The sequence below is a fragment of the Myiozetetes cayanensis genome, unplaced genomic scaffold (genome assembly GCF_022539395.1).
Source record: "Myiozetetes cayanensis isolate MyiCay16 unplaced genomic scaffold, myiCay2020 scf3, whole genome shotgun sequence".
NCBI classification, from domain to species: domain Eukaryota; kingdom Metazoa; phylum Chordata; class Aves; order Passeriformes; family Tyrannidae; genus Myiozetetes; species Myiozetetes cayanensis.
Genome location: NW_026087521.1, coordinates 54395291 through 54467379, shown reverse-complemented (window position 1 = coordinate 54467379; position 72089 = coordinate 54395291). Strand labels below are relative to the sequence as shown.

At 42.6% G+C, this 72089-nt stretch overlaps 1 protein-coding gene across 1 annotated transcript; it reads right to left on the bottom strand.

Moving 5' to 3' along the window:
• Positions 1–20224: 20224 nt before the first annotated feature.
• On the bottom strand, positions 20225–68567 carry NUAK1 (NUAK family kinase 1). Its single transcript, XM_050323824.1, has 7 exons — positions 68280–68567; positions 44789–44909; positions 34084–34235; positions 32720–32785; positions 25803–25922; positions 25363–25495; positions 20225–24304 (listed from the first exon to the last, which is right to left on the bottom strand). The coding sequence occupies exons 1-7, from the start codon at positions 68565–68567 to the stop codon at positions 23151–23153; spliced, it is 2034 nt and encodes a 677-aa protein (XP_050179781.1). The 3' UTR covers positions 20225–23150.
• Between the last annotated feature and the right edge of the window lie 3522 nt (positions 68568–72089).

The window sequence follows — 72089 nt, the reverse complement described above, 5'->3', positions numbered from 1 at the left end:
ATGGGAGAAGCTGAGCTGAATTGTGCTGGTGCAAACAGTGACACTGCTTGGGTGACACAGACTCCACATCATGCAGTCTAGGATTTCCCCAGAGAGAGGCTCCCCTGCAGTCACTGGATGGGTATTAGTTTAAATGGAGTGGAAAAGAGTGGGAAGATGGCTTGGCTGAGGGATGAGGGAGGGTATTAGTTGGTTTCTTGCATTTCAATGGCATTACACAACACAATTTTTGCAGTTTGGCTAGATTCCTACCTGTAGGAACTTGCTGAGCACAAGGGTGGGTTGAGGATTTTGCTTGCCTGTTTGTTTTCATCTGAAAAGCAGGAGGTTTCTCTTCAAGAGTTTATGGGAGTCTCAGTTATAATAAAGATGTTTCTGTTTTAGTGAAAATATTCACTAGGGGAAAAATGTTTCTCAGCCCTCTGTACTGTGTGCTTTCAGTTCCTGAAAAGAGAAAAGAAAGGTGCCTGACATCCTGTGGGAAGTCCCAAAAGAGGACTGTATCACATATGCAAAGTAAACCAAAAAAGTTTGGCAGCAGACCTAGGACAATCAGAAGTACATGAAAAGCTCTAAACAATGCCCAAATTACTGAGCTATCTATTGTCATTAAGCCCATATAAATGCTGATGGAGGTATTCTGCTGATCCAGTAGTATGCTATTCTCTGGCCAGACCCCCCACTTAGATTTCTGGGCCACCCCATAGCAAGCCAGAGAAGTTATCAGACTTTGTTGATTGTCCACCGAGGAGTGGAAATGAAAACAGCTAAACATCTGTTATTCTTCACAGCAACATTACAGCTCAGCTATGCAATCCACCTATCTAGCTTCTATGCAAACGAAACAGTGCACCGGCATTTCCAGTATTGTAAATCAAGGTTACAACCTGAGATGCTGTTAGAGATACTATAAATAAAGATAAGTATATGTGGGGTGTAGGGAAAGATAATAAAAAAGATCCCACATCTGTGGGGATTTGTGTTATTGCTCAAATAAAGGGATGGGATTCAACAGGCACAGCTGTTCCTCGCCTGTTGCTGCCTCCACCCATACGTTTTAAACAATATCCATATTTAATTGAGCTTTCTCAATGATATTTTTGCGAGTGCTTTCGAAAGGTCTGTTTGGTTCACTTTTCCTTGGCATTGTCTTCAAGCTATTAATTTCCTTATTACTGAGGACTCTATCGCTCACAGAAGGTCTCGATTTTGACTGCTCCTGCATTCAGTAGATTTTAAAGCTGATGTGGCAGGATACTATCCACTGTGATATAATGGTATTTTTTAGAAGTAATTATAGTCAGATGGTGACTTTAAAGATGTATATGGGAAAAGTCAATGCCCAGGTTTTGTTCCCTTTGGAGCAGCAGTCAGCAGCAGTCAAGCAGCATGCAAATGCTCTTCTGTGCCTGCCTCCACACTTTCTTTTGGGATCATCTGTGTAGTAATCTGATGACAGCAGAAAATGGCAGCTTATGGCTTTCCCTGCATTTGGCTATTGCACTGCGGAGCTGAAGCCTGAGAAAAAGGACATGTGTGGCATCTATACAACTGCACACAGAGTGAGGTGAGGACAGAGGAGCTGGGACAGAGCAGCTGCTTGTAATCCTGGGAGAGGGCCCTTGCATGGATTGACTGTGCTGGATGAAGGGGAAACCCTCATGCAAAGTCTGGGCTACTCTGTCATCCTGGTGGAGCCACAGTGGGGGAAGGGAGGCCCACAGGGAATCAAACCCTGGTATATCTTCATAACTTCTGACTCTAAACCCTATTGCTAACCCACTCTAAAGTCAGATATGTAAAAGGAGTATGAAAGGCTAAGGAAACCAACAACATCTTGTTGAAATGGATCTGCTTTTACAATTTAGGTTTGTTTCCATTATTGCTAAAGCACTGTCCAGCCAAGTCTGGTCCCAACTCCAACCATCAGTGCACAGCTGAGGTCCTGGGATGGACACTGCCCTGCAGCCAGCTCTTGGGAGGGAAGAAGATAATGGGAGACTGCTGAGATATCCCAGAAAAGGAAAAGCTGTTACTCGAGGCACACGGTGCAGACACCCCAACATGTCTGCAAGTAGTCAGCCTGGCTCACCCAACCTCAGCTCCTGGTGGGTCACTCACATTTGGGGCTATCTGAGCCCAGCTGACAGGGGCTGGCAGACATTCCTGCCCCAAGGGCCCGGGCCCTGGAGTGGGAAGGTCACGGAACACCAGCAAACAGGATGCATGAAGCATAAGGTTAGTGTAGATAAGAGCAAAAGATAGTCTAGTTCTCCTTAGTTGTGCAATGTCTTTGTTAAAAACAATTAAATTTTGCTTGACAGAGGGTACAATTTCAGGACTTGTTCTGAGATGACTGAATAAATTTTAACAGTTGAAAGGAAACACAGAACAGTTACAGACAAAGTCAGCATGAAGGTAAAAGACACTTTTTATGCCTTTACTTTTCTTTATGGCCTTTTCCACCAATTTCAAAGTGGTTATCACCTCCTTGAAATTCAGTAGTGCTGAAGGGCATGATCGAGCTGTGGCCAAGTAATAGGATGGAATTTTAAGGGGAACGAAGACATGAAACAATGGGACAAAACTGTTCATTCTGCTCTGCTTAATGCATTTCTGCAGGCAATACATGTAGCTAACACTGATCAGAGGTAGGGGAAACATATAAAATATGTAAATTAAATATGTATATTAAAATAAATACGCTTATGTGCCATAAAGTATATGACGAGGAAGAATTGTTTGCTGAAATGTATGGTTAGCACAGCTTAGACGTAATTGTTATGGTCAGTATTATATAAATTCTACTTGCAATACCATTACAATCCATTTAGTTGCCCAAGGGAAACTTGGGAAGGAATTTAATGCTATCTAGATGAACACAGAAGAAAAATTTGCTCTCATGAGCTGGACATTTTTTATTATTCAGGACTAAACTGCAGTGTCACTGACATTTGTTTAATTTTGTAATGCCACATACTAGGAAAGTGCAAGTGTAGGCAAAGCTACATGATAGATGCTGTGTATGTCTGCAAAGGAAGGCTCTTTCTCTTTTTAATGATCTAAAAAAACCCAAACCCATTCATAATCCCAAAATGGGATTGCACATTTAATCTAATTATGGACTCTGGAAAATCCTGAGAGTTTCCTGTTATGCTATTTGGCTTTATCCTTCATCTCAGCTGAAACCTCTGAGCTCACTTTGAGTTTCTGTGACACCATGGATCTGATTCAGCAAAACACTTAAGTATACACTCAGCCCAAGCACTTTGAGGACTTGAATCCTTTTCTGCCAGTACTTTTAAGCACTTACAGAATTTCAAGCATATACTTAAGTCCCTTCAACTTCACTGAAGCATAAGATCTACTTAAGTATTTTGTTTAATGAAAGTATAAGCGATTAGAATATCTCAAATGCAAACTAATTTTTTTCTGGTGTGCATTGCTCACTTCTTTTCAAAGTAGCCCAGCTTGTCAGATCTATTTGTTTATACTCACTTTAAATGCAGAGCTGTGTGTGGGAACTCTACAATGAAATTCTCCAATCTGTTTGTTTGATTTTCCCTGCAGATGTAGGGGTTCCCAGCTCTTTGGGGAAGTGCTGTGTTGCAAAGTATTTAGCACCATGCTGAAGCCAGAGCAGAGTTACAAGTCAGGTTCACTGCAAGTGACAGAAGCAGATGAGTAAGCTAAGCTCTGTGTCAGCCCTCTTAGGCAAGATCTGTGCATCTTTGGCTCTAATCTTGCAAGTCACATATGAAGAAATAATCTTCATCCACTTAACTATGTCCTTGAAGTTAGTAGAAGCAGTCAATGCATAGGAAGTTTGCAAGAACTGGTCCTCATTTCAGTAAAGAGAAAAGAAAACAGCACAAGATCAATCCGAAGGAGATCATGTGCATCTGACACTGAAGTCAGTGGCAATTTAGCACCAGCTTCAGCAGGCTCAGTGCTGAAAGTGGGGCTGGACCCTTTGCTATCTGTGCCATCCATATAAACAAGCAGAGAGATTGCTTTTCACGGGCTATTGTGGCATGATATAAACAAGCTCAGGCGAGACGCTCTATAAATCGTTTCCTTGAAATCTCTTTTGTATAAGGCTGAGTAATTACATAGGAATTACTTTTCAGCCTGATTTTACAACGACTCCTGAAAAATACAAGGAAGATGTTTGACTCCATCAGAAAAAAGGTTTTGTACTGCAGAACTGTTGTGTTACACCCATGAGAAGAGCCCAGGCTACACAGCCTGTATTTGATTGTATCTCCCACTAGTCCTTCCCTTTAGCAGAGGAATCCACCCTAATTTTTCCCTGACAAAAAGACACAGCTTGATTCCTAAAGCTACAGGATGACATGCAGACTGCTGGGAAATCTGGCATCTGTGATGAGGCAGGAGAGATTTTGGCACTGGATGATGCCCCACAGGAGAGCAATTCTGCTCCACAGCTTGGCCAGAGAGAGTTTTAAAGTGGGATTCTTTCTCAGGACATACTTAAGAGAAAAGCCATCCTAGAGGAGGTAAAGGCAAGTGGTAAAACTGTACCAGGTTCAATAAACTATGTTGACACAGACTTTGATTTTAGCACTAAAATGAAAAGAAGATTAATCTAGCTTTGGTGATGCTAATGCACTGGGGAATCAATTAGTACAAAGGGACTGCAGAAAGCCCTAAAAACTCTCACTATACAGAATTCTAATCAGAAGGTTCTTTTAGAAAAGACCAAAACACCCAGGAAACCAGCAGCTTTTAAATGGAGAGAGGTACAAAAAGAGAGGTCAACCAGAGAAAGAGAAATACTACTTTTTCTCTTAGCTTTGAAGGGTTTTACCTTTGAACAGAGCTGGTCAGCAATACCAAACACCATCTGTAAGAGGAAGGGTAGCTAAGCACAGGACAGGCATCAAGGACTCTGAGTTTTATAACCATCATCTTAAATAGAATATCTTAAATCTGATTTAATCTCAGCCATCTAGACTAATTTCTCTGAAACATGCTTATGAAGTGGGTTTTTTGGCCTATGCTTCTTTCACAGTCACAGGGGAGAGGATGATTCACCTCATCTGTTGCTTGTGTGAAGACTCGGGTGATGGCTGAGGGAGTTGTATCAGGGAAAGGACTCAGCTCTGGCCCAACTTGCAGGGATTCTTTCCTTGTTTTACATTCTTCACAAAGAATGATAATAACTCTTGGTCCCTCTCTTCCTTTGATTTTTCTATTTGACTTTGAAGTCTCTGAAACAAGCAGAGATCTCTAGATTTTTACACTAATATATAGTGTAAGTTAGCCAAATTACGATGTTCATCAGCAAATGTTCCTGCAATATTGTGGCCACAGTTCCATGAGTCTTAACTAAGTCATGTTTGCTCAGAGGCATCTTGACAATGCGGAACTTAAATATGTTTAGTTTCTTTTCCTTGTTAATATTCCTTATGAGATATGTGTACTGAGGTTTTGTATTTTTATTTATTTACCCTACAGTCTGACTTCATTTGTGGGAATATCCTTTGTAAATTTGCTACATAGTTCATAAAGAGGGTCTAAAACTTTAAATTGTGGCCATGGGCTCTCCAGAGTGAGCCAAGACACCCTGGGCTGTCCCCAACCCCTCCCGTGGGTACGGGTGCCCCTTGGCACACCTTCCATGGGGTTTTGCGTGGCACAGGGCGTGGCTCCAAGCGTCCCTGGGCCTGCAGCGCTGTGGCAGGGTACCTTATTTAACCCTGGTGGGGGAAACACCAGCTTTTTTCCCTCTCAGCATTTGTTTTCAGTTGCTAATCCAGGAAACACACGTCCTTTCTATTTACTTAGAAAAGAATGAATAACAACCTCAGTTCTCCTCAGCTCCTTCCCCCTCTCCAGTCCTCTTCTCCCTCCCCTCCCCACCTTGCTATTAAAACGGCAACCTCTGTGTTACAGACATCTCCGGGCTGTTAGAGCACTTAAGCAGCACCCTGTGAGCTGCAGCCATTTACTATGTGCGATTGTTTCTGCGAGACCTAATAATTCTACCATTGTTATTATAACACTGTGCACTAATACAAATGAGCTTGTAAATAGGGGTCCAACTAAAATAAAACCATTATAATCACAGCCCAGGCTGTAAATCACAGACTAGTGTATTCTGCTGTGGTTTGACCCAGAGCCAGGCAATAGTCAAATAATCAAACTGCAGATGTTGGGATAGCAAATCTGCTTAAATTTAAACAGTGGCAAAGGTCCAAACAACAGGGGGGGCAGAAAAGAGTCCTTTGCACAATGTAGGAATTTCCCCACACCACCCCCCCTGCCCCATTCTTGTTAACTGGGTCTATAAAGTAACCAGACATGTTACCCAATAATAGCACTGTTCCTCGGCAGCTTGTGCACACCACTGCCAGCTCGCAGGGCGTGATGCCATGCAAAGCATCTGCAGAGTGACTGATAATTAACACTAGCTGCCAGGCTTGTGGGGACGTTCCCCCAACAGCCCCATGGCCACTGCCAATGGTTTGATCAAGCCCTCCAAACCTTCCCAGGGGAGAAGCCAAGGGGTACCCAATAATGTTCCGTACCATGAACTTTGTCAGTTACCCCAAAAGTCAATGATGCAGAGTCACAGCTTGACTCTAATTTCTTGAGCTTCTTGCTATGACTAAATCCTCTCCCTCCTTCATCTTACTTTAAGTTGACCCTATTTCCCCGTAAGAAAGCCCAGGATGCAGCTGCAGTTTGGATTCTGGCTCAGCATCCTTGGTCAGGACACCAGAGAGACCTGCCCAGAAGTGGCACACTGAGGGTTGTTTCACTGAGCAAAGCAGCATGTGAGGGGCAGCAGGGGGACTGTGCTGCAAGCATGGGGCAGCTGAGAAGACAATCCACATGGGGCTGTCAGGCTCTGGCAGCCACCTCCACGGCTGTGGGACATGCAGTGTGGTTACTTTTCCTCCTAGCCAGAAACCAGGATCTGTGTCAGCAGTGCTTGCAGGCAATGTGTTTTTGTTTGGAGAATGCATGAGCCTTGGCTGTTGCCCCATGACATTTGAAATGATGCTATAAGATGCTTTACTTCTCTTTAAGAAAAGTATACAGTCATTTGTTTCTCTGACAGCCCAAAGCAAACAAGTTGGATGGGTCCTGATTCTCACTATGTTGTCTCATGTGGTCGCAGGAGGACTGTTAAATGTGAGAACCTCCTTGATGTAACTTTAACTTACTAGGAAGGAATTTTTTATGCTACTTTTTTAAATGTAATATTTAAGTGGCTGCCAGGCAACAAGTCATAAGAACAATCAATCACACAAACAGATGCCATGTAAATACATCTTTTAAGCAAGTAGCTCAAGAACTCATCGAGGGAATAAAGTAATGATCTCTCCAGGGGAAAATCAGCAAAATGACCTTGCCAGTCTTGGATGAAGACTGGACAGGATACAAACCAGTCATACTCCTGAAGCTGCTTCTTCCCTGTGGCACTGACACAGCAGCTGTGAATATTAATGTTATTTCCCAAAAATCTTGTGACTAAATTCCACTAGCAGGACAATTTGCCCTTCCTGGTCAGGAAATATTTGCTGTGAAAATTACTTGAAGGCAACATGAACCAAGCTGCAGGGACCCCAGAAGGGGATTTTAGTTATGAAAAGCTCATTCACTGATTTGAAAACTTTTCCTTAGAATTTGAGTAACCAACTTGGAAGACAGTCCTCTTTCCTCTTTTTTTTTCTCTGTTCTTGGTTCTTTTTAAAGGACAGTCTATCTCCTGGAGGTGGAGGACTTTTTTTGGCCTGAGTCTCCCTCCTGGAAGGAATAAAACGTTAGAAGCAGAAAAATGTGCCACTCCAAGTACATACTGCAAGATTAACACCTTGGCATGCACTTCTTGAAAATTCATTTTGCTGCATCCAAATTTTCACAGGTTTTCCTGCTCCATTTGTCAAGGGCACCAGTTTTAAAAAATATTATTTTTGGGGTGTCCGACTTACAGTAAGCCCATTGCTCAGAGGAAGCCTGCAGAAAGAGATCGGTTTCCTTTGATGCATTCCTAAGTGTCTTGGTGAGAGGAATTGTTCTGGTCTGTGAATCAACTCTGCTTCCTCTGCTTGTCAGAAAAACAGCACAACCTTGTACTGCTGATATATGCCACGCTGCACGGGATGTGGTTGATCTCTTCTGCTACTGCTGCTGCTCCACAGAGATCTGTTTCACAATGTGAGCAGTAACCAGATTAAAATCAATGCTGGAGGTTGTTGTGAACATTAAGCATTAAATAAACTCCAACACTGTACCATAATTCCTCATGAATGATTAGATCATCCTGCTGGGAGTGCTACCATTATACATAAGGCAAATGTCACTGGGTGCCTCATAAATTTAGCATACAAGTACTAAACATTAGGTCTGATTCACTGCTGCTTCACTTCAGATTATCCTAGTGTGAGGCAGAGGAGTTACATCGGCATAATGTGCAGTGAAACGCTGGTTCCCTTCTCATTTTGAGGGATCAGCTGTTTCCATTGACTTTTGTAAGACTGACACTAAGTAGATTCACAGTTGCTCTACTCAAGCTATGTTAAGTCTCAGTTATGGTAGATCATGCAAGGGAGCCAGTCCTGAGGAAAAATATAGGCTGGTATTTCTGGCACAGAAATTGCACCCCCTAACAGTGAAGGCAGGTCTAGACTGCAAAAAAATAATGTGCTCTGCAGTTGGGTTGACAAAATCAAATTAGCTGATTTAGGAAAAAAACCTCACAGTCACAAGGTAGGTTTGCTTTTGACACGGGATAGCTGCTCAAGTGTAAGTCCACCACGGAGCTCATGTTGAACAGGAGCTACATACATGATCCAAAACCCAGATTGTCTCCAATTCCCTGGCACTCCAACCAGAGCTCGCCTGCCAGCCACACTTCCCTGGGGAAAGGGAAGGTTGGCAAAACACCATGTTGGTGTGTTCCCCAGCTCCCATTCCAAATACAGTGACTTTCCCTTGATGTTTCAGTTTTTCCATAAAAAGAGTAATTTCCCTTGAAAAGAGCTTCCCTCACACCTCCTGTTTGTTAGGGTGGAACTAAAAGTCTCCTGCCTCAAAAACATTGTTATGAAAACCTTTAAAATCAAATGCTGACAAAATAGAGCAGAATGTGGCCTCTGAAGCTCACTGGTACTTGACTTTCTCACTGAAGGATTATTCCTTGCAATCCCCCTCAGTGCGTGTTGACCAAGGTATTTTTAATGAGGTGTTGACTAGTTCCCTCGGGAAATTTTTCTGCAGTCTGACAGGTCTCATTGTTAGCATTCTACCCAGCCCAAACTTTGCTTTACCAGACTTTGTCTCAAACTATTTCCCTCTTTCCTTGGTGTATTTTGCATCTTTCAAATATTTGTAGGCAGTTATCATATCCCCTTTTTAGCTGTCTGTCAGCCAAGTTAAACATAATTAGCTTTTTTAATCTTCCTCCATAAATCCAGCTTGCTTTCTTGAAATCCAGTCCCCTTCTCCTACTTACGTGTCTTTTTGGTATGATGAAGCTACATATTTTGTGGTTGCTTTTCACACGCCATCACTGATACCAATATAGGAGGAGGCACCAGAAAATCAGACAGTGGATCAAGAAGGGTTCTTAGCCTGGGCCAATTTTTTTCTCTTTGTAACACAGACTTCATTTCACTGACAAATAATTTTCTTTGAATTGTTATATCAATTAATATTTGCAGAATTCAAATCCTGTACAGTATTTTCAAAGCTAATTGCTGTAAGAGACTAATTAGGAATTTTCTGCACATTTTATGGGTAGACTGGTAACAGTAGAATACTACTGGAAGATTAATTTACCTGTCAGGAAAATGTGTTAACTCATGTGGAAAAATGACATGGGTTTTTTTCCAAAAACAATTAGAAAATATTATCCAGGACTGTTTTTTTGTTTGGTGGTGGTGAAGCAAATGTTCCAATGTCCCAGCACTCACTCCCTAAGCATTTGCTACAGGATGCCAAAACTCCATTTTTCAGATCTATGTAAACAAGTAGGAAGCATTTCCCACTGTATGCATCCCACGGGAGTAGATGGAAGCTTAACCAGAGCAATGTTTTGCACACCTACTGATTCTGGACACAGGCAACATCTATTTACTCATTCAGTCATTGTTTATATATACTTATATATATATTTAAATGTCTCTCTGTATGTGTCTCCTTTGGGAAGAAGGAGGCTGGGGGTAAATGCACACAGCAGACATGAATTGAGTATTCATATTCTCCAACCATTTTTAAATATTTAAATTTCTCCTTGTCAAAAACCTTCAGGGACTTGATAACACTTTAATTTTAGATAAGCTCCAGAGGTACACTATCAAAATGCTGAAGAAGTTCATCCATATGGAGATTTAAAAGGTGAACTGCCTTCAGGTCTTGGGTTGCTCAAGGTGACTCTGAAAATCTCAGCTTCATACATTAGTAATAAATGACTGAAACAATTTCCCAGGGAATGCAATTGATTCTTCACCCACTGGAATGCTTGTACCAAGGCTGGTTATTTTCTAAATGATAAGCTGTATTTTAAACAGATGCAAGTCATATCTGGTAAATCTGTACAACTTCTGTTTAGCAAAATGAGCAGATTATAAAATAATCCTTTGTTTGCCCTTAGGCGTATACTAACAGCTCCTTCCTTGTTGTATGCACACAGACTTGTAGATTTTCACTTCAGCTCCTTCAAATACCACAGCTATGACAAAAAGTGTAAAGAGGAATCCTACTTCTCAAAATGCCTTTGGGAAAATTAGCAATTGAAGCAGGAAAATCCCTGCTGCAAGAAAATCCCCTGAAGCAGGGGTGGAAGCATGCTCTAGTATAGGCCTCCTTCAATATTAATATTCTTCCTGAGCAGAAGTCTTTGTTCTTCAGGCTTCTTAGTACAAATTCTCAAGTCTCCCCTAAATACAGCTGCAGAATGAATGATCAGTGTGGTTGCTTGAAGTTTTTGATATTTTGAAATTTAAACAAAATGCTTTAATCACAATTTGAAGAGACTAAGAAAAAAATTCTCAATTTTTTCAGTGGCTTGTGTTGTTTTCACAATTTTTCCTCTAAGAATGGGTCTGTACCCAAAATCCCTAAGGCAGTAATTGTGTTATGCAGGTCTCCAGTTTCTTTGGTTTAGTTCACAATAAGTTCATGAGGAATTCAAGTATGGAAAAGCTGAGAGAAAGATCCAAGTCCAAGCAAAGGAAAATGAAAAGAGAGGGAGCTGCTTTTGTTATTACAATAGCTAAAAATGTCCTGAACTGCAGATTTCAGTCACTGACAGCAGCAAAACCCTAGCTGACTTCCACTTCTTTTGCTGACGATGGTACTTCTTTTGCAAGATCTGCCCAATACAACTCCCCATAGTCATCATGAAAGTGGAACAAAGGCCTGAAAGACACCATGAGACATCTGACATGAGCAATCATGACATCAGCCAAGGACTGCTGTATAAATGCACATAAAAATTGCATAGCTGTGTACGTGCAGCTGTACCCCCCCAAGGAGTTCACAACATGCCCCATACAGACAGCAGTGATCCAAAAATATGGGAGGGGGCACAGAAGATGCAGCCTACAGTTTTGTTTCTCAGCTCACCCTCTTAAAATAAAAATAATATTGTGACATTACTCATTTTAGTGAATAGGAAGGAAGCTGGATGAACAGGCAGGAGCAGACGCTCGACTGAGAGAAATCCATATGGATGCAGGCAAGCTGACCTCCTCATCTGCTGTGGCTGGCGGAGCAGAAGTTGCTACTGTGCAGGTTGTTGCAGGTCTGAGGTGTCCCCATGTGACTCTCCCTCCTTGCTCACCAAACAAGGGAGATTTTGGTCAGCCCAATGGGGGTTCCCAGCATGGAATTTACTTGTGAAGCAAATTGCCTCCCCCATCAGGGGGTGTACATTAGCCTTGTCTTAGAGGAGCCGGTGGGAATGAACCACGGGATGGGATGTCCAGTTAAGAAATGGTCTCTGCTATTGCTTGGACAAATCAGCTTGGACAAAATGGATGAAAACATGTGGTCTGGGCACCCTGGCCCTTGATTAGCAATGAGCAGCAGCAGACCACCCTCCAAGAAAGAAAAAAAAAAAAACAGTGGTGGAAATGGGATACAAAAATAAATCCAAGGAGATGATTCAGCTCAAGGGGTGTGTGGTGCAGAAGATATTTTGGAGGGACGAAGCAATAGGGATCCTGGAGGTTTCTGGGGTCTGATGGCCCTTTTGGAGCAAGGTCTGGGCTTCTGGTGGAGGGTGCTGCAGATGTATCCAGCCTCCACCCATGCTGGGACATGCTACATGGCCCATGGGGTGACAAGGAAACTTAGTATGGGTAGAGATGAGAAGACACTCCATGCAATATCCATTTCCTTTGAGCTCTGGCTTTGCCTCTTCTTTTCCTCTATTTTATTCTAGCACTTAAAAAAGAAATCAAGCAGTTTAAAGGGCAGTTTTATTATTTTTGTTGCGTTTTTTAAGAAGTTTAAAACATAGCCTAAGGAGTCTACCAATGCCATTTAGGAAAGAAAAATCTGCACATAAATCCAGTCATTTTAGATGTAGATGAGGATGACCTGGCCACTACAGCATGGAAGATTTCATGGGCTATAAAATTAAAAATGACAGTGACTCTTGATGTAGTGGAACAGCCTCTTCAGCTTTTCTCTCCATCACTAAGCTTGTTGATTTAATTACTTCTAAATCCATAATTATATAAAAGAATATCAGGATTGTCATTATAATCTTGCCAAAATGTTCATTCCTTATGCAGTAACTCCTATAATGATCCTTCCAGAAATGGGAAACTATTCTTCTGGGACAAAGGCATAGGATAGGTTTTTGAGTGGCTATCTCCTAAAAAAAAAAAAATCTCTATGGTTTTGCTGGTAACTTGAACAAGAGCAGAACCAGCCTTATGCTGAATGTTTCTGAAAATCTCAGCTTTGATTTGTTAATGACCATTTGTGTGATGGACTACTGCAAGCCATTTATCTGCAGAAATAAATACTCAGAAGAAAACAGGACATAGCCAAGCAATAGCTGTGGTTTGTACCAAAGCTTCATATTTGCTGAAAGATATATAATATTGCTCTGTTTTTCAAGAAAACCCCTGCCGAAGCATTTTTGCCAGCCTCTTTGAGTTCATTTCAAAAAATAATACTGAAAACTGACCTTTGATTTTCCTGGACAGCATTTCATTGTCAGATAGAAAGCCATAGCCCTGAATCATCAAGGAACAGGTAGGACTAACTTTAAACATGTGAAAGTTATTTACAGGAGTAATTTATGGAATCAGCATCCATATGAGACATAAAAGGGGGAAGATTTCATAAAAAAGAGTAAACTACAGGAAATCTTGGCAGAGGATTTGAAATGTCACATGTGCCCTCTTCCCACCCTCCATTTAAAATGCATTCATTAGTTGTAGCAAGACTCTTCTTGATAAAAGTGGTGGTGGTTTGTTGGAAGATGGACTTAATGTTGCTGCTGCCAACCTGGTGGTAAACTTAGGTTAAGGCGGAGTATGAAATTCAAGCAAAGCTTCCAAATATCAATATAGAACAGATTACTGGGGGTCTTTCCTAGGCTTACAGCAAGCCAGACTCATGATTTCCTGAATGCTGACAAGCACCAGTCACAGAAGTAACCACCAAGATCTACAAGGCAGATTGAGTGCCTACATTGGCTGTGTCCTTGTAGGCACCACTCATTCTCTCAAAAACCAAACCTCACTTGGGTGACTCAAGCAGGACCTTCAGAAACCATGGTAGCTTAAAGTTTTATAAATCCTCTAGCCTGAAACTATAATGAACTAGTCCAACACAAGAATAGATATTTCGAACAAAAATTTGCCTGTTCTGATGAAAGACAGTATTTGTAATCACTGCTAAGACAACTACCTTTGGTTATTTTTTCTAGTTCTTCCTCACCCCTCAAAGCAAGCTGAAATGACCTTCCAACAACAGTTTATTTCTTCTTGGCTCAATCTGAACAAAGGCTTCCTATCCATATGCATGTGAAGGAGAGTATGGATACTTTTGTGGTGAAAATTCAAATCTCTCTTTTGAACTTTGCAGGCTTATTGTAGCACCTCCGAGGCTTTCTTCTGTCCTCCCAGAAACCAACCAACCAAACATACTACTTTGTTTGTAGCAAAGAGTACGTATTGCAGGGCAGAGGACTAAATCAATCTAGAGCCTTCTGATGCTTCCAACACATTTCCTTCTAAGGGGGGCAGTTAGTCAGTATGGCCTCACGGTATTTCTGGGAATTTGCCACTAGACATGGAATGTTCGTGCAGGCTGTGTGGACAAGCTTTGACTGGTCGTTAGTGATGTAATTCTTGTTCCATTTCTCAGACTGACTTGAGTATTGTTTCTATAACTGGAGGACCTTGCTTCAGCTTTTAACCAAGGTTTCTTCAGAAGAAAAGGTTTAAGGGGGGAAGGCATATAAACTAGATGGGGGCATTCCTGTCTCAATAGTACCGGCTTTGCCAGAAGAAAAGCCAGATAACTTTGCAGTGGAACAGTACATTTTTAATTAAGGCCTAGTGAGTGTGTTGACAAAAAAAGGTTTTTCTGCTATTTGAAGCAATCAGGTCTGCTCACAACATATGTATTTTTTAAAGTATTTTTTGAGATGGCTTTTGTGGCAAGAGTGCTTTTGCAGGTGTTGGGGAGTGCACTTATGTCAGAGGGGAAAATATGCAAATCTTCCTTTCTTTGCATGGCAGACCTTTAACAAAAGCTGTCCCTGACAGCCCCATTCAAGCACATTAAGGACTCGGATCCCTCTCTCACGCTACAGTTGTCTTTGTACCAGGGCTCCCTGGAGGGGCCCTGAGAGCTCTCCCTCTGCAAGTTAGCAAGCAGGATCCCCTTCCCTGTGCAACACTGCAGTCCTGCTGCAAATGGTGACAAGGTGCACATTTGCAACTCTTGTGAGCAAACCCAGCTACGTGTTCTTGCCATGGGAGAAGGAATGAGGAAAGCTCTGGTAAATCTGCTCCAATTTTAGAATGTAACACCAGGAGGAAATTAATTTATTCATTTATCTCCAGTGCAAGAGAAGACCTTCCCTCTGCTCTTTCACTAAGCTGAAATGTAGTCCCCGCTCTGCCTCGTTTTCTGTAATGAATAGTTTTGTTTCTTCCAGAATTACCTACTTTAGTCATTGCCAAATCAGGGCAATAATTTGGAACTTTTCAGAAAATAGCATTTTGGCTGTAGTAAAAAGTAACTGCATTTATTTCTTCATCGGCTGGATGGCATTGTTCAGTGCTGTCTATCTGGGTTGTATGTGTCTTCTCTATTAATGTCAAAAGAAAATTTCTATGCCTATCCAGACTAATCCGGTGGGATATACTGGGATAAAACCACATTAGAAACTTGACCAACATTGTCACTTCATTTCCCTTAGGAAATAAGAGATGTATTAAACCATAACTCTCAAGCTGTTGGGACCTTTGTAAGTGTCTTATTTACGAGGGGCTGAAGCTCCCTGTTGTCTAAGCAGTACTCCCAAGTCATACGATCCTGAGAAATTAAAAACATTTTTATTTCCTAAAAAATCACCACCAACGATAAAATCCCTATTCAGATGAAGAATTGTTCAATTTCCCAAAAGTCTTGGAAGCAGGAACTTCTACAGTGGCCCAGTGTGTCAATGATTTGAAAGACCCCTGCCAGCTAAGGTAAGGTGGAAAATACCAGGTGTTTCCAACACCACTTTTGTAAATACAGAACTCTTCATATGGGGAAGTCAAATGGTGAGCATGCAGGGCCTGAAGCCGTTCCCACTGATCCAAACACAGTTTCACAGTGATAGGAATTTACTTTTTAAGGCTGGATGCTTGTCCAGCCCTTAACCCAGCCATTGTTGGGTTAACAGCAGTTTGCACCATCTGGGGATGTAGTACTCAACTGTCACCCACTGCCTCTTTCCACTCTGACACCATTTTTTGCTGGGAGGGCAAGGGGCTTAACTACCTTGGGGTTTCTAAGGGCTGGAGCTAACTGATCATTCCTTGTGACACTGAGTTGTATGGGAATTTAGGAAAGATCCCTTCTCAGGCAGCAGATCCCTCCTCTCAAGAAATCTTCTGATGAAACTGTCAAGATGGGAGACGTGCAGCTGAAAAGAACAACAGAGAACAACAGAAATATTTAAAGAAATATTTTCGACAATTCCCAGTGCAGCCGGGATGATGACACACACTCTGGTCCTTAGCAATCTCGCCTGGCAGGCGAGGGCTAGGGCTTTATATGTAAATATAAACATATATTTACATATTTCCTAACATCTGCTATGAATTTGTTTTCCCTTTTGTTCTATTTAAAGTATGTCTTGTCCTATTATCTCCAAGGCTGAAATTTGGAAGGGTTTGTTAATAAACTCTGTGTACTGCAGAGCCACAAGATAAATGCTCCCCTATCCCTGGCTTTCCAGACAGTTCTACAGTTATTCCTTCCTTGTATTTCTAAATGCAATGGCATCTCCCTAGCTTATGAAAGGAGCACAGTTTTCTAAGTGGATTCCTGCTGAGGAGGGTATAATCTCACCACCAACTTCCAGGGATTTGTATTCAGTTGGTCTAACACATACGTCCTGGCCCACTCAGCTTTGTAATTGTTCCTCAGCATGGTGCCTCCTCCAGAGAGCTCCCCACTATTAGCTCAAGGTTCCATCCACAGTTTCTGCACCCTGGAAGAGAAGCTACCTGCTGCAAAGCACCAACACTAGAGTCGCTGCTGCAGGAGGATCCGAACAGCCTCCAAAGCAGAGGCTGTGCCGCAGCCAGGGTTAGTGCTGCAAAAGGACCTTGTGAGCAAAGTTCAACCCACCCTCCTGACAGGCTATTGCACAGTCCATGCAGCAAAACTAAACAGGATAGCAAACAAGGTTTGGACTGCGAGAGAGAGAGAGAGAGACGTGTTATTTGTGTTAAGTAAATAGGTTAAAGGCAAAGGCGAAAGGGTAGAAAGAAAATGTCAAGGCGGGTTGACGCCCACATTTCTATGTGCTGTCTGACAGCAAAGGTTTCAGCACTGGATGTGCATTGAGGAAGCTCAGGCACAAGTTTTCAGAGGTTCTCACTGTAAAAAAAAAACCCACAGCTCACACTGGCAGTAAAGCTGTTTTCCTGAATGAAGAGTAGGGTGATGTCCTGACCTACAAGTGCACCTCTGGCCAGCACCCACAGCTGATTTCCTTATTTTGATGGCAGTCACGTATCTAATTCCTTCATGGTCCTGGGCCTGGTACAATTCTGTGTGAGCTTTAAGCCCAGGATTTGTACTGGTACGAGGAGTCTTCTGGTGATGCATAAAATTGTCTTGTAAAATGCTTTGCCAAGGAATAATTAAGCATCAGTGCAAATAAATATAATTTCCTTAAAAGTTCAGGGCTCTGTATGGCCAGATGACACGCAAATCAAAGGGTTTTCTGCACTGATGAAATTCCAGGAAATATGGGGTCGAGAGTAAGGGCTCGAGAGAGATAGCCAGAAACAAAATGCTCAGATCATCTGTCCAAAAAAGTTGCTTCTCCAGCCAAATTACTCAGTCTTTTATGAGAAAGATGTCTTGGTTTGGCAAGGAGGAAAAGAAAGCTCCACCAGACAATAAAAATAAATAAATAATGATTTTTTAAAGCCTTAGTTGAATTCTAAATACCATCAATCCAGTGGAAACACGTCTTGTTCTCTTCTGTGGTAAAACTTTTAGCTGAAACCCTGAAACCACTGACCCTGGGACAGGTACAGGAGACCTGGGGCTGATTCAAACACTAGAGTTTCTGTTGGCTCAATGAAAGCATTCTTGCAGATTTGTCTCCAGAAGCATCTCATTAAAAAGAGCTGTGAATCACTGAGATGTTAAACTGAACTGATAATCTTCTCATACACACCAAATTTACATGAGTATTGGACTTCTCCCTTCATTAGGCTGGTTATGACTTACCCTGGAGCTATAACTGAGACTCTGATGTTCTGAAGTTTACTATTACACATGCTTATGGAGTCACTAGCAAATTTATCTGTAAATACACTTGTCTGCAGCAACTAAAAATGCCATCTCTTTCCTCCAGTTTAGAGCCTTGCTTTCACAGTCCCTGGAGTCTCTAAACAGAGACCAGTCTCTTCTGTGAGAAGAGGCACAACTACACACCAAGTACAAACTTTTATGGCCAGAAATTCTGCTGTATCACTTTGCTCTGAGTTTTGCTTCTCTTGCCAGCACTATGGGCTGGTTATGGGCATCAGCTCAGAGGCTGGGACAGCACTGGGAGATCCTGCTGTGTTGGCACAAGTTCTCTCCCTCTGCACCAGTGGCTTGGGGCCAGTGAGCTTCGAGGAGCAAGTGTCAGGCTGTCCTGCGAGTTTCTGTGCTGGCCTCCAAGTGCCCTACTGATACATGGAAGCATTGCTCAGCATCAGGCAGCACTGCCCATGTCAGCAAAGCCCACCACAGCAGTGAGAGGGATCCCTGACATTACCACGTTACACACATGCACAGGCTTTGCAGGATCAGAAATTGGTTTAAAAAGGGTTATAATTGACAAGGCTATTTGTGGCTGTATAAAAAACCCCACACTACTGCTTTTGTCACTCAACTGTGTAGCTCCCAAGGCTCCTGCCTTGCTTCCTTGCTCCTGTCTTGCCCAATCCATAAAAACTCAAATGAATCCTGAGAAACACTGGAATGCCCATAGGGCAAGCATGAAAGGAGACCAGGTCTGTCTACAAACTTAATAATATGTAACTTCAGCTAAGCTGTATCGCTGTACACTTATCTACTGTAATAAACAGAAAAATTAGACTCTCAGCTCCCACCCCACCCCAGAAGTGTGCATTCTGAGAGCTGTACAAACATACACATAATTACTCCTCAGAGCTTGCCACAAACGCGCAGCATGCCCCGCCAACCAGAACCTTCTAAAAGTCATTATTTTTAAAATGAAACAAATAGTTTGCCCTCAGCTTCCCTTTTTTCCTAGTGTGTTAAAAAAAAAAAAAAAGTAGTTTCATAATTGCTATTACAGAAGAAGAGACTTACAGTACATTTTCCACCACCCAGCACCCACACAATTAGACTTTCTTCACCTCAGGTACAAGAACATGTGTGCTGACTTTGAATATATACCATATAATTCCAGACTCAATTAGCACACAGCAGATAATCATTCCCTTTGTAATGCATTAACGGCTGTTTGCCTTTCTCCGTCATGGGCTTTTTCCCTTTATTCCCAGTGATTTTTAAGTGGTCATAATGAAGAAATCTAGCACCTACAGCCATGGTTTCTTGCATTAAAAAGCTCGAGAGAAAATGAATTAGGAAAAAAAAATCTTTTTTTTTTTATTATATCCAAACCTCGGATCCTAATCCAAACTGCCTGTAATTTAAAAAGCAGAATATACACTACAGGTATCTTGGCTGGCTGCATCAAAGGTGAAGTTTAATGGTGTCTTGCTCAGAGCCAACATGAAGACATTGCCAACCATTTCCTTTATTTTAACAAGTCCCCAGCACACACAGCATACCTAACACCCAGCTTCCCTTATGATGCTCTTCTGTTTTCCAAGAAAAACAATCTAAAGCCTTCTGGTTATCATGAGGACTCCAAAAAAATGAAAACTGACTCCCCTTTTTCCCCTCTCACTAGCTGATTATGCTGGCTGCTCAAAGCCATCTGAGTGAAATCAACCCACACTTGACAGCAGTGGATGGCCACGAGTCTCTTTTGCTCAAATAACTGCTCCAAACCCCTAAATTTTACCTACAGGTACATAGCCAATAAACTGTCCCCTCTCCCCAACAGAGGAGAAAGGCCCATGACCATCTGACTCTGGGCTACAAGTGAGTTGTGCTGTGTCTGCTCAGTCAGCCAGCTCTGTCTCACCTACAGCACACCTGGCCCACAAACCTCATTTACCTCAAACAGAAAAACCCCAGTCAGCTATTCTGCACCAAACATTTCCATAGCTGAGAGCTCTGGGTGCTTTGCAGTGCCAAACGCTTCGTAGCACGGGAGTGTCTGTGGCCACACACATTACATTCAAATGCACAAATGAGCCAAGGAGCTTTGCATAAACAACTTGGTACAAAGTGCTGAGATGCTGCTGTATTTCTGCATGACAAGTTCATTACCATTTGGCATTGGCTTATGCTGATGTACAATAAAAAAAGACAAGGGAGAGAGAGAGAGAGAGAGAGACTCTTCACAGTTACATTAACTTCATTTTATTTAATAAAAAACAGTATCAGATTAAAAATACAAACACTTCGGGTGATTATCCAGCGTTTTTCCCTGTGTGCCTCATAGAGCTCAAACCAACCAAGGATTGGGAGAAAAAAAACAAAAAACCCAAAAAATAACACCAAACAATTTTGGCCGGAGCTGTAAAATAATGTTGCACCAATTAAATTACACCAAATATATTATTATACCTTTGAAATGGCTTTCAGACCAATAAATAAAAAAAAAAAAAAAGACAAATTCAAATAAAAAAGTCGACTTTGTATTACAAAAAAATTAAATAAGAATCACAACACTAATAATAACAATGTGCAGTCAAGTTTTTTTTCTTCTCTTCTAGGAATGATAACATGCCAGTAAACATGTAACATGCCAGTAACATGCCAGTAAATCCCTACATAACATTTCCAGTTTGGCAGCAAGCAGTCACTCACTCATTCACATTTGTACACAAGGAAGCAGGCCTGGGCAAAAGCCTCGGGAGATAGGAGCCTTTGGGGTGCTCCTCACTTCCCTGCCATGGCTCACTGAGTTCCCTTCCCTTCATCCTGAAACCTCTACAAATCCATTCAGGGTTTAGTGCCACATGTGCAGGGAAGGTGTCAATCAGCGTCACCCCATCGAAGCGATGCTCCAGCGTGTCAGAGGGACGTAGCTGGATGTAGCTCTTACACTCCAGGGCACGGGCTGAAAGCCATGGCTGCAAGACACATCCACCTTTGTTCCAGAAAGGCCATGGAGACCATGTTGAGTTGTTTTAAAATGCACCACAGCAAACCTGTTAACTCAGTACACTGCAAAATGGGGTGTTGGTTTGGGATGGGCTAAAAGAGCACATGCAGGGCTTGTGAGAGAAGGTGAGATGTCTGACTGTCATACAGAGAGGTACACACCTGTAGAGAAGTGACCTGCAGTTGCCCTCCCTAGGCAAATGACAGTGAGCCAGATTTCACTTGACCACATGAGAGCATGTCTCAGAGATTTCATGGTATTGACATCGTCTATGTCAGAGCCAAATTTGGTCCAGTGTAAGGAAATGAGTAATAAGTAAAGGTTCTCCATAGAGGCAGATTAACTGATTTAGGAAACTCAAGTTGATTTATCTTTATGCTAGGCAGCCCAGTTGATTTTTAGGAGGAACTTCCAGACTTAATACCATGATACACTGAATAAGGAATCTGCAAGTGAAATAGCTCCCTGCCCCAGATGCAAATGATTTATGGAGTTATCCCCAATTCCCAAGGAAGCCCCAGAGGAACTCTATTCCGTTTCTGCACCACCTCTAGGATTTGGGACACAGTGGGTCAAATTCTGCTTCCAGTTTCAGTTTCAGGGCAGGAGTGAGACCAGAACTTGCCCCAAGCTCCTCTGCTCTGGGTATGCATGTAGATACAAGTTTTGCAGCTGTGGATCATTTGACATCATAGGTTGAAACCTGTGATTTAATCACACCAGTGCACCTCCAAGAAAGCCAGGGGCTATGTGCTCACGGAAATGAGACTGAAATGGGCCTGAAGATTCCAGTTTGCCCAGGCCTGTCAAACACACAGTGCCTTTCTGACATAGGCTTACATTCAGGTAATCCAGTAGACCCATGTGGTACCTTTATGGGAGTTGAAGCCTTCGGTCTGGATAGTTGGATATCTGAGAACACAAACACATATCCTTTTTTTTTCTTCAAACTGGTATCCTTGCACAACTCAGTACCAGCTACACCAGACAGAAGCAGGCCTGCTAACTCTGTTATTAAATCTACCATTATTGTTTCATCGCTCAATTCTTTCTGCTCCATTACCACCTACCTAAAAACATTTTCATATGGAGAAAGGCATCTTCCCACTAACTTTCTGACCTCTATCTGTTTCCTACATGCTACAACCTTTTCCTTACCTAACATTCAGGTCGCAAACTACCTGTCACCCCCAAATACTACAAGCTAGTAGCAAGGTGGCACCATTTGCTGACAGTGACTGAACTCTAGATTGGAGGGTCAGCTAACTCTTGAGACCCTTTGTTAGATCCATCTTTATCTGGGCATTCATCTGGCTGGCCATTTTGAAAGAGTCACAAATGGAACACAAGGGCTGAAATGCCTAAAAAGGTCATTCAGCTGCTGATAACATCCCTTCCTACCAGATCCCTTTATCATGTCTGTGGCTCTCTTTTTGCTGGTAGGAGCAGTAGTTGGAAACAATTTTAGAACTTTCTGCTCACTGAAGAGCAATGGCTTTGGACCCTGTGGGAGGGTCCAGATCTGAATGCCTGCTCCATCACTTGTCCACAAAACACATCATGGAGTGTTTTTCTGGGGCAAGTCTCGCAGATTATCTGTCCCAGAACATGTTCAGAACCTCTCAGGTCACACTGGTAGGAGGGACCATGGTGACTGCCTAGCCTGGCCTCCTGCATAATGCAAGCCAAAGATCCCCACTGTGCAATGACTGTATTCAGAGGAATAACTTCAGGGGGAAATAAAGCCTCTCTTTCTAAAAGGCATCCAAATTGGACTTGAAGAATTCAGCTCATCTCTTGATAAAGCTTAACTGATATTAATTAGAAACTTCTCACAACGTGTCCCTCACTTCCAGTTTAATTTTGTCATGACTTCTAGCCATAAAATCTTGATGCTTTTGCAAGCTAGCTCCTGATGTGCTTTCCTCACAAAGACCAAAGGTTTTTCTCTGGTCAGATAGGTAATATTCTGAGGGCACAAGATTAGAGAAGTGTGAGATGGCTTTAGGGCTACTTTACTAGGAGTTCAGCTAAGTAGGTACAGTCAGCACCTCTAAAGTAAAACCTACCATTGTCAGCAAATCAGTGACCTGGCTTACTCCATCATAAAGGTACACAGAAAACCTCCCTTCCCGCCTTTTCCATCTTCCCTCCACTAGTTGAGCTTGTTGCAGATCTCTAGGGCTTTCTTGTAGACCTGAGTCACATCATCCATGTCTGTGAGAAGAGAAAAACTGCTGTCCCCCAGACGGTTACGATAACGCTTTAGATACTGCGGCCGTGGGCGGTTCTGAAGTCCTTCGAAGTCTTGGATCTGGAGGAAATTTTCAGCAGAGACACAGCTCCGTATTCTCTGTCTGTTTGGCCTGTTCTCTTGCAAATCCAGCAAATCAAATGAGTCACTGGACAAAATACTGTCATCACTAATCACGCTGGAAGGGCGACTGTAACTTCGAGGTAATGCGTCTCCAGGCAGGACCACTTCTTCCATGGCCTCCAGCGTTGGTGTGTCAGGGCTAATCAAAGCAGATTCGGTGCTGCTGGGAGAATACTTGCTGTTGTGTTTCAAGATGCCCTTACGCCTGCAGGAATGGCTGTAAGAACCATTTCTGGATGGCTCTGTGACCCCTGGAGAGGTGTCACTGTTTACTGTCTCACCATTATTGTCCAAGAGTTCAGAAGATTCGCTTCGTTCTGGAGAGGAGTAATAGCCAGACTCCCTCTGCTGAGTCTTCTTTAAGATTCCTTTTTTTGGCATGAGTGAAGACTGCTTAGTGCCATATTTGCCAGCTACCTCTACCTCCACAACACTTTTAATGGCTACACCAGTCCTACACAACTCTTGCTCCAGCTTAAAAGCAGAGGGTAACACTGGGCTGACCACTCCTTCAATGAAACCTGCACTGTGAGATCGATGTTCACTGTTGCTCCTTTTCTTCAGGATGCCTTTGGGTCTCTTGGAAGTGAGTTTAGTTGCATTTTCAGCTCCTCCTTCCTGGATGGACTGTGCAATGTCATTTTCCTTTTTTGATTTTTTCAGAGATCTTTGTCTCTCTAGTGTGACTTCAGAACCTTTGGGCTTAGAAAGGCACTTCATTTTGGTATCAGTCTCTGGTTGGAGGCCAGTAGAACGATGATGCCAATCGATGAACCTTGCCAGCAACGGGGACTCAGAGTCCCTCATGGCATCACAGTCACAAACACTACTCTTGTAGCCCCAGTTAACCCACCAGTGGTTGGCAATGTCTTCAATGGTTGCCCGGCGTTCAGGGTTCACCATCAGCATCCATCTGATGAGACCACGAGCATCTATGGACAAAGAATGGCATACAAAATTTTTAGAACATGAGCACTGTTAGCTTTGTCAGTTTAAACTGTAAGTGTAAAGCCAATCAAATGAGCAAAAATAATGCCCTTTATAACATGAGAAGTGAAAGTGGGCAAGGCTTTGTCCATCAGTCAGTGACAGAAAATGCATTTGAGTATTACTTCTTATTAGAAGAATATGATTCACTCTTGAGAAATGTATACTGGGCTATCAAATAAATTAGTATTTGTACTGTACTAGACAGTGAAAAGCTCCATATTACTGAAGGAAGTCACCAACTAATTGACTCTAATAATGACAAAACCTAGAGGAAAACAAAGGGGAATTGGGATATTTGCTTTTCTATTTACTTTTTCCATAAACAGTGTAGTCTTCTGTGTATTTGGAGGGTTTATATTCATACAGAGAGCAAGAAGACAGAAAATTGATAGGGATAGCAAACAACCGATACAAGATAAATATTAATTTAAATATAATGCATACATAGATATTTAAGGCTGGAAGAAGTCATTATAATCAATGACCCAGACTTGGTTGATGCTTTCCTGTCAGATGACTGCTTAATGTGTTGTCCTCTAAGTAGAAGTCAATGCAAACATAGTGGCATTAATTCAGACTTTGGCCTGCCTTCTTGAATAGCAGACTATGTTGCTCTGACCATTCATCTTCTCTCTGCTGTGATATTCCACAGTGTAGTTAGAGGATTGATCAGTACCAGTATGTTGTATCAGTTTAAAGCGTGTCTGAACAATTCCACTTGCAATAGTTAACAGACCTTTCACTGTCACAATTCTCATCAAAAGAGCCTGCTTCCCCAAGGGAACAAAATCTATCTGCCACAAAATTGTAATTTCAAAAGGCCTTTTGGTAAATGCTGTATCCAGATGGGCATTTACAGCACATGAAGTCAGTAGGGAATGAGATTTTTTTTTTCTGCATCGTTCTAATATGACACCAAAACATGTCAGAAGGGACTGGACAAACCCTCCATCCTGAACTCCTGTCAGCTTAGTACATGGCCCTCCCTCCCTTTACATACCTGAGGTCTGTGTTGGCTCACGATATTCTCCACTGCTGATCTGCCTGATGAGGTTTTTGTGATCGAAGCCATCAAAGGGCATCGTTCCATAAACCAGAGTGTAAAGCAATACACCGAGGGCCCAGCTGTCAACCTGAAATACAGACACAACACGTGTGAAGCCCAGGGAAGCTGATCCCTGCCCTTCTCCCTGCCATTAGCACTACAAGAGCAGCATCATGCCCGGCTGCACCTGCTGGTGGGCAAACTGGTATCTAACACCTCACTAACCACTCACAGGGAAAGCAAACAAAAGCAAACTAAGGCACCTTAAGAACTTTAAATATGGACAGACCCAAGCAAACTCACACATACAATAACATTCTCAATAAGACTAACCCTGAAGAACATTATCATCAAAGCCATCCCCACACCAGCACAGAAAAGCTGACCCTTTTTACCTCTGGGCCTCGGTAAGGTCGTCCATTAACAATTTCAGGGGAAGCATACAGTGGGCTTCCACAAAAGGTCTGCAGAAACTTGTCTTTATGATAAAGGTTGGAGAGTCCAAAGTCAGCAATCTGCAAATAGAATTGCAAAGGGACTCAGTAGTAATAATTTTATATTAAAGAAACAAACAAAAAAATCCTTTTCCAGGAAAGACTTATCTATATTTGACTCTGCTGTAGAGCAGGGATCTTGATGTGGATAATCTCTCAAGTTCCCTGCCTAACCCATTATTCTACAATTTTTGGACTTTTCTCTCTACAGATCTTTCAGAGAAGATTCCTAGGTAGGGAACAAGGACGCTTTGGTTCCATTCACAGACAAGTCACCATCTGACTGTAACCATCAGTCAGTAATTTTATCCTGGATGAACTGCATATGCTTGCAAAAACAATCTCATACTGTGAGGCACTGGGCTTGCTGTCTACTGATTGCTCTTCATCTTGTATAATCATTAATACCAAAGGAAAGCAAACAGAAAGTACCACCCTTCTTATCGCACACACGCAAGCCAAAAGCCAAGACCTTTAAATTCAACAGGAGAAGTGAGGCAGGAATGTTGCAGGAAACCAAGCATTACAGAAGAAAGCAATTTTTGAAATCCTCTGGAACATAGCTATGCTTGAATAAGGTGGAAAGCGAGGCAGTGGCTAACTCTTCCGGATTCAGGGACAGCAGGCTGAGGAATCTGAGCTGTTAAGCCCATGAGATGTCTATCACGAGGTAATAAACACAAGTCTGATTCCTAACTGGAAACAATGGGTCCAAATCCGGCTTTCCCAACACAAACAAAACTTCCCTTGAGACTGTTGGGAATTTTGCCCATGTAGGAATTGCAGGATCAGGTCCAAATATTTTGTTTACTTCAGTTCTCTGCTCTTGTTCTTACAAAACAAAGGCTGAGGACAGCAACACTGAATACTCCCACAACCTTTGTATTTTCTTTGTTTCTCTAGCACGAGACAGCACATCTCATTTTTTTACTTGTTTAAAACCCAAATGCTTCTGCTTTGCAAAGATACTTGTATTACTGCCCACTATTGACATAAGGCACACATAAAAAACATAAAGCAAAGGCATTATAAAGGTATTATAGCTATAAGAGACAGGAGTTTCGTCTGGGTTTCCTTCACCTAATTCATGTATTTTCTACCAGAAAGAAATTAAATCCCAGGAATTTTCACAAGACAAAAATTCATGGAAACACAAACTGAATGGAAAAGAAAAGGATTTACCAGCAGCATCATTCACATCTGGCTTTCTAAAATGTCCATCATTGGTGCCTCTAATAACTGTTGAATTGCAATATTATTTAGTGACCTCTCGGGAGAGGTAAAGTCTTTGTCTCCACTAAATAAACTTCTACAGCTACACTGAAACATGACATAATTGAGACCAAAAGAGAAACATATATACACTTCATAAATAGATACATATATAGCTGTTAGATACTTTCATGTTAGAAATATAAACTTTTTTTTTAAATATCATTTGCACACAATTTTTAAAGTCACAGGTCACATACAAGATTTCACGCTTCACCCTCTCCTATTTTGATGTTCTGCTTTGTGCAGGTGTTTCACCAACAATTTGGACTCATCCTGCCCAAAGAGCAGCTGATTCCCCTTCATTAATGTTAATTCATCTCACTATGTCCATTCATAGATTGAATTCACTCGGTCCCTCAAACAGTGTATTATCAACTCTCAGTAGAAAATTCAACCCTTAAATAAATGCGGTTTGTAAAATCTTCATTGTATGGCTGGAATGTCATTGAAAACAGCTGGTGTACAATTGCAGTCTGCAAACATATTCTCATGGCTCAGATTGCACTTAATTGCCCTGAATTCCACTTTCTTATCAAGTCACCCTGCCTGGCTTGCAGGAAGTTGGTTTTAAGCCTTATGAAGTGTGCCCTGTCAATCAGGGGAAGAATGGGATCATTTCTGTGTTAAAAATTCGTGCTGGTCATTGATTTTTATTTTAGTTCAGGATGCAGCTAAGACAAGGACAAACACTGCACAGTGTGATTCCTTATGAAAATACATTCCCTTAACACCATGGAATGTATAGAATGCATGTGGATGTCCACGGATATATATATAGGGATACACATACCATTGTTCACTCTAAGAAACTCAGACTTGGGCATTCATGTTTTCATTTTGACCATTCAGGAAAAGAGTATTTATGTTACAGTCCACTCCCATACTCACAGACTGATGTTTATCAGCTTTTCCCATTAAAACTGTCATGCCCCCCCAAACAAGATTAATAGAAGCCAACATTACTTCATGTTCTTGGCACTTAAATGGAACTAAGGCATCAAGTAAAAAAAACTTCCTAAATTGGGAGGAGCCGGGAAGTAGAGTTTTATTCCCCTCACTTCAGCACTGTATGTTTCATATTTACTGTTAGCTGTGATAAACCAGATGTAATTTATTGTTAAAGTGTGGAATATAAATTCCACGAGGTTCACACTCATGGAAATTGTCAGTTCTATTCCACTTAAGAATCTGTCTTTCTGTACTGCAGATAGAGAAATAATTAGGTCTCTTAAAGCACATGAAATGTATGCGCAGTCGGTGAGACTTCCGGCAAGGTAAATCCCAATTACATACACTTACTCTGTATATACGAAACCCTCATGGGTTTTTAGTGGTTAGTCTGATTGGTGTCCCCTTACCAGCCCAAGAGAAAGTGCAGTTAGTAGGATTATGTTACTATTATACTTGCATTTTTCTCTCCTTCTATCACTTCGGGGTTGATCATATGGTTTACGTCAACCTCTGCTAGACGTCTCTTTTAGGTGCAATTCCCAGCCCAGGAGCCGCCACAGCCCTACTGTGAACAAGGAGCCCCCTCCATCGTGCCAGGCTGCATGACAGAGGTGTCCCTGGGGGCAGCTTGTGGCATGGGGCAGCAACACAGTATTTGGATATTTCAGCAAGAGGCATTAACTCCCGCCTGCCACAGGAGACAGCAGTTGCTTTCCACCTCCTTGCATGCAGTTTTGGAGACTGAGGCACTGGGGAGAACTGCAGTGGTGGGGGACATAGGGTCCTTATCAGACTTAACTGCAGGAGCTGTGAGCAAATGGAGGCAGCTACATACTTGCCCCGCTGCTATTTCTTCTAGTAAATCCATAGCCACAATGAATCAGAAACTAGCATGCTCCGTCCTTTCAGAACTAATAAAGAGAAGGCACCACCAGAAGGCTTTTTTAAAGACCACCAAAGGCAAATGCTTAAAGCCATTATGAACCTTTTCCCACAAAGGGCAGCTTTTTCAATGCTTTGGAGCTGCCTTAGCCCTCCTGCCTGTCTGACCCTGTCCACCTCCAGATGTGTTAGGATGATGAATGACTGCATCCTCTTGATGAGATGGCAATGTCAGTGAGAGGCTGCTCTGCCATTGCATGGCAGGGGCAGCAGCTGTACCCACCCCAGGAACCCAGGGAGAGCAGAGGGGGCAGCTCTAAGCTGCCTACAGCTGCAGGGTGGAAGTCACCAAATGCAGGCAAGCTGAAAGGAGTAAATTTAAGGTGGTGGTGTTACCAACTAGCACATGAATGTGGAGGAGGAGAGACTTGTAAATTCTCCACAAACCCTTTGCCACGTTATTTCTGTAAAGAACATGGCACCATAAAAACAAGGTATGAAAGCAAATAACGCTCTTCTGGCCTGGGAGGCTGCAGTGTCTTGCTAAGATTTAGCTCTAGGACTGTGCCCCACTGTTGACCTCCACGGACAGGCTAGGTCCCAGGAGAAACACCCACGCTCAGGGTTTCCGCTACATAGTTAGGTGTGCATCTGGGGAGCAAGGCAAGGTACTGCGGGATTAATTGGCTGGATGAGCTCCATGTATGCCATAGATATGTATGTGTGTTCAGTCTCACAAGTGTTTAAAACTCCTGTTATTCATTTATGCTTGCTGCATTTAGTTTGCAGGAAATAGTACCACATACACCAAGTCCCTGAAAAACCTAACTCTTCAAAATGTGTAATTTTTTGTCAGCTTCCACACACTGGTGTTTCCTAGTTGCTGTACTCTAACACATGATTGTTTCCAGAGACTTTTACTCATCATGTAACTCTTAAAAATAAAAAAAGCTGATTATGTCTCCATACGCTCCTTCTTGACCTTCACTTAATTAGCTAAAACTTAAGAATGGTTTCCAAGTTAGAGCAGTATTATGTAAAATGGCTTGGGGCCCTTTTAGGTCAGATAATAATTTCTAATGGATTACTTGTCCTCTTTATTTCCTGTTTTAAAAATATTGCTTAAGCTGCTATGTAGGGATCTATTTTCATAACATCTTATTTTTTCTTCACATTACTATGACATGTTTTTGGAAATCATAATGTATAGATGACTGGCTTCTTCAAAATCATGTCTTTAATTGCCCATTGCACCCAAGAACTAAGGGATTCCTTTAATTTTTTTATTTTTTAAATCAAACTGCCAATTTTGTATGTGTTTGTAATCCATTGAATGAAATATAAATACTAGGAAAGTACAGATAAGACTATCACTCCATTTCCAGAAAATGCCTTCCACTGAGTTTTTGAAGCCATCAGTCAGTACCAAACCCCAAATTTTTTTTTCTGCCTGAATAAAACACATATAAAAATATTCTCAGAAGGAGGACCTGATAAATTTACTCCTAATAAATAATTTACAGTTCCATATGTGTTCCCTTGGCAACGGTTACTGTTTAGTGAAACAAAAAAAAATGTGGGAAGTAAAATTCTGTGCAAGTAACATAGAAACCACAGTAACATATTCAAAGCTTCAGCATCAGGGAAATAGTGGCAGTATGCTCAACACTGAGTGTTCAAAGCTGACTTCAGCCACCAGGTGTAAAAAAAGAGAACATGGTGGAAAAAAAAAAAAGGAAAACCACACCAAAAGCCACCACCTGAAGCTATCAAAATTCAAACACTATTGATTGTAAGATGCATGAAATATCTACAAGTTCAGTCTGTTTTTCAGTTTCATGAGACCCTTTGCAAATATAGTTAGTGGGGGACAGCAAGGAAGCTTGCAGCCACCTGCCTGTGCCTACTCAGAGGCCTTAAGACTGAAGAGAAGTAACTGAGGAAAGTAACTGGAAACAGGCAAAATACCTACACAGCAGCTTAAACACAGCACAGATTCAGGAAAGGGAAACCTTCAAGGAAAAGAGGTCCAAATGATCGGGAGCTATGTGGGGAGGTACGGATACGTGAACTTCTCCGACAGCAGTGCCACTCACTATGGCAGCTGGAATGCATCTGTGGCTCTGAAGCCCTTGGGTCAGCTCCACGGTCTGAACTGAACACAAAGCTACCTGTCCCTGCTCTGTCCTCCTGATTAGACTCCCATAAAGAAAAGAGGGGCGGGAGCAGAGCCTTCCAACAAAGCTGAGCTCCCCAGAGGCTTGGGGAAGTGATTGGTTTTGCATATGAGGACCACAGTGCAGACATCCAGCCCACGGCAGCTAGCAAATTCCTCAAATTCCTCTTTTCTCTCAAGAATTCTCTGATTAGCTGGGAAGATAGTTTAGTGTGCAATGTGGAAAGAAAGGTCATCCTGCCTGCGGAAGTCTGATTCGTATACAATGTCCCAGAAAGCCTACTTCTCATTTTCAGCGCTGCTGAGAACAGCCCTGGCTGCTGCAGCCAGTGTCCCTGTAGGAACAGGAGTGGGGAGGTTTGCTCTGACACTGGATGCTAACGGCAAAACGTCCAAATATTGCATTGGATGGGCCTTCTGTAAAAGCCTATTTTTGGAAACCACATATTTATGTGCCTTTAATCCACTAGTTGATCCAAGTGAGCTTCTGTCATCAGCATTACACAGATGGCAGCTACCACATGTTACTTTCCATTTCCATTCCACATCAGCTTAAAATGAAGACAGTCTCTCCAGCGTGGAGCGCAGAAGGCAGTGCGTGCAGCCCCGTGGCTTTCAGGGAGACAAAAGGAAGACTCAAGCCATTTAGGTATTTGGCTATGCAAGTAGCTCCTTGATTACTTTTTTAATTAAACAAGGATGCTCAAGTGCCAGCAGAAACTCTTTGGCTTTCCTCTCTCTGCTTGTTCGCCTGTAGAAGAGCCCAACCAGCCATCCTTACATCCAACTACCCAGGGAGGAACAAAGCTGAAAGTGAAACAGGTTCAGCTCCCTGGAAATTACACTTATTTTATATAAGAATATATATAGGACATATATAGGAAATTACACTGAAAATTAAATCTCTGCATCATTTAACTTAGTGATACAGCTATAAACAATAACTGAAAAAGATGGGGAAAAAAAGTCATTCCCATGCTTTCACTGGGGAGAAATGACATGGAAATGACATCATTGACATCACTATCCAAAGTATACGTTTGTGTCTGAAGTTCCAAGGCCATTTCCTAATGAAGCACATGTGCTTTACTAGGTTTATTTTGAAACTCTATTTGCTTATTTTCCAGCCATGATCAAAAGAACATTCTGCGTAGTGTTCTGTAGGAGGCACTTGAACCCTGTAGACCAGAACAGTTTTTTCCTACCCTCATGAGCAGCCAGCAATAATATCATTTGTACAATAAACCTGACTGCACGAAATGCTCAGTGTTTTCTACCAGTAAATAGATGCTGCATTGGGAATCGTGGCATTGGCATGGCAAGACAGGGCCTTCTCCCCCAGGGCATGCAAAGCTTCATTTAGTGTGTATTACTGGTAATCAGTGATGTCTTCCTTCCCCCAACCTCTAAACTCCTGAGCCTCTTGCCAGATGCTGTTGCTAAGTAGCTGTTGCCATAACACTAGCTCTTCTAATACCTTGGATAAAAATGTTAAAAATCATGCAAAACCATTCTGAGAAACAGAGAATCCTACCTTAATATTAAAATTGTCATCAAGAAGGATGTTTTCCAATTTTAGGTCCCTGTGGACAACACCGTTCTGAAACAAGAAAGAAAAAAATGGAAGAGAACATGAGAAAATACTGAGAAAATTAAAGGTGAGCTGGCAGGGTGGTCTTTCCATCTACATTTCAGGGCTGATTTCACTGTCATAACACTCCTGGCCCAGTGACTAGTGACAGGCTCTATATTAGTCACTTGGTGTGTGGTTAAAGGAAGGATGACTGGAATCTGTCCTCCCACAAAGACTCTAAAACAGCAGGGGGGGGCAGGGGGTGGAGGGCTGGGGGGGGTTGTCTTTTAGGAACTTAACTTCATCCTGGATCCTGCCCCCACTGCGTGAAAGCAATATATTCTTCCCAGGCACCAGAAAACAATATCTGTCAATGACGTTAGTCCCTACAAAAGCCCTCATTCCTCCAGTGTGCAGCCATGTGGATTGGAGGAGTTGTAATCCTGAAGGACTGTAAATGTTAAAGATGGAAGGAAACAAGCCGGGTTTAGATCAGAACCTTCTTTACAGAAATTTGGCAAAATCAACTGCACCAGGAATGGCACTGCAGCTTTTCAGCACTGTGCAGTGAGGACTTTGAAAAACCCCCACGTTTATCAGAATTCAAGCAGAGATTTAAGTGTTAAAGAATTCAAATAAAAAATTGTGTTAGGTGCTCGTTGTATGTAACTTCATACAAGTTTTGGCTCTATCAGGTTGGTTCATAAGCAGGGAAAAAAGGTCCATTATGACAGCCATTCAGCTACCTTGGGTTTAATTGCCTAAACTGTCATTCCAAGTGGGTACCATGATGGATAAGGTCTTTCTACATCATCTCCCACTACATTTGAAAAAATTACTTCTACCTATCCAGAATGAGCAAATGCTAAAGCTCATACATGAAACTTGTACCTTTCTCTTCACTTTTTCTTTCATATATTGTATCTTTTATTCTAAAGTCTTTCATTAGTATATTCAAATTGCAAACTATCATTTGTTTGAAGGCATTAATACAAATGTTGTAGAAGTTATATGGGACACCTTCTCTAGTTTATGCTGGAATTTTTGTTTTTTAATGTCAGGAGAATTATTTCAAAGGCAAGAATGCAATGTAGGGCTAAAGTAAGGGAGTGGCTGGTATCTGCCATAACACAGGAAAACACCATTAGTCTTTAAAAACAGGCACTAGTTCAGTGTTGCACTTTTAATGAAGATCTCCTGTTGTACTGATAAAATCACATGCTCTGATACTTAATAATGAATGCTGTTGCCTCAGAAATACTTTGAAATATATGTCAGTAATCAGCCTTCAAACAGCATTTTTTAATATTAAATCCTTTGCTCACCTTGTGGCAGTAATGTACAGCAGAGACTATCTGTCGAAAGAAGTGTCTTGTCTCTCTTTCACTTAATCGCCGCCTCTCACTGATGTAATCATACAACTCTCCTTTACTTGCATACTCCATGATGATCACAATCTTATCTTTATTTTCAAACACTGCACAGAATAAAAGAAAAAACACCGCAGTTGATCCAACACATTTGAAAACTGACACTTTAAAGAGTGAAGAAGATGTCTGAACACATCCTAGATCACCATTGAAGCCTGGAAATTCGTACCTATCCCACTACAAAAAGCAAGTTCCAAAGCTACTTTCTACCAGAGGAAGTTTACAACATCTCAGACCAAGAGAAGGAAGTTGAGGCTGTCTTCCCTTTCATATGGCTACATGAAGGAAGTTCTTTGACTCAACAATATGGGGTCACAGGGTAGCAAAGTCAACTTGATCTTAGTGAGGTGAGGTGGATACTTATGCCAGCGACACCTAAATACTAGCTCCTGCTTCAACAGGGACTTCCTCTTACCATTAGCCCTCTTGAAGCCATAGAACAGAAGCAAACTGGAGCCCTCACATCATTTGGAAAGGGTTAATAGAAGGCATCATAAATTCTTGTGTTCAATGTCTGTTTGACACAGGATTGCCATTTGGCTGACAATGGCTGTTGTTTGGCTTTCACCTGCCATCAAAATCCAACAAGTGAACTGATACACACCCTCTTCCATCCCAACTCTGTGCAACAGCATGGTGGGCATGGACACTTGACCTAGCTGTGGCTGCAACACTGTCAGAATTTTACAGCTCTTGTCAGTATGGCTCTGTACCCCACCTCATGCACCCAACTCATCCTCAGGCTTACTCATCTCCTGCCACCACTGCATGTCCCACTGTACGCCTTAGATGGCCCACTGTTATCCTCTGTCACTGGCGCAGAGCCGGCAGCAGTGCACAACTCTGACGTAAGCAGTGCAAGGAAAATTCATCTAACACACGTCACAACCTGAGTCTGCTTTGGGACTAAGCGTACTCTGTGTCACATGCTGTCAAGGACTTCACTGTGAGTGGCAGATAACTAATACTTAATCTAGTAAAACAGGCTGTTAGTTTGGAATTGCTGTAATGCCCTGGCTACTAAATAGTTCTTCCCTTCTGTCACTGAAAATCCACTGCAACCCACTGGAAACTTCCTGCACCTGCCATAAATGACCACTGATAGATGAAAACATGGTGATTTTCCTTTTCTTTTTATCTGTGGCAGCAGCCTGCTGAGGCTAGGTCACACTAGCAGCAAGGCACCTACAAATTAACGAGGTTAAAGGGCTTATTACAAATGGATGCTAGTTTTGACCAGCCCTACTGGAATGATGCCTTCCTGTATCTCTTCAGTAAAGCTCAGCCAGTAGTCCTTAGTGATTTAAAAAAAAAACAAAATCAACCTTCAGCTTTTGCAGTGAAATGTGAAGCTGTCTCTCTCAACACACAGATTCTTGCTGCTCTTAGGCTTTGTCTCATGTCCTCTCACACCTTGTCACTCAAATCTACAAGCCAAAGCCTTTGCAGTTCCCTCTAACACCCTTGAACCCCAGCCAAACAGCTCTGATAAAAGAGAGAGCAAACAGCCAGATAAAATTGGCTGCTTACTTGTCTGCTGGCCTCACTGTACCCCGAAGCAGAGGCTCCTGCCAGTGATTACATCCTATGTGCATCCTCATTAGCAATAAACTTCGGAAACTGGAAGAGCCGTCTCTGGATGGATTATACACACAATATCCTCTCCAAGAATGACAGACTGATATTGTCTGGGAAAAACTGAACATGCCCCGTGTCATATAGGGAAGTGCTGTGGTGTGTTATCAATAAAGGGTAACGCACACATTTGTTTTTCTGAGTTTGTTAGGTATAGGCTTGTTTAAGAAAGCAAAAAGAAATAGTTTCAGTAAGCTGAGACAAACCACTGTATAATGCTCTTATTTAAGAGGTCTGATTTAAAACAAACAAACAACACAACAACAACAAAAAACACAAAAAAAAACCAACAAAAAACAATCCCCACCCACCCCCCGCAAAAAAACCAGCTGATTCCATGAGTTAGGGATTATTGTCTCATGCACATACAGGTGAAGTTGCCACATGGCACTAACGATCTCAGTGCTCTCTCATGGGAGTGCACATCCCAAGCAGTTCCAACCAAGGACCACCCTCAGCTATGGGCTCTTCCCACCCCCTCCCCAGCTGCTGATGCCCTACCAGGTATTCGGTGCTGCTGATGACAATAACAGCAGTAATAGCCCTGACACGATGGAGCATTTTTCCAGCCTGTTTTCATTAAAATTTTGCCTTCATCACTCAGTCATGAGAGCTTTCTCAAACCATCCTTGATGCTCTGAAGTTTTAAATTCCAAAATCTAATTTTTTTGGATGCAAATTCACCATATTAATACAAGTCCTGATCCAGATATATTTTCCAACATTTCAAAGAGAAATGATGTGGAAAGCACTTCATTTGGAGGAATGTGCATTTAAAGGCATTTTCCATTTCAAATTTTCTCTTATGCCCTCTAGGAAACTGAGATAATACCTTCAAATTGAATTTAGGAAAGCATAAATCACTGTTCCAAATTTTCAAATTTTTGTCACAAAGCCACGCAAGAATAAATGAGAATAGAATCATCTCAGTAACTCATATTCTGCTTTCAGTTTACCAGCACACTTGGGACAAATTGGCACATTCTTCTTCATGAGGGAGCATTGTGAGAGGGAAACTACCCTTGAACTTAAATGACATTACAGAGGTCTCCTCACCATCATCATAGCTGAACGACTAGAGGATTAAACAGCAATTAATTTCTCTGCCAAGCAGCAGAGATGAATAGGGACGTATTTTTTCACAACTGCTTCATTTCATTTCAGAGCACCTCCATCATATCAGCTGAATCTCATGAGAGGGCCCAGAGCTACTTTCCTGCAGAGAGGGGACTGAACAGCAGACAAAAAAAAATCTAAAATGAGAGCTGCCACTGAAGGAAGTTGAAAGGCAGTGGAATTTATGTCTATATGCACACACCATCTCAAAGAGGAACTCAGTGGTCAAAACTATCAGGAATGTGACAGAGCAATATTCTGGCAAGTCTCAGACCATCAACCAAGTACACCATGAATTTCCACAGTAGTATTTAGGATGTCAGGCAGGTTTCACATAGGGACTTCTGAATTTCCCTTCTGAGCACAGCATGTAGTTTTACAAATATATGCTCAAGAAAGCCTTGTGGCCAATGGCTGGGCGAAGAGAGCAGGGCATTAATTAAAGGCTGGATTGACTTACTGCAAATAATAATGAGGTAATAAATATCCTGCCCTGTTAGCACCTGGGCTGTAACCCACAGGCTGATGATGGACGTATTGCCTCCATGTAGCTTCTGGGACTGCTTGGTTCACTCTTTGTTTTTGTTGCAGATGATTTATTACCCGCCATCCTATTGCATATTCATTCCAAAACTCACCCCCACCTAGAAGTGTGCCTGAATCCTGGCTGCACCTACTGCCAATGGAGAAATGTGGCTTTAGCAGGCTGCTCCACCCCAGGAACATCCTACAGCGTGTTACTGCTGGGATGGCTGTGCCCTACAAGGCTGCTCCTCAACCCTTAGCAAGGTCAAGGGAAGGAGGAAGGTTATGTATAAGTAAGGTGGGGCTGCTCTAGCTTCTTTAAAACTATCGATAGTCTGCAAACAGCTGGCCAAATAAGATAAGTGGAGAAATGTCAGTAAGAATTGTCACTATCAACACCCAGGCGAGGATAGCAGGAGAGATGGCCTGTCAATCAAAAATCAAGAGATAGGGGTTGCTTAGATACGAGGCATGAGCACCACAGACTAGAGGAAACAACAGCAGGAGAAATGCTCACTGTGTGTCATTTATTTCGGAGTCACTGTGTTTATTTTTACCACTCTGCAAGCTGAGTTACACTGAGAGAGCTGCAGCAAAGCCTTGGTGTGGTGGGAGGGCTGCTGCGCTACCGCAGCCACAGTGGTCAAGTGGTGCAGGGTAGTGGTTGCAAATCGCTGGTATTCCTTTGCAGACACAGCCTGCCAGTTGAAGGATTGACTTCTGAGGTGGCTACAATTCCATGTGGTCGCAGGGGAGGAAGCAGGGACAGCACTGTGAGAGCACATCAGGAACCAGGGAGCAGGAACAGCATGTACCACAAGGTGTGAGGAACGTGATTGTATCCCCAGGAGATGAGCAGAGTACTGTGTTAACGTACTAAGAAACTGGTCACAGCAATCTGAAGAAACAGAATTTTCCAGTGGGATACAAGCTTGCTTGGGCTTAGTCTGTTCACTGGCAACATAAGCAGCAAAGGGTGCTTAACATGCAGTGGTTAAAGAAAGGTTTCTTACAACTTCTCTTTAAACTCCTCCCTTAATTCTAATGTGCTTGTTTATTTCTTTTTTTTTTAAATGACAGAAAAAAGGTTCTATACTTCTAGGTTGATAATTGAAACCAAATCTGCTGGCTTCAGAGCTCATTGAAGAATATAAATGCGAAACTGGGAAAGAACTTCACTTCTCACTATCACAGACATATCTGAGACAAAGTACATTCTGTAACATCAACAATCTGTCTCTTTCACAGGTTGTTCTACTACAGCAATAATTCTTGGATATAATCTCTCCACTTATTTATATTTAGAGGCTGTGAAATTATGAACTCAGCTTCTATCTACAGCTTCCCATTTTCTGAATAGCGCTTGGTTGTGTTGGGATCTCTTGCTCATCAGCACTCTTCTTTTCAAATCTACTGCCAAATTCTTCCCTTTAGCTACACTGAAGTCACCTCCTCTTAAATTCACGGGACATACTCACTATCCTTCTTGAATGCTAAGACATGCTTCACCCTAAAGTAGTTGAAAGCCCAAACGGGCACGGTTTTGCAAACATCGGTCAGAAAGACCCAACGGTACATTGTACACTTCTCTATTAGGACAGTTCATTTTGGACTTACTACCAAATTTAAAAAGCAAAACAAAGCAGAAGGCTTTTGCCCTTCCTCCAAGCTTATAGGATACTAAAGTCAGAGCGAATACCTACAACAGTGGGGTGGATTTTTTTCCCCCCCTTAATGGACTACCTCCTTGTGGGCTGATTCCATTTGGTTTACATGTAACCCTGGGGTAAGGATTTTAGTTTGTTAGTTTAAGAGGGGCGGCCAATCTCTTTGCACTGGAACCATTTGAATTCTCCTCATGCCTTTGCTCTCTATCAGAGCAATCTCCTAAATTAGTTCCAGTATGTTGACATTCCTTCCATCTGGTGTCTTTCCATTCAGCGGTATTTTTATTACTCTCCTAACAGCCGCAGACAGAAGTACCTTTCCACTGCTACAAAACGCTCTTTTATTAAAGGTCAGCCAAATCAAAAGAACAAGTGAGTTTGTTTTTAATTTTGGAGATGCAGACTAGAATAACCTTTTCATTCAGAAAAGTCATGTATGACCCAATTACCTCCCTTGTGTAATAAGGCTTGAATTATTCTTCAAAAAGACATGTGAATGCTGAAAACTGTCTTTTACCTTAGAAATTCAGCCTGATGCAACTTCTGTGTTCTTGACTGCTTTGAAAGCTTTAGAGCCCCTTGGCATATTTTTATTTTGGTTGGAGTTTTGTTTTTTTTTTAGTAGTAGTATTTTATTACTGTTTTTAATAGAGCATAAAGCAGTCATGAAAATATCCAAGGTCCAATGAGAAAACCATTTGTATGCATACACATAAATTTACACATATGCTTAATTATAACTGAAGATAGCAAGAGATATATATAGTAGATTTTTAATGCTAAGCTTGTATTAAATTGTTTTCCTGAATTATGGCCTTATTCAGCCAAATTGCACCTCTTTTTAAACTAAAGGAATGTAGTTAAGATCCTGCAATAATCTTTTTAAATCAGACAGCATGCTATAATTTACTCCCCAGTGAGAAGATTAAATCAGAACGAGAACCATTATCCTTGGTGAGGTTGTTTCTTAGAGAGTGAGACTGAGGATACACAGAATGTGATGGTTTACTCTTTAAAACAGAAGGAAAAGTGACAGTTGCTAATTTGGCCACAATAACATGTTACACTAATTTTCTTTTGTTTCAGCAAAGAATACAAGAGCTAATTCCCCTCTTTTTAAATTATAATTAAAAGTGACGAGGAACTTCAGACAAGTAAATATTTACATTGCAGTGGGAGGACTGTGTAAACGGGAATACAGAAATAAATTGCATCACTGCTTGCAATCATTTTGACATCTGAATTGGACCTGTCAGTGATCTCCCACATTTGAGTTTATCTCATGTCTGACAAAGTGCAGTTTAGGCAATCACCCTGAATGACAGGAAATTCATAAAGCCAGGGTATGGTAACTAAAGAGTTAAGTTTATTCATTCTTGTCTCATTACTATTGCCAGACACTTGAAATATTACCTTATGTTCTTGGATGTTATCAACTGAAAACAATGGGAATAAAGCTCTCGAAGGTCAAAAGCCTACATAATTAGAGGAAATCAATTAGAAATGTGGTTAAATAGTATCACTGCTGAAGTACTTTCTCTTGGCCAAATTAAAAAAAAAAAGAATCACTTCAGCTTTCCTACTTCCATCATTCTTGATTAAAGCCCAGACAACTCTGTGATGTTTCAAGGGACTTTCGACTTCAGGTGTTTTGCACACAGAAGGTGTGGGGTCATTAGGCACCAAAGTTTGTTTTGATTATGTCTGAAAGCCAGGAGATAGCAGGGCTGGGACAGAGGCTGGTGTTGCCTCCCCAGAACTGTCACCCTTAGACACGTAACTGTTCTGCCCCTGCACAAACCCGATGATGGTGTGAGCTGCCTGTTGCAGCCCACGGTGAGGGGCACTGGACTGAGCTGGTGCTGCTGCAGGGGATGCAGCTCCTCAGCAATGATTCATGTCCACACACCTTGCCAGCTGCCACCCAGGCAGATTTTTGGCAATGCAGATGTTTTTGCTGATGACATGGTGACTTGACTGACACAACTCAAGGAGACCCACACTGGAGACAGGTTTATGTGTGTCTGAAATACCAAGTGTGTGTTTATTTTTTCTTCCAGGAAATCTGGCACAAAATGTGAGACTGAACAAGTATTTGGCAAGTAAGATGAGTATCCTGGAATATTTTGCCACTGCCATTACACAGTCAGATCTTCTTCCATCACCTTTGGGATTTGAAAGCACAGAAGAGCTGAACCAGTTTCCTGATTAACCAAAGCATGCAACCTAGCTCAAGTCACTGCGGACTGGCAGACACGTGATGGAGAATCTCTGTGCTTTTTCTTAAGAGTATCGAAAATGCAACCTAAAAATAAAAAAAGTAAGAAGTACAACTTACTCAGGAAATCCATATTATGTGCCTTGTGGATGCAAAGGGTCCAGCACCATTATAAGCATTTTGGTCCCAATCCAGCGAAGCACTTCAGCATGTACTTTTCTTCAGTTACGCGTTTATGTTAATGCCATCGTGCTCCCCTGGCACCAAAATGTGACCCTAACATTTATTCATTTTTCAGGGAATATCTTCATTAAACTATTTCTACAATCATGTTACCTAACAGCCTGCTCGTTTTAAGTGCATTTAGCACTTAAATGGCCAAGACTTCTCTGTATGGTCATGCTGACCAAGGACAACTCTTTCAGCACAGGAACAGTCATGTAGACAACTGTAGTTCACACCACAAGGACTCAAGAGCTCACTCCTGAATGTAGCAAGCGTAACTTCACCCTCATGATTGGCCTAACACGTGTTTAAATGTTTGCAGGATTGGGCCTGATGTTCTTTCCCTGGTTTAACTTTTATAAAGTATTGCCAGATGAGATAGATTTTGCACTCAGGCTACCCCTGGAAAAATATGTTAGCTCTTAAAGGCTTTATTATAAAATCCTGAAGTTTTCAAGGCAAGAAAGAAATAGCGCAGGGGAAGGGGGCAGGGGGGAGGTGGGCAGAGGAGAGACAGACAGATGAATGGACAGAGGCATTATTCTATAAATTAAAATTTATGTGCTGAAATCAGAACACTGCCAGCAAAGCCAACTTCATTTATCCAGTCCCTTTCAAGGAGTTTAAAGTCACTTGAAAGAGCACTTCCCTCGCAGCCATACTCGACAGATTGCCAATTACAGTCCTGCTGAGAGAATGGAATTTCTTTGGAGTCACAACTGTACATCTGCCCTCACAGTAAGAGGGAAGGTACATGTCTTTTGATTAGGTTACAAAAAATATCTCTAAACTGGAAAGCTTTGTTTCCACATATCTGAATTAGCTTAGTATCAAAAAAAAAAAAAAAAAAAAGATAAGCTTGTGTTTACATCAAGTTGACAAATTCAGAGGTTAATTGCTTCTAAGCAGGAAGGTCAAAAGGATACCTAAACAAGGATTTTACTTAAAGAAAACACATGTTTGTAAATGCAATACAAAGAACTTCCAAAGATAATAGAGGGAGATACAGCACTGTCCATGCTAGGTATATCTGTGCACCTACTGAAAGTGCTGTCAGACATGCAGTGGCAGCCTGAAAACCTACAGTAACAATTTGTGAGAGAAGAGAAAAATATCTCTGGGGTGGCTTCAATAAGCATCTGATCTAAGTTAGTCAGCTAGACTCCATCTATAGCCAACAGCAGCCTCCAAGATGTATTTTATTCCACCTATCTGAAAAAACATCTCCCAGGAGGAAGCCAGTGCCTGTGGAGACACTGATACCTCTTGACTAGTGAGGGACTCTTCAGACTTGTAGCATACACCAACTGCATAAATGATGGATCACTTAAATTTGGTGAGATTAAGCCCATCTCTCAGGGTTTATTGACTTCATCATTTTGTGTCAGGGGATAGCGATATTATCACTCTTTATGAATCACTCAAGAGGAATAGCCATGTGTTTAAAATCCAGCTTCAAGAGGCTACAAATACTTCAGTCCTAGATGTAGCCCCTTAACTTCACTACAAGTATCCTTCAGCTTATAATGAAGCGCATGCATAAAGACCCCTGAGCTCACATCCTTTCCTCTGGGCAGTACGTGACTGCTCCTGTGGGCTCAGCTGCAGAACCACGCATCTTCCCAGTGCTACCCCATCTAAGCTACAGCATTCACTGCTAAAGGCCAAATACTGACTGACTGCTTGGAAAATAAACCATCACCTGACATAGGTGCTCGTCCTCCTGCAGACAGGATGAACTCTCTATCGTGGAGCTCGACTGGCTCTGCTGCAGAAGCACTGCTCCTCCCTCCCGCAGGGCCAGAGGAGGAAGTTTTGCTCTCACAGGACTTTATTGTCTGCTTCCTAAAAATGCTGTAATCTTTTTAACTTTTACAAATGTTTTAACTCAGTAAAAACTATTTAAAGTAAGGATGAGAAGGGCAATTGGTCAAAGGACCGCAGCATGCTTAATCTCTTTTCTTTCTGAGTTCCCGTCCACATTTGAAGTAACTTTTGTTCCATTTGCAACCCACATGCTGACACAGCATCCCTCCCCTTTTCTGTTCCCAGATCCTTTTATGAGTTTATTCAATAAAAAGACAGATACTCATCTCTTTTCAAGTACCAGAACATGCTTTTGAATAACTCAATATGCGATACTGTAACAGTACGCCAAGACAGCCCTTGTTTTAATCAGTCGTCTCAACTCTCCGAGCAGAGCTGCCATACACATATCATCACCTTGTGCGTTTACCTCATGTCTGTGTAAATATGTAGGGCTAAATTCAGGCTGCCTGCTCTGCACATAGGAGCAGATGTGATTCCCAGGGACGAGGCCGCCCGACCCAGGTCCCTCTGAACCTCTGGAATCTACAACCCGGGTCCACCACGCAGCCGCCCTCCTTGCAGCGAGAGACCTTTGGGCTGGTGTCTTTTAGCCTGAATCTCACAGCTAGTGTTGGGATGTTACTTGAGGAAGAAAGGAAGGAAGGAAGGAGGAGGAAACTTTACTACAGAGTAACACTCTGAATATATAAATAAGCAAACTGGTGAATCAGGGAGAAGTGCCCCTGGCTTCCTGTTCCTTGCTGTAAGACCAGGGAGCAGCCCCGGGAGGCAGGAATTAGCAGGCTTCCCAGCTGTGTCCCAGGAAGAAAGGAGTTAGAGGGGGAAGACAGGATAAGGAAACAGGAATGACAAGCCAGCGACCAGACTGACAGGAAAGTGTGAGGAGGTGGATAGGAAATGGATGCTGGGATTCAGGGGAAAAGAGCAATGACAGAACTAGCAACACCAACTGGCAAATAAGAAAGGACCAAAGTCCTAGAGTAGATAAGATTAGCCTTGTGCAGCTCAGAGAAAACAAAGCATACAAGGACTGGTTTAGGGGATGGGAACAGAAACAGACACCAGGCTGGTTCAAGAGTGAGGATGAAATGAAACTGAACTGTCCAGTGGGAGCAAAGAGATGAGGTGATACATGTTACAATTTCCCACCTGCCACGGACGCAGTGCTTAACTCACACAGAAAGAAGCTCTTCCAAACAAAGGGTTATGCACCTGTGAAACACTGAAAGCTCAGAGGGAAGGTAGTGCTCAAAGCGGTCTCGTTGGTAAGGGATGGGATACTCTAGGAGTAGGGGTTTGTTTGGTGCACCATCTCAAGAAACATGAACATCGGGTCTGCAAGAACATAACAGAGCAGTCAGGGAGGAAAATGACATTCACTAACCTTCATATATGGTGATGATATGAGGGTGGCTGAGGGATGACATGATCTCAATCTCCCGTCTGATGTGAACCATATCTTGTTCATCCTTAATTTTGTCCTTACGAATGGATTTTATTGCAACCTATAAATTCAGGAAATCAAGCATTATTTTTGGAACTGAACAGATGCATCTAATCCATTAAGAAGAGTTCAAAAAATAAAATACAGATGTTAGATGTTGGCAGAACGTGGAATGACCAAAACAAATTTTTCAAATACAAACCTCCGTGCCCCAGCTCCCTCATTTTATAGCAATAAATACACTCTTATTACAGTAATGGGTGGCATGAAGTTTTAGAGTCTTCAGACCTTAAGACTTCACTGAGGGGAACACAGCACTTCTTGGAAGGATCTTTGTGCCAGCCTACGTACTCTCCTTCTGAAGCAAATGGTAAAACTCCCAAGAGATTTTGATGAGCTAAGACATTTGCTAAGACATGACTGTATCTGAAAATTTCAAGCAGAAGCTTTGGAGACAATTGCTTGGAAACAAGGCTGAGATCTCTGAAGAAACAGAGGGAGGGAATACAGGGTGCTGATTACATGTTGATATTTGTCCATGTTAATACATAGAGGATCCCATTAACACAGGTTAGTCCACGGTTCCCTAAAAGCAGGCAAACTCTTTAGGAATTACGACTTATTCAAAAATCAGAAGAAATAAATCTTTGAAATTCACATCTAAATTTGTCCTCACATAAACCCAAGACTTTCAGGTCAGCACTTATGAAATCACTGCAAAACCATATCCTTCCTGCATCCTTCCTCCATCAGCAACCTTTTTTACAAGCATATCGTGTGACTCGGTATCTTTCCAAAAGGCAGGGTGGGAACAGAGGAAGTGATAGCTGAACTTGCAATATAAATTCAAATTATAACAGTCCTTGTTAGTGTGTGTATGTGTGCTGCCTGTGAAAAAAGGGCTTATCTGAACACCGTCATAAGTAATCGTGGAGGTCATCTCATGCCCTATGAGAAATGCAGAAGCCAACAATGCAGAGAAGCTTGTGGGAGAGGGAAGGTGAGGGCATTGTGCATACTGAATGGCAGCATGGCCTTTATTATACTCAATATTTACCCTGCTTTATTTTTGTAAGCCAGAGTTCAAGGAATAAATTACCAGCTAGCTTAAAATCAACAATACAAAACATCACTGACCTGCCGAGATGACCACCCTTTTATGGGTAAACCAAAATTGTGTCATTCTTTGCAGCCAACTACTGTGGACTTCTCCTGGGAAAACATTTGTAAATCCGTGATTTATGTGATTTCCCCAGTTCCTCCAGAAAAAAACACTTTCACTGCCTACTTCAGTAATTGCAAGTGGCATGACCAGTATTGTTTTCATTATATGATGTAGCATCCAGGATATTGAAGAAACAAGGGAAAAACTTAAAATATTATAAGATTGAAATGTACACAAACAGGAGCCAGTTTAAAGGATCAAGTTTCCTACAAAGACTTCAACTCTGAAAAGCAACATTGTTCAAAAAAGCATTAAGCACATGCCCCATCCCTTTGAATTCCCAAAGATTGCTGCACGTGCTTAAAATTAAGCTCATGCTCAAATACTCCCCTACTTTGGGACAGAAGCACAGACAAGCAGAAGTCAAGTGACAAACTGATTTGCAAATTAAAACCAAAACAATTCTATTCTTCCTCTTGACCCAAATATTTGGGATAAAGATTTTAACAGTAACAATATAACTACGGTCTTATTTACATGGCACATAATTCTAGAAAAGGAAATACAACAGATCTTAATTGAATGGGTGCCCAAGATAATCTCCAAGTAATTTTTGAGATAGAAAAGGCAACCAGCTCTAAAGATGACACTAGATTTTTCCCCCTTCCCACGTTTTCACTGGGACCGACTGCAAATGCAAATACACTCTGTCTACAGAAGGATGTGGGTGGCTCTTGGAGCAACATGTGCATTCCTGAAAGAAATAAATATAGACATGGGTAAAAACACATTTTTTATTAAAAGACAGCCTTGTACTTGGCTCTGAGGAAGAATTTAAGAAGGGTTTCATTGTCTATACAACGAGGAGCAAATTCTTCCCCATTCACGGCTGGTAAAGTAATAAGGCAGCCCAAAGGACATGCCAATCTCCTACTAACTTGACTCTGTGCTTCACAGGCAGGACTTTTGTACGTCTACACATAATTACTGAATAATTGTATATAAGAAAACATATATTTTTAGACACAAAAGTGCAAATCTGATTGAAAAACGTGGCAATGCTCCGTAAATATATATGTTTGGATTAATATTCTAATGCAAAGAGATGGGTTGCCTGAGAACATATTTCTCAACAGGACCAGAGAGTTTACAGTCCCACAATCCAAGCTGAAAAGTGGTTAAATGGCACCTAGGAGCCTTAATTTGTAAAGGCTATACCTAAAAGTTTAACTGAATTTTAAAGATAGTATTTGAACTCTCCTGAAAGCATCACTTCCCAATTGCATGGGTAGAATTCAACAGCCCAGTCAAAGTACTTGGGATTTTGTTAGTGACATCCAGGTTGCAAGGTCTCAATATAAGGAAAGAGTGCAAGCTGAACACATCTCTCAGGTTTTAACATTCAAGACTTTCTCTTCCCTCCCTCAGCTCCTTCAGATCTCATGGACTGGCATCTGGAAACAAGGAAAGACAACTGGTAGGCATGAAATATCTTAACTCCAGTGGTGTCAGTGGAGCCAGGGCAGCTCTAAGCATCCACCTGCCCACGGTCAGACCATCCCACTGCAATCCTGACAAACAGCAAGAAAGCTGTGGAAGAGGGAATGCCCCTTGAACCATATCAGTACAGGCACTCCATAAGTAAGCGAGGTTTACTTGCACATAGTAACAAAATAGTACCACTGTCCATTTCCACAGTACGTGAGCATGCTCAAAACAGAGTGCAACCATTTCTTAATTAAACCTCGGTAGGCAAGTGGTGAAACATCACTGTTCATCCACTTTTAAGAGATGAGGAAATCGAAACAGAAAGCTGATGTGACTCCTGAAGGCAACAAAGACAGCAGCATCACGGAATTCACTGCCTGCCTCTTCCTTCCAAACTGTGCAACACACCACAGAAGTTCAACAAACTATCTGGTTATTAGAAAGGGTGATTTACCTTTCCCCATGTTCAGTTGCTGGTTTTCTCCTCAAAAAGAGCCTCAGGAAAGTGAAAGAGTCTAAAGCATTGCAATAAATACTTTTTATCCCTTGCCATCTGCCTGGTGGCCTCCACAATCCCCAAGTGGGCAGGCTCCACATTTCAAAGGCTACCAGGAGTGCACAGCCTTGCTGGTGACCTGGTCAGAGAGGCCAAACAGCGAGTGACTGCTGTCAGCAGGCTGTCACTGTCAGAGGCGACATCCCAAAGCAGGATTAGCGGAGCAGAAGGGCAGCATTTGTTCCAGCTCTCCCCTTCTGAGAAAGGGGTTTCTGCCAGCCAAGTGTCTTTCACCTGCATCAGTCTGCTCCAGACCATGTCAGCAAGGATACTCAGGCTCACATCTACTGATGTGAAAAAAACCAGCACAAACAAGAAAGCGGTCCACTTGGATTTTCAGTATTTCATGAAAACATTACAAGTCATAATTGCATTTTAGGTATTTATAATATCTCTCTCTATATATATATATTTCTTTGTTTTCATCTCTCTGAGCAAAATAAGACCCCTTACCTGTATGTTATGGTATCAGACTGTAAAACAAGCCTCTCTTGCAGGTATTTTAAAATATCAGTAACGTAACTTCTTTCATTAAATGTATTTTTCTCAGAAATATATTCCAGAAAATATGTTTTCAAAGTGGGCTTATGCTTTTAACACCAAACAGAGCTAGCTCAATTTTTCAAAACCCCGCTTATGGGGCTGTTACATGATGAACCTGAAAAACTTAAGCATAATAAGAAATAATCTCAATTGAGAAATACCTTATGAAAGAACTTGTTTGTTCATTCTTTAGGTCCTTTTCTTTCTTTCTTGCCTGCTTACTTTCCTTTCTCTGAAAGCAACAGCTTCACTGTGTGCAACATCAAAATTTATTAAGGGTCACAGCCTATGAATCAAGAGTAGGGCAAACACAACAAGCTTTTTTACATCAGCTACATTAACTACTCCAAATATTGCAGCTCAAGATCTGCAGAGAAAGTGCTGTTAGTCCCTCTGGTACTCTCAAAACACTGTACTTATACCTCTACCACACTTTCTCAATATATTTTACTGGGTTTAAGACTTAGATAACTTAATTATAGTATTTTTAGTAACTTTACTAGGGGAGGAATTTGTATTTTTCCAAGTTTCTTGTCTTAATGAGAATTTCAGATAATTCCAAGACCTTGCACTCAGAGAGAGTAACATATCAGATTCCTAATAATGAAATCTTAAGCCTCTAACCCCAACAAAACAGGTTCAAGTTCACTCAAAGCCCCTACAGACACAGTATTCAGTCTGGCAAAACACTTTAGCACATGCCTAACTTCACACATGTGAGCAGGCCAGTGACTTTGGTGGGATAGCTCACACATGTAAAGTTAAATATATGCACAAGCACCAAGGTCACAGCTCAAAACTAGGCCATGTGATGGTCCCTCTGGGAATCAATACTGGCTGTACACACCAATAATGTCCTCGGTATCTCTCCTGCAGCTCTGATGGCTGCATGGTCCCACACATGGGGTCAGGGGGGAGAAAGACCATCAGAGATGGGCTGAAACCACCTCTGCCTGCATCACCAGTTCTGGTACCAGCCTCTGCTCAGAAGCAGGTAGAGAGAATACCCTCTCCAAAATGTATGGTAGAGGGGAGAGAAAGCAGGAGGTTGTGAGCCTTTAATATTGCTAGGAATTTCCCAACAGCTCTGCACAAACACAGCCCCAGCCCCACTGCTGCTCTGCCTTCCAGAAGCAGATAGGAAAGAGGGAGCACAGCTTTTGGCTTCCTATCCCTTCATGAGTCAGCTTGCAAAGTTTGCTGGGCAGGAAGCGTGGAGAAATAAGCTGCTTTCTTCAAGGCTGCAATAAATTACCTGTCTCCATTTGCTGGAAGGAGAATTTATAGTCACTTTCTGAACTGGTGTAGAGAGATTATAAAATATTTTCCAACACACTTCATGCTTCTTTGCTTTTGTTTCATACAAATAACTGGAATTGAACTATAAATACTTCAAAAAGATGGCAGTTGCAAAGGTTTCTGTACATTCAGTCCTATCTGTGAGAGAAATGCCTTTTCTTTCTTTTCAAGCTTCTCAGCTGCTTAGCAGAGCAAAACAGGTGAAATTCATTTTTACAGAGCCTGATCAAGACCATCACGTACAGAAAAATATCTCCGAGTCTAAACGTCTGGCAAAGGGCATGGCAGGCAGTAGGTGCCCATTTCCATATCAAATCTCCGTGTCTGCTGAGTCACTGCTGGCATCGTCAGTTATGGCATGAGCTAAAAAGCTGTATTTTCATCAAAGTGAAAAGCTGTTTTCACTTCATTTCAGGAAGCTGGTTCATGTGTTTGTTTTAATGTAATGAACCTATGTTTGCCTCATTTCCAGCTGAAATGTGTGAATATAAACAAAGTTAGAACGAGCCACAGTGCAGACAGTCACAGATTTTAAAGTCAGCGAGCGCTGTAGCAGAGGCTGACCACCTGAATGCCACAAACCACTGACCTTCCCCAGCAACCTCTGCGTGCAGTACATTCAGTCCCATTGAAAACAATCTTCCAACTCCCTATTATCTACCAAGGCTATTTTTAGGACTGTAGTGAGATACGAACTTCTTTTTTCCACCATGGGGACTGTGACTTTTAAGCTGGTTCCAGCGCCTGTGCATACCACCCATGCTCGAGCAAATTCCAATGGGCTCTTGTAATTTGATTGTGGAGAGTCAAAAAAACATCATCAGTCCCCTGAGAAAGGGAAACCAGATTGCTGCCACCCCAAGATATGTCAGAAAAGCAGCTTAAAGAAAATTATTAAAAATTATTTTTGGGGGTGAAGAGGAAGGGGAGGGTTAAATTCACATAAACCTCTCCTTTTCTGAAAGCTGTGAATTGAGGCCATCCCCACCCAGCAATGGGAAGTGGGCGAGCCCAGCCGGTTTCACAGCTCTGCTTCCTTTCTTTGAGACTCGGAGGTGGGAAGTGAAATGTGCCAAGCGCCAACGGGGTGTGGAGGTAAAGAATAGGTGGATCAACCACGGGGGAAGAGAAAGGGAGTGCAGAGGATGTTTGGGGGTGGGAAGAGAAAAGATACATTGTTCTTTCTCCAGCTACACAGAGTCGAGTAAGAAAGAATAAAGTCTGGTAAGATACTATGTTTTTTTCCAGGGAGTCTCTGCCTATGGCTCTTGGCACAGACATCACCAACACAAGAGGAAAAGAAATAAAGCTATGAAATTGTGGGGTCCCTAAGGTGGCTGCAATCAAATGATAAGGAGAGGGATACTGATGCAGTTGCATTGAAATGGCACTTCCAGAGGTTGAACAAAGGAGAAAATGGAAAAGCCTGTCTATCTGGCCTCTGGACCTTCCAGGTGGGAAGAAGGAGCCATGGACAGATATTCCTAGGGGGAATTGAAGCATCCAAAGGGTTGCGCAAAGGTATTCTCATGTAGAGTTCTTCTTGTAAGCCTCTTCCCACAGGATTATATCTTTTCTGTGTTTATTTGCTGAAAAAAGCTGTCTTGAGACTCCAGCTCTGGGCCAAATGCCGTACTAAAGAGCATCATGCAGGACGTGTAATTCTAAGAACAGGCTTCTGCATGGTCATAGAAAACATTTCATGCCCTCACTAAAAAGTTGGACAAAAGGCCACTGTGAGTGGAAGCAAAATTAGTGTCTGGCATTGTGCAATCTGCTAACACATCTCTGAGAGCTCTCCCTTTCAGAGAAAGAGTAAGGTTGACACAATGCCATTGTTTAGGAGATTGTTAGTTTTCACATCCTAAAAGCCAGATCATCTCCATGGTGATACTGTCTGGGAGACAAGCATGCAACAAAACCCTTATTAATTATTTATCAGCAGCCCAACTCTATTGTTTGATATGTTGGCAAACTCTGTGGTAATCAGGGGAGTTGCTCAAAGCGGTAACCGGTGCCATCTGCACCCACTCTGCTGATTTAAATCTCAGGGCATCTCCCCAGTGCTCTGCTCCATCACGTCTGTTCACATCATGGATGTTTCCCAGCACAAAATGCTCTTATTGTTGTCGTGAGACAGCAGCTGCACACATAAAGGGTGAGGATGCACATGCCATGATGCACCTTTCAGGTTCATTTGCTTGTATGAGGTAAAGGTATTTTTTACACTGCCTCACTCTGCATGGTAAAAGCATAAAGAAAACATCTTTATGCATCGCTCTGTTTCATTCCCCTCTTCACAATGTACCACATAAAATAGATTATGTTTCTAAAAACCACAGCTGTTGTCATTACCTGTAGAGAAACTCACTCTTGTGCCAAGTCCCAAGTAAAAATTCTACCTGCATAAGTTGAGGCACAGTGTGCCACTGCCTCTTGGAGAACCAAGGTATGATTATCTCAGGTTTAATTTTCCTTTTCTGGTTCTGTTGGACATAGTTGCTGCCACCATACCATAAATGATGGTCCATCATTGGAGAGAGGAATTAATTAATTACGAACACTAGGCCGGAGGATTATATATTCTCTCTAGTTCCCTTTTATTCACAGAGAAAGATGTCTGTGGAATCAAGTTTTAATGAACAGGAAGGCACCAGATGAACACATTTATACTGCACATATACAAAGTGGGTGCCAGGAGGAACACGTACAACACCCTTCCTCCACTTCTCTCCTCACCCACGCACATGGTGCCTGTTAACAGGATCTGTGAGCACATTTCCTGAGTAACTGCTGCCTCACTGAGAAGTTTACATCCCTTCATTGTTTGGTACCCGCTACCCTCAGCTATGTATATGAAACCTGGCATGTTTACACCCTGACAAATTTACCTGGCAGACCTTTCTTCATTTAACGCTGAGAATCCTGGACTGAAGTCATACCTGTCAGAAGTTTCATACATTGCATTACTGAAGTTCCAGGTCATAGGACTGTTCAGTTCAAGAAGGAAGATCCTACAAAAAATCACCATCCCTTGCAATAAAGTGTTTCCCATAATGCTACCTCAAGTTGCACCTTCTCACCCTTCCCCACTGTCCCAGTGCTACCTATGCAGCATGCTACCACAAATCTGCATCCACTTCAATCCTCTCCAATCCACAGTAAAATAAATTTGCCCTGGTAGGAGCAGAGGATGCAAAAGATTTTTTGAAAAGCAGAGATCTGACATGATGTTTCCAACTGGTGGCCTGTCAGCACCAGAGCCCAAGGCTGGCATCCTGGGAGAGTCCCTGTCATGTGCAGATTTCACCTTCCTGTAGAAAAGAATGGGATTGTCTACATTTTTTCTAATACACTTCTAAATGCAACTTCATATCCTCCTGAATATCCAAAGATGCAATATCCAATATTTGAAAATATTGATCACTCTGCCTGCAAAAAATGAGGCTTCTGATCTGGTTCTGAACAACTAAAGAAAAGAGAAAAAAAAATGGCCAAGTTGAAGTTTTGGGGCTGTCATGCACAGACTGATGGGAGACCATCTCCTTTCCAAAGCCTAATAACTCACAAATATCCCATCCAACTACCTCCAAGCTCACAAGAAAAGTTCATGTTTTGGCACATAAGAAATTATATCTGGAAAGGAACTGGGGTAGGGGATTTCCCCAAGGCAATGGAGGTTCATAACTGTAATTAAAAGAAAAAAATGCTTTACAGCCTCAACTAGGGATCATTCTCCTTAATAGATGTTAACCAGCACTGAATGCCACATTCACTGAAAAGATGAAATCTGCATTTACAGTTAATGTCTGGTGAAGTTGCCAAGCAGATGTTTATTTTTGGCTTCCACATTTCCTAAAGCCAAATGCTACACTGAATTGGGATTTCACAAAGTCCAACTGCTTTTCTTCCAGGTTACAATTTTGTTGGAACCAGAAAGGGGGAAAAAAAAAAAAAAAGAGGTGAAAAAAAAGGCAGAACAGAAAAAAAAGCTGACTTCACTTTTAAGTAGGAAAAAAACTGGTAGCATCCGTTTCTATCATGTCTGTTTATATCATAGTTTAAATGAGGTTAGAGTTGTGCAATCATTATTGATCAACTTCCAAACACACCATAGCTCCATCCAGCACATGTGCAAAAGAGGAAAAGTCACTGGAAGTGAATCTTATGTCAGTCAGTCTTTTAACTTCTGCAAGTATGTGTGCAGACTATTTACCACTAATTAAATTACTAGCAAGTCAGGATAAAGAGGAGTGAAAGAATTCACAAGCCCCAAGCTTACCGTTCTCAATGTTACATGGGTATTCCAGATCCAGTCTCCAAAAACTGGAAGATACATTTCACATTAATTTTGAGGCTTGATCTCACAGCTACCACAGCTGCTGATGTAATGCAAAATGCTAACCTGAGGCAGCAGAGAGGGACTTTAATTCAATGTTGTTTTTTCATTGTGAATAAGCAGTGAACCACACTGAAGTAATCCTCCAAAGTAGGAGTGCACACTGTTCAAGGCATCAATTTGGGGATGAAACACAAAACCAAGATCTTGGCTACATCGTTATAAAAAGCCCTTTATGACTTTTTAAAGAAGACAGGTATAAAGCCCTGCTGCCTGGATCTAGTTCCAGTTTGAAAATTACACAGTCTCCTATAATTCCTCCCAATAATTTAAATTGGAAATGGGGTTATTCACACCCTCTAAGCAACCGCTGCAAACTGTTGCAATGTGCTGCTAAATAATTGCTAAATAATGGTAACCTCAGCAGTTACCAGAGTCTCTAAAGTGATTTTGCAGGTTTAGGTGAAAGGTTCTACATCAGTGCAAGGCTGTAATTCACATTAAACAAGGAAGAAGGTTAGACATTGTTTGAACTCATTCTTAGAACTATTTCTTTCCCAAGAAGCTACCTCACAGCACATTTTCATTCATTGGTATGTTCTGCTTGAGAAAGTTGTAAATAAATAAACATAAATCGGCTTATTCTACTCTCTTTCAGTGAAGTTTCCATGAGTTCAGAGAAACCTCAGAACCACTGAGAGCTTTGCACATCTTTATAATGCCTCTTCTGCCACAGCTGTGAAATCAGCTGGTATTGTGCAGATCTTTTAATTTTGCTCTCCTGGTTCCACAGTCCCTCAGAGGACAAAAGAAAGTGCTGTTTCACCATGAGAATTACAATAGTACAAGCAGAATGTGGGAAGAGACTTTCTCATCTAGAAAAAGGGTTGTACCTTCATGCACCACAATACTCATTAAAACTCAACACCATACTGCTTGATCTGATGCACCATACTGCATCCCCTGATCTGATGCACCATACTGCATCAAATTCCTGATTAACAGAATGGAATTTTGAAGAGTGGAGAGGTTTTAAAGTTGAATTTATATAGTTTAGGCTTTTGGATTAACATTGATGAGCAGGGATTCTTTGTGCACAATTGGTGGGCCACACAGATAATATCATAGAAGGTGCACAGATATATTTAAACAGCAGAGTTGGAAGAGTCAATGACACAGAACTATCAGAAGTACCCATGTCTAGTATATTTTTCTAAATTAATCTAAGGTGGATCAAAATATAAACACTGCTTGCTGGTGGGAATCTGGCAAACCATAAACCCACATTCTATCTGGAAAAATACTCTTGGAAAACAAAAAGATTGGCAACCGTGCACCAAAGCCTCACCCAGGTTATTTTGCTCCAGGGCTTGCAGACCAGTTTGCAATATTAAATTTGTTTTTGTAACGCACTGCTGCAGTATTACATTGTTCTGCCTGGACGTTACCTATTTAACTGACCATTCTGGGAAGAGACCATCCCAGAATTTATGACAGAATGTGGTGGAATTGCTACAGCGGGAGGAAAGGAGTTTGCTAAAATTTCTTCCCTGTCCGTCTCTGATTTCTGAGAAATATTTATACCCCTCAAGGTAGAGGAACCTCCTGTTGTTCCGTTCTATTTATTGAAAGTATATCACCAGGGCCACCCTAATGGCTCAGTGGAGAAGGTAACACAGAAACAGGAACACTCTTGCTCCCTGCAGCCACTTGGGTTTGGAGTAGACATGAGAGGGTGAGGAATGAATTACCCTCTCCTACAATTAAGTGGCTGGCGATCAAGCAATTCTGCAGCCTTAAATGCATAATTCTAGCTTTCCCTGCTAGAAGAGGAGTACACAATTGCAGGCAGTTGTTCTAAGTAGTTATGAGGAGGTTTAACTTTGGAGGGGAGAAACAGCAAAGCAGTTTTTTTGTCGGGTTGGAAAGCTTTTGCCTAAGAACTCCTCCAGACTCTGAGATCTCCAGGACTGTTGCCCCCTTCTTCGACATGCACAAACACCTTTTTTGGCACGTGTTTTGGCTGGAGTCAGTTGAACAAGAGAGAGTTAGAACTCGGGTTTCTGGTATCCCCTTGCCAGAAGCTAAGCTGTTAGGTAGTGTAACAACAGCAGCCCAGGCTTCCCACTTCACCCTGCCAGTGACCTTCGCACAGACTTGGACATACCCCCTTCCTCAGAGTGAGGAGCAATTCCCTCTCACTCTGCTCAGTCCAGAAACTCATCTCAGCAAATACCACAAATCATGCCAGACCGAGCAGGGCTATTAAAACAGTGCTTCATAATGTGAATTGCTGTCCACAAGGGACGGGACCAAGAGACTGCCTAACCCACTTTGTTTAACTTTTTAGTTAAACAATCCCGAAAGAGGAAGCTGCATTGCTACTCTGGAAATTACAACTTTAATCTCATTTGAACCACACATTCCTCAGTTAAACTGCAGAAATAATTTAAGAACCAACTCCCAAATAAGACATTTTTCAACATTTCCTACATTTCCTGGAAATATATTACCTCCGATGCTGCAAAATAAAAGCAGACTTATTAATTCACCCAGGTTAAAGTTCTTCCAGTAGCCCCAATAAACTCTAACGTCAGGCTAATTATATGCATTTTGCCGGTTTTGCATTTTCACATTCCTCAAAGCAACACCACACCACACCACACCACACCACACCACTGGAACATCAATCATTTCCAACTCAATCCCACAAACCATTCTCACATATTGCATTCATCGCTCACTCGCATTGCACTGCCCATGGCAGGAATCGATAGTGTTTCGCTGAGAACAGAGCAAGCTTCATTTCCCCTTCCTCGGGCACACTTCAATGCACGTGCCACATCTCAGACATGCCAGCATGTACTGGCTTATTTAAACAGTGCTTAGAGTTTTGCTGGGCAGGTAAGAAGAATAACCTGGGTGTACAGTAAAACAACGATACAGCTGTTTGTGCCAAACATTCGGTTTATGGCAATACTTCAGAGGAATCGCTCCCCATAACAACTGAACTGTCATATCCTACAACTACAGCCCAGGCAACCTCCCAGCTGAGCTCACTACGGCTGCTGTCTGATGTGCTCTACATACAAACACCCAGAACTACCCAGATGTTCTCTATGTAAAACATTTGGTTTGAAACACGCAGCGCTTCTTTCCAAAAAGCCATTACATTTGTTTAATGGACTTGCACAGTTCAACTAAAATATCCTGGAGCAGGCATTTGACTGCGGCTCTACTCTACAAGCCCCATCTGCAAAAAGAAAAAAAGAAAGAAAAGGCAAATGAGAATGCTTTACATGATTTATGCTGTCTTTATGATCAGTCAGTTCATAAAATACAAGCTCTGCTCTATAGACAATAACACAAATCACTTTCAAGTGTATTGTTTAGTCCTTGCCTGTGTTAAACAAATATTTCAATTGAAACAAAGGGCCGAACTCTACTCTTCAGCTTACAAGTGTTAATGTAACTGAGAGCAGCATTTTACCCATGGATATCACAGGGGATGCAATTTTTTTGTTTTATGCTTGGAATGAGTGAGTAATGACATCCAATAATGATAACCAGTTACATTCACGGCTGCAAAGTTTTCCTTTCATGCAAGAAAGCCTGGAAGGAGGTTGAAGTACAGCATGAAATCCTTCTCCCTGATGAATTCCTCATGAGTAATGCACAACCCACAACGAGGCATTTCACAGGTCCCATTAGACCACGTTTTCATCACAAAATGCCAGATAGGATGGGAGAATACATTCGTTTTACAGGAACAGAGAGCCTGGTAGAAAAATCTCAAACTGTACTCAGAAAAAAAACACCTGTACTTGAAACAGATGGCTAGTCCCTGACCTGGATGTAAGTGCACTGCACAGTCTAGCTAAAGGCCCTCATTCCTCCCAGGTTGTGAGGACACAACAGTGACCACTTAGTACCAATTGGTGCTCAACAGTGGTGACCTGCCTCCAACACACAAGAGACGGCAGGCTTCTGAAAAATTGGCACCATCCCTTCAAAGTGCGACTATGGCCATGAAAGAGGACGTTCATTTCAAGGGAGATCTTTCTGCGATGGTTATATGCACAAAAGGAATGGCCCAGCCCAGCGCTGGAGCTGTGGTCAACCTTGACTCTCCCTGCGGCTCCACCACAGACTTTCTGGATGAACCTCAGGGAAACCATTCATACCCTGGGTGTAAAAACCAGCTCCTACAGGAGATAGAGCTTAAAGCCACAGATCACGATTTAATTACTTCACACCATTTTGGCACCCTGAAGAGAAGGGGGCAACATGGATGCCTCTCAGTTGCATCCCTACACTGGTCAGCTAAGCCTGCATTGCCCAGGCCACATGGCAATAGAGCATACCAGCTGGGAAGATTGTGCTCTCCCCTCCTCTCCTCCCAAAGGCTAATTTTGCCAAAAAACAGCCCCCAGCTCGGCCCTGCAGAATCTACTGCACCAGGTGTCCACAGGCTTCTCTGGCCACTTGAGGGGACTGGCTGGCCTTTGCTCCTCCTTCCTGAGCTGCACTCCACTGGGAAAGCTGTAATTTTTGATCTGTGCAGAGTGCGATGGCAAAAATACGCAAATAAATGACAGCTCTGAGCACATGCCTCAGGAGCTGTTTTTTTAACAAACGCTTTGCTGTCTTCCCCTGTCAAACTTGTGTGCAAAGGACTTAACCTTTCTGCGTAAACAACAAAGCACCGTTTAACAAAAAGGAACATTTATTTAGTTACCACACAGCTCAAAAATATATTTCTACCCAACCCTCACTGCTATCTTCTGTGATTTAAAAATTATACACACTCACTTTTAAAATGACACTTGTGTCTCACATAAAGAGAGATATCCTTCACCATCAGGCATTTCATGGAGATTAGAAACTGCAGTAGAGATCAAATGCCTTTTTGTGTACAGGAAACATGATATGGAGGCTTTGAGATCTCCATCAACAGCAGGACCCCAGTCTTTCTCAACTACCCATGAATAGCCAAATTTAGTCCCTGAGCTTGGCGTGATATCTTTTCACAGGAGCAAATTTTTTTTTTTAAGCCTGATATCCCTTAACTAGTGTCTTTATTCTGAGGCAGTAAATGTGCTGACTCAGCTCCTCAGCACAGGAAGACATTAGGATAATTGCAAGTCCCTCAAACCGCCAGACCTCAGAACAAAGACAGCCCTCCAGCCTCTCTGCTCAAGTTGTCCCACATGCCAGCTGCTGGGCCAGAGTGGCCAAAGGGCTCTGGGATTACCACAGGCCAACCAGGAAGGCAAAGCAGCAGGGGCAGAGCAGCCTGCCAAGCACTGATGCTTCACCACAGAGGCAGCCAGCCCCATACAAGGTGCAGCAGACCCTCCCATTCACCAGGCTGGCATCCAGGGGACCCAACAGCAAGGGGTCTCAGGCACCCTGCTGGAGGTGTGACTGAGGTGAAGTAGGAAATGCCATCAGGGAGAAGGGAAGGCTAAGGGGGAATCCACAAATTAACAGTTATATTACATTCTTGTTAAACTAAGCAACCTCAGCTGTCTTCTTAATACTTACAACAAGACCTGTGTTTATTTTGTGATTTTGCATTCACCTACAACTGGCCAGGACAGTTTCACACATGCCAGCCATGCCAACTCCTTTTCTCTTAGCTGGGAACTGGGTTTTTTTTTCAAGTGAAAGGAGCCACCTGTAAAGTATTTTATTATGTCCTCCATTGCCAAGAACAGAGCCTGAAAATGTTTACACTTGAGCAAGACCCGGGACTTGTATCCCATTCAGACCAGTGGCAGCTTTAAGGGCTGAGTCTCATAAAACATCAGATCTAGAAGCAAGTCCCATCTGCCTTTGGAGAGCTAGGGGACACAAGGAGCTTATACTATCCAATAGTTTAACAGACTGCCTTGAGGCTCAGCCCATGGTCTTTAGCTCAAAATATAAAAACAACTGAGCTCAAGTAAGAGTACTAGAACTATGGAAGATCAAGGGACGGCTACAGCCTTGCCCCCTCCACCTTTTGCAACACACAGCAAAGGTTGCGGGAGGGCCTCTACATCTATGGAACATCTGGCATTTCTGGTGTGGGTCCAGGATGTTTGATGGGTATGGCCAGACATGGTAAGCACACAGAGCACCTCACCCAGCCCCCTAGTGTTCAAAGGTCTAGGATCCCCTAATTTATACAACATACTATGCTGCCTGTGAAGACACGGTGATATATATATTCTGTTTAAAAGCAGATACTTCTCAAATCATAACTTGCAGATGCTGGAAGTCTTTCATGTGGGTAAGACAAATGAGAGCCATAGAGACTGATTTTGTAGCCAGGGAGTACAGGAAGCAACAGCAGGAGAACACTATTGAAAGCCTGGATACACTTATGGCTTTAATGAATTGGCCATCAAATATAACAACACACATATGCAGCTTTTACCTTGCTTTGCAGTTCGCTCCCCGCCCTCCCCAGCTATTCCACATATATCTAGCAAAGTGGAAATTATTTTGAGTTTGGTTTATTAAATGGACACACATGGTACTCACATCTGCTGGAAGATATTTTGAGGGAAATGCTGACAAATGTCATTTACATATTTAGTCGGAGACCTTTTCATCTAAGACATTTCCTCTGACATACCAACTGTCCTAAGTACATCAACCCATCAGGGCTAATGACAAGAGGTTTTTCTATAAAGTGTCTGGTGCACACCTGGGCAATTTAGGGACAAATCCTGACTTATGTAGGAGGCAAGAAGAGACAGGAACAACACTGTCGGTAGGTCAGAGATTCCCGTGCCAAGGCACCCATCGCTGGTGGTGTGGGAACCATTGAAACTGAACACCAGAGCTGGACACCGGCTGCAACCTCCACCACGACCCAGGTCAGGAGCTGCTGACACTGTGGCCACTCCATGCAGAGGAAGAGTTACAGGACGAGAATACAATGAGAACAGTGTCCCACTGAGAGAAGCATGGTTGTACAGCAGGAGGAGGTGCTTTGGCATCAGCATCCTGGTTCACGTGGATAGACATAAGCGTGGCACAGGAGGCAAGACCTGAACCAGGGAGATGCCTGTGTCAAACCAAAGGTCAGCAGCCAGTTTCCAAATCCCTGGTATGTGGGTTTTGGAAATACGTCCCATATGCTCTACATTTGGATAACTAGGGCTCTACACACATTCACCTGCTGGTGTTCAAGGCTGATATATCCGAACTGGGTGTCAACCCACATTCGTCATTCTTCCTTGGCATTGTTGTGGACACCGCATGCCTCCTCCCGATCCTTCACTCCAGCAAAAACTCTCAAGTTATTTATTTACCAGACAAAACACAGACTAACTACAATTACAGTTCTCTAAAGAATAAACAATTGTTCACAAGAACTGCACATTCCACACAATTTTATTCAAACATGTATGACCCTGAACTACAATATATACAGTAATTGTCTCCACATGGCAAATCCACATTGTGGTTTCTAAAAAAAAATAATAATTTTTAGAACATATGCCACTAAAAAAACGCAGTATATTTTAGCAATATCTAATGAAAGACTTTGTAAAAGCAATTTCCATTCTGTTGTGTTCTCTAGCATATGGTGCTGTGAAACCATTCGTATAAACGCTTCGACATGTTAGAGCGTTTTTAGCTGAAGGCTGCATTATACACATTGGCTCAAATTCTGTTGTGAATTTCACATTTAGAGGGAATCATACTAGGTATGTATCAGGCCAAAATGTGCCCTGTCCTTTAGTCTAACTTTCCTTTATTAAGTATTATCCCTTCAGAAATGAATACACTGAGACACATGGAAGTTAACTGACCTGCCCAAAATCATTCTGTCCAGTACAGGAGGGGGAAAAAAAAGAGAAAAAAAAAAAAGCAAAAAAGCAATCAACAGTCTCTTGGAAACTTTTAATTTCTTCACCTGTAAGAAAGTGCAACATCATTGAAAGAACACTACTTGATGTTCACTCAAAGTTCAAAGAACATGTTGTTCTTTAATATGGTAAAAGATTTGACAAGTTAGTGTATTCAGATGACCCCTCACTGGCTAGTCATTAATCCAGACTTTCATACCACTGAACCATACTCCCCTAAACAAATCTGCTTCTCCAACAAAAATTCTCAGTGCAGAAAACTAGCATTTTGTACTAGTGCCTTTCTCCTGATGACCTTCATGCTGTAATCAGTTATTTCTGTCTGCAGCCCTTGATGTTAAGGTCTTCTTTGGTGTTTCAATTAAACAAGTGTTTATGTGAAGACCATAGTAATTTTATACAAGCAGGTAGTAACTCCTGTGCGTAATAAGCCCACAATATTCACTGTGAATGACATTAGACTAATTACAGTGGTTTTTATGAGATTAATTCCAGTGGGTTTTTTTCCATTTCCTGGTTTTTTTCTTTTTTTAAAGCAGAATATCAGAACACACCTAATACCTAAGGGTGGAACAAATAACAAATTAACAGCAAAGCTATTTTCAAGCCCATATACTCTTTCCAACTTCTGTTCATTCCAGATCTAGAATTTCCATGCATGCAGAGGATGACCTGAGTTTCACTAACACGCCTCCAGCACCATGAAAACATTGTCCAGATTTAGTCACATTACAAGTCCCTAAAAGAACTCAGTTCACACATCTTAAATAAATAAATAAATAAATAAATAAATAAATAAATACATGCATGAATACATACATAAATAAGATTTAGGTGATACATTTTGCAAGAACCTCTCCTCCCCCCCTCCTCTGGCCCCACATAAGCGCTGCATGGCAGGAGAGGTGTACACAGCAGCCACCCCAGGCTGCGCAGACCATGCTGGCAGCTACCAGCTTGGAAGCAGGGAGCAAAGCAGCACGCTCTGCACGGGTCACAGCGCTGGCACGCACAACAAAGCAAGAGGCAGCGGAGTACAAAAGGGCCAGGAATGGAGACCGAAGCTGGATGTCACACAGGGACAAAAGCTCAGGGTAAAGAGAGAGCCCAGGAGGCAGGAGAGATTGAGGAGAAGGCTATCATCCATAGGACCCTGATGTTACATACTCTACGTGGCTGGAAAAAAAATCAAGTATTAGTTTGTGCACTGAAAACTAGCTGATATTTCCAATTATTTTGGCTTTAATTGGCAAGTTTTTCCTTTCTCGTGAATAAAATGGGTTAGTGATACAAGGTATTGTTTCTATAATTCAAGTGTATTATCATAGCTGTGGAAGCCACATTCACGGACCAGGAACCTGCTGTGCAAAGTGCTGTACAAGCACTTCACATCACAGCAGTGTTGTGTAGATACCTACACCGGTGTCTGCAACAAAGGAAGATCTCTTAATAAGAACAACAGAGAACCTCAAAAAAAAAAAAAAATAAACAGTTCTGCATCAGATTTGGACATTATCCTGAGCAGTCTGGACATTGCACTGAGCAATCAAGATAAAAATCAATATGAAATAGTGACCTAGGTGCTAAGTGAAGCAGAAGTTCTCAGGGGGAAAAAATGGAAATATAACATGTCATTAAAGATAAGAGAATTCATATGCTTGAGAGGGACACCAACATTCTCTGTGATATCAGCTGGGCAGCTAAGAGAATTGGGACAAACATCCCACCTGGCTTTCACTGCCCTCAGTGACTCACGAGCAAACTTTTATCCTGTTACATGGAACTCTTAAAAACCACACCACAAACAAACAAATGGTTGTGTAAGGCAAACAAGGCCTTAATGACTGATATGACAGAGCTGTCATTGTTGGTATTCATCCTTGGTTTTGTTATGATATGGACAAATACAATCAGCAAAACAAAGGTCCTCCTTTCATGCAATCTGTTGCTGTTTCAGGATTTCAAAAATCCTGTGCAACCCTTCAAAAGCATCACAAAGCAGAGCTGTTTCAAAGAAGAGGTTTTCACTGGAGTTGCAAATAAAAAGAATTGTTGCTTTAAAGTTTAAAGGGTTTTTTACAAGATTTTGATCCAGAAACCAATTTCATTTGACAGCATCCTTTTACCTGCACTTTTATGCAAAGGAGATAAATAACACACACCAGCCACCACACATAACTCGCCTGCCCAAATATGAACCACGTGCCTGTTTTTCATGTTGGGCTGCAGCTTGTCATCAATTCCCAAAATAATTAACTTTCTGAAGGAACGGCTGGAGGAGAATAGTGCTTCCTCCACCTGCTGGTGAGGAGGAAGAAAAGATGTCATGGTTCAGGCAGAAAGGGGGAGATGAAGGTGGAGGGGGAGGCTTCTGCATCTACTCCTCATGGCCTCCCCAGTGCAGCCTAAGCAGAGAAAGGGAGACAAGCTCTGGGCTTTTGCAAATGGCAAAATCTCTCCTGAGGACAGCCGGCAACAGAAATGAAGTGCAGATAACACAGGGAGCTTCATGAATGGTTGTAGCAATCAACCAGCAACATTAACAAGCTCCGGGTCCAGTAGTGGTGCGAAAGGCAAAAGGACTCCCAGTAGAGCATCTCACAGGAGGGCACCCCCAGGAAGCTGTATACCGGCCAGGGTTCTGAACCCCTGCGTTAAACTTTGCTGGGAGTGCTCCAGGCAGTCTAACAAGGTTTACCTGGCATCTTCCATGTTTCAGGGAGCGGCATGCTCCTCTGCTAACATTAATTAAAATTAATGCATTTTTTTTTTATCCAGGTATTGTTTTCTGTATAACATCAGGAATACACAGATAACAAGACTGAAAACGCCTATCTGTAATTTAAAGTTGCATTCTAATGAATATTTACTCCAGTGGAATCATTTACTAAAAGAAAAACCCAGGAGCATTTACCATCTTCTTGTACCACAGGCAGAATCAGCCAGAGGTGGTCAATACACACCTTAACTAAGGCTGATATAAGTGTAACAGCGGATTTCTCGGCTAACAAACATTGAATACATAACACAAACAAAAGTTCAGTTCTTTAGTTTAATACGTGCAAGTTGTCAAGGGGAGAAAACGCCCAAGGAAACATCAACAGGAGTGTTACTTCACAGGCTTGTGATATCATCTCTTCATCCTTACACTTACTAACAGGTGCCTTAATTTAAAATATCATAAGTTACAACTGTGTATACTGAGCCAGTACTAATGAAGAAAATCTTGCTGGCAAAATTAGGCACCTCATACATCATGTAGCGGGCAATATTTTAACTGCTTCATGCAGCGTGCAATACTGTCTGCAGTCACTGTGGCAACTAATACACAAATTCACATAAGTTGTTTCCAATAAGAAACCAAATGTATCATACAATCTACCCTGGAGCTTTATGGCAGGAAGCTTTATGATCACGTACCACTGCATTAGGAGGAAAGACAACAAAGCTAAAGAGGAATAACAATTTGAATAAACCTGTAACTGTGAACACATTCCAAATGCTACTTTCATTCAATTCAACAGAAATCCTGCTGTTGATGTCCAGTGGCACAGGACTAAAGCACATCTGTACTTTCGGACCTGTCTTCTTACCTTGGTTTTATTTTATTTATCCAAACCCATCAGTTTCTACCTCATTTCTGAGCTCTCTATTTATACAGATGATGACAAATCCAAAGTTTGTGCTTCCTATTAAAAACCTGGCTAGTCATGCAAATATCTTTATGAAATGCCATAATAAAGCTAAAGAGACTGTTGATAGACAAGAGTAATGGAAAGGCCAAATAGGAGAATCACTTGGACAAGGCTGGCGAATGGGAACACAGAGTTGCTGCCAAGGTCCAGCTTCGCAATCTGTTACCATCCAGCTTCAAATAGCTGCTTACCACTGAGTAAAGAAAGAGATGATTAGCTAAGCCCGTAGCAGAATAGGAAGTAAACAGACTGGACTAAAGCAACCTTAGGACTCTCGCTTCCTAGCTGCCGGCTGCGATAGGATTGGCATTGGACGTGGTGCAGAGAAAGGGCCGGCCACATCCCCTGCTCCGTGCATCCCCTGCTGGACACAGCAGCATCTGGTCCAACCCGCTCACGGATGATGCATTCACTGCCCCCTAATAAGAATTGAGAAGAGGAAAGGGAAGAGAAAGAGAGGTGGAAAAAAATGAAGGAAAATTCTGCCACTCTCTGATCATTCATCCTGTCGGTGCTCTTATCTCACCCATGGAAAGCAATCGGTGTTCACTGTATCAGCCAGACAACGGAACTGTCGGAAAATAAGAAGCGTTTTCCATTCACTTAGATCTGGTTGGATTCCTGACAACTAGCTTTTATTCTGCAAGCAGACAAAATGTGGAGACTTTACATACACTTGCAGATGTTCCAGTTCAAACAGACACGTTACACCAGAACTTGCCTGCAGACTAGTTAATAATTATGAAGTGCCACACGCCAAGGCTTGCATTACTCCAGCAAAAGACTCACACCCTGGTAAGGACTTGTTTAGCTTCTACATACCAGCTGATAGTGCAAGTGCTATATTTTTATTGCATTTAAGATTGCATGGGTATTCTGACTTTCGCCCTCTCCATTTCAAGATGGCATTAGCCATATAGATTCAGTTCAGACCATATCACCAAAGTATCCTTTAGCTGTGTAGCTGAAGCGCTTGACAGTTATATGGAAAGACCTGGTCTGTTGTTAACTCAGATGAGATATACTCTACATCCTTTACTGTGAGGGCTCTTCCCAAAGCCAAATCTCATTTACATTACTGTCACCTTTTCTTTTTAAATTTCCCAACTCTTTTAAAAAAGACGTTTTCAATTTACTTGCTTATTTACTACATTTTGTAATGCAAGTCAAAAATAATCTACTTACAAAATAATAGTATATAATATAACCCTGGAGCTTTTGTTAGCTTGAAGTTGTAAAATGGCCAAGACAGCAAACTTTAAAAATCATGGACTTAGAGTGAGCATGTGCAGAGATGTCCTTCTCTGGTTTCTCTTTAGCCAGCCTCCAAATGAGCTAATAAACTGAAAGCATATATGATATGACTCTACAACTTGGCTGAAACTCTCATTTTCGCTGTCGACACAAAGATATTCAGTTGCAAAGTAAGTGCTCCTTATTAAAGCCATAGCATCTGAAATTTCATTTTCTGTTTTACAGATCCTTCTGCCTCTGGGTGCACATTGAGCTTCCCAGCAACCAAAAGGGAAAGATAAATGTAACGTCACCAGGGAAATGCCTTGCTTTTAGATGAAGTCGAGTGAAAACTCAATTAGTCTACTTCAGCATGGAGACCTCTCTAGAAAACCATCTATTCCTCAGAACAATCTTTAACACAACAACGCCTGCCTCTCATTTGCTTGCCCTCTGTGAATAGTTACATATTTCTGGGAAGGAAAAATGACAATAACTGTGACTAATGTGTACACTGCTTCAATCGCATTTCTGAGCCCGGCTGGAGCGCTGCACCAGCGAGGAAATGCTGAAGCTGAGTTATTGCTGGACAACCTCCGGGCTGCTTCAAGTCTCGAGCCAGCCGGCACCGCTGCGCGGTGAAACGGATCGTAAAAACCAATGGGGCTGGGTTGCAGTCCCTGCAATCTTTTTAGGTGTCAGCAAAGTTCAGGTCACAAAAGTATGCCTGAATCACGGCGTTTTTAAACAGAGAAGCCAACGTTTGCCGTTCTGACAGTACTCTGTGAGCAGCTTTGGTCAGCTGCGGGATGTGACAGGTTTCATCAGACCGCGAATTTCCATCGGGGGGGGCGGGGGGAAATAAACTGTTCACAGCAGACCCGCATGTAAAAACAAAACAAAATTAATAAGCCACCCTATTTTTCCAATAATAACGCATCCCACCAAAACGTACCAACGTGTTACCACAATACCTTCACCGTTCCACCCACATAGAAGTCTCTCTATAGGATTTGCACTCTAAACAAAGCCCTGGACCTCAGGCACGGGTGGGATGCTGACCCGGGTCCCTGCGGGCTGCGGCCACGCCAAGCGCCCGCCTCGCCACAACACGGCAGCTCCGCGCAGGGACGGGGCTCCTGGCGGCAGGGTCCCGACAGGATGCACCCGGCGCTGGAAATTAAAATTACATATACCTGTATATACGAATTAATAGGCAGAGAGAAGCCGCTCCGCCAGCCTTACCACTCTGCCAGAGAACCTCTCGATGGCCCGCTTGACTTTGCCATAGGTGCCTTTGCCCAGGGTCTCCTGCAGCTCGTAGCGATGCTTCAGGTTGTGCTTGTGGTGATGCCGCTTCACCCCCTGCTGCTTCCTCGCCGCCGTTACCTCCGGGGACGGAGCCTCCCCGAGCGGCTCCCCCATGGCCGCTGCCGCCTCGCCGCCGGCCGGCCCGGGGCCGCAGGCGGAGCCGCGGGGCTGCGCGGGGCTGGGGCTGCTGCTGCCGCGGGCGGCCGCCTCGGCGCCCTCCATGCCCGGCGGCGGCGGGCGCGGTGTGAGCGCCCCGCCGGCCTCGCCGCCTCTGCCTCGGCCCCGCGCCCGCGCCGGCACCACGGGGCGCGGCGGGCGGGCGGGCCGAGGCGGTGGCGGCGCCCCCGCTCTCCGCCCCTTCCCCGCCGCCCGCCCCGGCGGCGGATTCGGCACGGGGCGGCCCCTCCACCCGGCTCGCCCCGCCCCGGCAGCCGCGGAGCCGGGCGGGGGCTGCTGCGGCGGCAGCGCTGTCTGACCAGAGCCTGCTTTTGTGCGCCGGAGGGACGGGGGCTCCTGGGCGGCTCTCCCGGACCGCTGGAAGGCGCCTCAGCGGGGCCGAACCCCGCTCTGAGCCCCGGGTCCCAGCGAGGCCGTGCTGGGGCGAGGCGAGGCGAGGTGGAGCGCCCGCCCCGGCCCCACGGGTCTGGCGTCTGCACCTGCAGGGGCGGCGGGCAGGGGCTCGAGTGAGCCCGCACCAAATTTAGGTCTGGAAAGTTTTTCCAGAAAACGCTTCATTTTCCCCATTCACCACGCGGGCGAGGGTTTCCTGTGGGGTTTCCATGTTAGAGGAACTGGCAGAAAAACCCGGGCACGCCCGGGTGCCGCCCGTCCTTGGCATGGACGGGCGCTGTTTGCCCGCTCCAGGAGGTTTTTGCCTGTCAGAACCTTCCTGGACCAGTCCCGCTGTGGTCAACTTGCAAACTCGATGCCAAGATCTAGAGTTGAGGAGCACCTCGTCTGTGCTTTCAGGATCTTTGAAATACAAAAGAATGCATCGGGTTTATGCTTTCTTCATTTTAAAGTAAGGTGTTTATTTCTGTTACAGAGACAGCTTGAAAATTTAAACCAATACAGACATAAATTGTTGGCAGGGTTAAGTCGAATCAGATGTTTCCTTTAGAAAAGAAGCCATCCCCAAGCCCATGACCAGTGGAGGCAGATGGTCTCTAATAGCAGACGTGGGAAATTTGTGTGGGGTGAAATCACTCTGGCATGCTGCAGTATGGCCAGTTTGCTGGACCTTCAAGTAAGAGCCCTGACTCAGTGTCTCTTCCCTGCTGACTGTTCTTAAGAGGTAGGTTACAGCTGGGATTGTCTGCCCTGCAAGAATAAGGCACATACCTTTTGAAATTCTGGATTCCATTTTGTGGTCACAGCGATGCCAAGGCACAGAATTTCAGGAGTCAGTAGCCCTGTCCCTCTGTTTCGCTGGAGGAGTGTTAGCATAGAAGTTGGTCCTCGTGCTCAGCCAATTTTACTGGCTGGCTCTTGCAAAGGATCAATTTTCTCAAATGTAACTAACTCGGGGGCGTCAAGGTGATGGGGTGATACCAGCTTTGGTGAGGACTCTCCTTTGGTTCCTGTGTCTCTCTGGGCCAGGGTGTAGGGCTGGACTTCCTCAAGGTTTCTTCCTGAGACAGTGAACGCATATCCCTGAGGTTGCAGCCTTAGCCCCTCTGACTTGAACTTGAGACAAGTTTCTCTGTAATTACCATTGCTACACCTTCATTTTAGGATCAGCAGAAGTGCCCAGCTGGCTCAAGGTGAGTCTGCCTAGTGCAGTACTCTATTCCTAGCAGGAACCAGCACCATGCCACAAGGGTTGAAGAAGATAGAAAGAATCCTGCAGTTGTCAGTAGTAGCACCTCCTATGCTGGCTTCTTGATCTTTGGAAGCCTGCTATTGACTTAAGCCCCAGAGCATGAAATTTAACATCTCTTTCACAGACTACACCTCAAACTGGCTATTCCAAAGCAGAAGGGGAACGGGAAGCCTCACTCTATTACTTTACAGATAAAAAAGAGTGCCTTGTCCTCCTGTGGCCCCTTCCTTTATTTTAGCTGTGGAAAGGACAAAAAATCTGTGGCACTCTCTTTGTAAGAAGTAAGGTGACAGTTGTAGCTTTGATATTTTTGTTGTTTTGGTTTAGTGCTCTGAAGTGCTATTGCATTATCCCCAGCTGGCACAGAATAAAGCAATGCCTGGGCTACCTGAACACGCCAGAGAGGTACATCACTGCTGCAGTGGCCTGCCTTCAGTGCCCCTAGTCTGAAATCCACTTGTGTAGCTCTTCTCAAACTGAGGAGATGCCCCGAGAAACATCCACGTGAAGGAATGCAGACCAGACCTGCTTTGAGTAGGGATTGGCACATGGATGGGAACGCAGGAGCACCAAGAGGCAGGAGGGAGCTAAGAGAGAGGCTGGCAACACAGGGAACATGAAGGGTGTCCTTGACTGCTGGGAGAAGTGAAAAATTGTCCTGGCTTGTGTTCACCTCAGCACAACTTCACTTGCATAGATTAAATCAAAGTCTCAATCTTGCTGTGTGCCAAGGATACGGCAGTCTGTCAAGATGACAGTAACAACTGCCTGGTGGTTTTGTGTCCAGTGCAAGCCCTGCTCCCACCAAAGAGGCGAGCAGCTCGGGTCCTGCTCTGACCTGTGCTGACTGCACGCTGGATTGCTGGAGCAGCTCTGGAGTGGCTTGGGCCCCCCAGAGGCAGCAGGGAAGAGTGTCCACCTATGGTTGTCAGACTGTCTGGAAGCTCCCTTCAGTCTGGAACTCAGTATAGCCTATTTTCAAGCCCTTTATTCCTCTTGAATAGCCGAAAAGCATGAATGCCAGTGATGAAAATAGGTTTCATTATGTTATGCTCATGAGCGTTGTTAATATTCCCAAGCGTGTTCTCTTCTAGCTGCTTGGAAGCATACATCATCAGTTCCATGAGGAAATATGTCATGAATCATTGCTATATATTGTGATTGGAGAGATACAAGGCATAAAAAAATACCAGAAACTCCAAAATGAAAAATGCCAGGTTTTTAATGGAGTAAGCACAGGTACTATGTAGTATTAGAAATGCCACTTTTGCTTTTGGTGTCCATGCTCTTAAATGTGAAGCCAGAGGGCACTGAGCAAATCAAATATGTAAATTAAAACTGGACACAAGAAACCTTCTGTGCTCATATGTAAAAGCAATGGTAATTGAAAATAATGATAAATATAGAAGTATGCCTATGATTGAGTGTATCACAAACACACAGAGGTATTTCCTTTTAATTTTTAGCATGTCAGTGTAAAACATGTAGTGTTTCATTGTTTCTGAAATAAACATTTGGTGAGAATTTCAGCTCTCTGAGTTTATAGACACCACTAGGGAATTCTTCATTTCTGACAGTATTATTTTACATAAATGCTTTTCCTTATTCACAAAAGGGAATTATCCTCCCATTGAAACCAGCAGACTTCTGCTAGCCAACTTCAAAGGAAATAGGATTAGGCTCTAATTTGCAAAGCAGTATGGAAGGATATGTTGTACAAAATCTAAACTATACAGAGAATCACGATAACAACAACAAAGCCATTGATTTCAGTAGGCTTTACCTTTCTGAAATCAATATGAGTTGGAAAGTAGTCTTAAAAGACTGCAGCATGGTAGCAATAAAAACTTATCATAAAAATCAGTGCATTTTTGGGATTAATTTTGCCACAAACTTTCAAAACAGCACAACATTTATTATTT

Coding starts and splice junctions, on each gene's coding strand:
- NUAK1 (XM_050323824.1), bottom strand. CDS start 68,567: ATGGAGGGCGCCGAGGCGGCCGCCCGCGGCAGCAGCAGCCCCAGCCCC. Junction 34,236..44,788: donor TATCATCACCATATATGAAG/GTTAGTGAATGT, acceptor TATTCTGTGCAG/TGTTTGAAAATAAAGATAAG. Junction 32,786..34,083: donor CTGTACATTACTGCCACAAG/GTGAGCAAAGGA, acceptor TTCTTGTTTCAG/AACGGTGTTGTCCACAGGGA.